Source organism: Gossypium hirsutum, chromosome A01 (assembly GCF_007990345.1).
Source record: "Gossypium hirsutum isolate 1008001.06 chromosome A01, Gossypium_hirsutum_v2.1, whole genome shotgun sequence".
In the NCBI taxonomy this organism is placed as follows: domain Eukaryota; kingdom Viridiplantae; phylum Streptophyta; class Magnoliopsida; order Malvales; family Malvaceae; genus Gossypium; species Gossypium hirsutum.
This window is the reverse complement of record NC_053424.1, coordinates 38,092,013-38,164,101: the sequence shown is the minus strand read 5'-3', so window position 1 is coordinate 38,164,101 and position 72,089 is coordinate 38,092,013. Positions and strand designations below refer to the sequence as shown.

Sequence of the window (72,089 nt, the reverse complement as noted above, 5' to 3'; positions counted from 1 at the left end):
TCAGCATGTTCGATCTCATCTCTTGAATAGACCAAGATGTCATCAATGAACACAACTACAAACCGATCCAAATATGGTCTGAAGATCCGATTCATCAAATCCATAAATACCGCAGGGGCATTAGTGAGCCCAAACGGCATCACTAAGAACTCGTAGTGACCGTACCTCGTTCTGAAAGCAGTTTTGGGTATGTCCGAATCTCGAATTCGCAACTGATAATAGCCCGATCTCAAATCTATTTTGAGAACACTGAGGCTCCCTTCAGTTGGTCGAACAAATCATCGATGCGCGGCAACGGATATTTGTTCTTTATCGTCACTTTATTCAGTTGACGATAGTCAATGCACAACCTCATGGTTCTGTCCTTCTTTTTCACGAACAATACTGGTGCACCCCAAGGTGAGAAACTTGGTCGAGCAAAACCTCTATCCGTCAATTCTTGCAACTGAGATTTTAACTCTTTTAACTCGGTTGGTGCCATACGATACGGAGCTATCGAAATCGGCGTAGTCCCAGGTACAAGCTCAATACCAAACTCTACCTCCCGAACAGGTGGTAAACCCGGTAATTCTTCAGGAAAAACATCCGGGTATTCACAAACCACCGGCACAAATTCGGGTTTCTTTTCTAACTCTTTGTCATCAAGTACATACGCAAGGTATGCTTCGCACCCTTTTCTTACATATTTCTGGGCCAACATTGCTGATATTACAGCTGGCAACCCCCTTAAGTCCGTAGACTCAATTCGAATTATCTCGTTATTTGCGCACCTCAAATCAATAGTCTTGCTTTTGCAATTCACAACCGCATCATGCGCGGTCAACCAATCCAAACCAAGAATAACGTCAAATTCGTCAAACGGCAAAAGCATCAAATCGGCCGGAAGACAGGATTCTCGGATTTTTAGAGGGCATCTCTTACACACTTTATCAACAAGTACGCATTGACCCAAAGGGTTTGACACTCGAATTACGAACTCAGTAGACTCAACAGGTAGAGTCTTACTGGATGCTAAGGTTTCGCATACATATGAATGAGTAGAGCCAGGGTCAATCAATGCAATCACATTAGTATCAAAGAGAGTGAAGGTACCAGTGATGACGTCAGGGGAGGATGCCTCCTCTCGTGCGCGAATGGCATATGCTCTAGCAGGAGTACGGTTCTCGGCTCGAACAGCCGTATCAGAGGTCCCTCTCTGACTACCACCCCTACCTCCTAAAATTCTCGGTGGTCTACCTCTAGTTGTCACTCCACTAGGTCTTGCACCTTGAATCTTATTCTTCTCATCAAGCTCCGTGCAATCTCTAATGAAGTGGTCCTTCGAACCGCATCCGTAACAAGCCCTGTTAATAGACTTACCCCAACATTCACCTATGTGTCGTCTTCCACATTGGGGACATTCAGGTTTCTCTAGACGATTATTGCCCACACTAGCTACCGAAGTAGCTCGGGAGTTCGTCGATGGTCTTGCTCTGATGGAAATTCCCGCAGTCGTCCTCGACTTATTAGTGTCCTCCCTGAACTTCTTTACGGCTGAGAACGGAGCTTTACCCGTCGATCTTTTACGATAGTCTCTAGCTTCAAATTCAGCCTTCTTCTTCTCCTTTCCAAGTTCTTCCGCCTTGCAGGCTCGTTCGACTAGTGTTACGAATTCTTTTATTTCCAAAATACCCATTAGTAGCTTTAAATCTTCATTCAATCCTTCTTCGAATCTTTTGCACATAGCAACCTCATCAGCTACACACTCCCGGGCATACCTACTGAGTCTTACGAATTCATGTTCGTATTCAGATACTGTCATACGGCCTTGCTTGAGTTCCAAGAATTCCTTACGCTTTTGATCAATGAACCGTTGACTAATATATTTCTTTCGAAATTTCGTCTGAAAGAAGTCCCAAGTTACTCGTTCGTTTGGGACTATGGAAATCAGGGTCCTCCACCAATAGTAGGCTGAGTCCCGCAACAAGGATATAGCACACTTTAGACATTCATCGGGTGTGCATGACAGTTCATCAAACACCCGAATGGTGTTATCAAGCCAGAACTCAGCCCTTTCAGCATCATCAGTAACTATGGCCCTGAACTCCTCAGCCCCGCGCTTCCTAATCAAGTCTACAGGTGGTTTACTCAGCCTCACAGGATCAGTAACTGATGGCATTACTGGCTCCGGGGGTGGATTATTCAAATTCGGGAATTGTTGGACAGCCGGATTGGTTCGGGCATACTGCGCGACCCACTCATTCATCATGGTAAAGAAGGCTTGTTTAGCCCCCTCACCTTGATTATTCGCAGATGACTGAGGTTCAACAGGCGGTGTCCCTTGTGCAGGAGCAGCCGCTACACTTTCAATGTCATCCGCCAAGGTTCTCTCTACACCGGGATCCATTCACTAATCAAAACATAAATTTTAACCGTCAGAAGTCATCACACAGTTAAACATTAACATTCGGCATGTATAGCTAGACTCATACGTGCTATGGTAGTCCTAGAACCGACTAAACCATAGCTCTGATACCAATCAAATGTAACACCCCGAACCCGAGACCGACACCGGAGTCGAACACGAGATGTTAACAGACTTTAAACCCTTTATAAAAATATTTCTCAGACACTGCCAATCTGCATACTAGTCGCTTTAAAAATCATATCTTGAGTTTCACAACTCGAAAATCAGTTTCATGAATTTTCCCTGAAACTAGACTCATATGCCCATCTACATATTTTTTTCTAGAATTTTTGGTCAGGCCAATTAGTACAGTTTATTAGTCAAAGTCTCCCATGTTACAGGGATCGACTACACTGACCTTTGCGCATTACGACCTGGATATCTCCCTGCACAGAGCTTCAATACTGATGCTGTTTGTTTCTATAGAAACTAGACTCAGAGAGGAATCTATCCATGTATGGTATGACTCCTAATTGTCTCTGGTTAATTTATAATGAATTTCCAAAGTCGGAACAGGGAATCCAGAAACCGTTCTGGCCCTGTCTCACGAGAACCTGAATATCTCTTAACATACTGTCCATATGATCTTTTCGTTGCTTCTATATGAAAATAGACTCATCGAGCTTCGAATACATAATTTATTCATCAATTTATTCCACTCCTACTATTTTTAGTGATTTTTCAATCTCACGTCACTGCTGCTGCCAGCATCTGTTACGAAAGCAACTATGCCCATTTCGTGATTTCTCCTTGATCTAACTAGTAATTCGTCATACATATCACAAATTATGATCATGACTAGCCATGCCAAAGGCTAATCATTGTCAAACATCCCCCTACTACACTATTGCCATATCATGAATTTTAACACCAAAATAATCAACCATGACATATGGCATAAAAAGGTCGAATTATCAAGATTTACGACCTAACGTTATGAAACCAAACCCAACCGAACATTTATGCCATTTTCGCATGGCTAAAAGTTTACATACCAAAGTTCAAACAAAACATAATAGCCTATACATGCCGAAATGTTCTCCTAAGCCGACTAAGAAGAAAGTACCAAAACTTGCTAGCCGGTGTGATGACTTCGAGACGGCACGATCACGCAAAAAGAGACGAGTCCAAGAAACCTAGAATAGGTGACAAGCAAACACCAAATGAGTATATAACTCAGTAAGCCATAAGCATTCCACAACCATCCATTAATAAAATTATCACAACAGGAAACAATGAAATGAGGTTAAGTACTCCATCCATACCAAACTATACCATAGTTCTTAAACCCTATGGTTCAATCTCATACCAAGTCCTACATTGGCCTTTCATACATCATTTTATTTTCGTTATAATCATACAATTAAACGAACTTTCACCTATTCCACAATGAACCTTATGTCCGTGACTTCAACTATAATCGTCACATAGGTTCAAAACTTACCAAGCTCAACTCCAAATATAAACATAGCGCCTATTAGCCATGAACTCAAGGTACTTACCTTTTCCGCTGTCCAAAATTGACTCGGTAAAGTCGCACCCTTCATGTAAATAATTTATAGAAAATATATATTGGGTTCGCACACATAGTGCTTAATAATCAACCGCGCACACTTAGTGCCATGCACTTTAAACTCACACACTTAGTGCCATGCATTTCAAGTTCGCACACTTACCTTTTCCACTGTCCAAAATCGACTCGGTAAGGTCGCACCCTTAATGTAAATAATTTATAGAAAATATATATTGGGTTCGCACACATAGTGCTTAATAATCAACCACGCACACTTAGTGCCATGTACTTTAAACTCGCACACTTAGTGCTGTACAATTTAAACCCGCACACTTAGTGTCAATCTCATGACCGTGAACACTTATTGCCCGCACACTTAGTGCCGAAAACCAGCCACTCAATAGGCTTCACTTCCTTTTTACATTCGACAAATTTCATCTCTACTTACATATACATTTGTATACATTTCATCTCATTAAACACAATGGTATAGGTATTACGATCCTTTAAATCAATACCAAAGATATGCTTAATGACTTACTTGTGTTGGGTAAGATGGTTCCAACTCGGCTACTCGATGATCTTTTCTTTGCCTTTGCTCGATTCTCCTCCTTTAACTCCTTGAGCTTAATCAATAAATCAACTAGTTTAACCGCCTTGCTAAATATTTACAATCCAATGACACATGCATATGTACGTTAGTATATTCGGCAATCACCCTTACTAATCACCCACTTGATCAATTATGGAGAATCAAAGTTAATATCACAATGTGTACCCTATATGGCCCATTATACATAATCAAATTTAACATCATCTATATATTTACTCATATGGCCGAATATACCTAATCATACATACACCTAAGCAAAAATAATTTCTAAAATCTTTATATCATTTATACACTAGTAAAGCATCCTCTCCCTTTCCATCAATTTAGCACATGCATTACTCATTAACCTACAAAAATTATATTCGGCCTTAGCACACAACTTGCTAGCCGATTCTTCCCCATCTAGCAACCAATGCACATATGTGCTCACTCAAAAATGCTAAAAAAAAGAGATTCAAGAATCATCAATCTACCATCACATGCATCATTAACAAGCTTCATATTTAGCATGCAATGGCATTAACACAAACTCCACCTAGGCCGAATCTTAACTCATCTTCATGCCTCATCACCACAACATCAAACATCAAAATACCAACCAAGAATGTAACATGCATGGCCGAATATCATCTCCATCATTTAACAAAGTTTGAACCATGGCTAGGTAGATTTCAAACTTACAACTTAAAATATACATGAATCTCAAAGAATAATATCAAATATACCTCAATCTAGTTACATGCATGGCCAAACTTCCTCCTAATTCTCTTCCAAACCAAACATGAAGCAAGAACTCCTTCCTCCTCCCTTAGAATTTTCGGTCAAAAGAGGATGAAAAAGGATGAACAAGTTTTTCTTTTCCTTTCTTTAGCTCACGGCAATGGGGGGAAACAACCACTCATTTTTTTGTTTTTCCTTTCTTTATTACCCATACTCCTTATTTTATTTTTTTCCTACATACCTCACTAGGCCAACATGTTCCCAACATGTTTCCACCCATAGCATGGCCAACCACTAGCTCAAATTTTGGGTAATTTGACATGCAAACCCATCATTTTCACAACATGCATTAATAGACCATTTTAAATTAGCCTATCATATTTTCACCATGTCTCATATCGATCCCTATTTAATAATTTCTCATACAATTGGCAAAATTGGAGAATGAAACTTCCACATACTCATGTACACACATAATAAGCATAGAATATGGAAATTAATTATTTTTATGACTCGGTTTTGTGGTCCCGAAACCACTTCTCGACTAGGGTCAATTTTGGGCTGTTACATAATTAACAATTATTCTACTAAATGTTTTTGTCCACACTCGGCACTTAAATATACATAACACCCTAGCCGATAATCACTTAGCTTCGAGATCACCACCTCAATCATCTCAACCACAACATTCATTTTCTTACTTCTCATCATGGCCGAATATTAACCATGCCTTAAGCTCTTTCTCTTTCCATTTTTTAGTACTTTATAACTCATCTAACAACTATTTCAAAGCTAAAACTCCAACATCCAAAATTTAACACATAAAATTCTCAATTATTACATGGTTCTATTAATTGTAAGCTGTATTTCAATATTTAAGCATGAATTACAAATTTTGGACATCATTTCATAATTCCAAGCAAGTTGCTGAATGCAACCTTACTAAATTTTCATAGATTCAAATCATGGATTCAATATACCATTACCATGAAATTAACAACCAAAAATTCATAGACAATTTAGGAAAATCACATTACAAATCTCAAATTCAAGCAAAGACCATGGCCGAAATGCACATATAACCACATAACAAAAAAATATTGAACCTTTGGTTGCCTAACTAGCTTAACATCCATCCCAAAAACATCAAATTTCCATCAAATTTTAATCAAGAAACTCACCTCATGAAGAATATCAAAGTGCCGAATGGTTTTAGACTTTTCTCCCCTCTCTTATTTGATTTTTGGATAAAAAGAACACAAAAGAGCTACCTTGTTCTTTTCACCAAATTCTTTTATTATTTAATTCACCATTATAATAACATTCCACTAAGCTTTATTTTACAATTAAAATACAAAAAAAAAACAATAATTCCATTCAAAGCATGGCCGGCCACTTACATAAAAATGGGGAATTTGACATGCAAATCCCCATATTTTAAGCCATGCAATATTTGACAACTACACTTCAACCTACCACAATTTTAATATTTTTCATATAAGTCCTTTTTAACTAAATTCACATAAAAATAATCAAATTAATGCATGAAACTTTCACACATGCATTTACTCACATTATAAACATGGAATATATCTTTTAATTTCTTATAGGGCTCGATTTCGTGGTCCCGAAACCACTTTCCGACTAGGGTCAGTTTAGGGCAGTCACATCGGGTGCATTGCCCTTTTCTCGACGGTGAGCTGCATACACCAATGTTGGCTGTTGAGCTTCAGCATTCCCAGCAACCTTACCAGGTGCCCCTCGTCCTTGACCATTTCCATTTTTGCCCCTACCTTTTCCACGTCCTCTCGGTGGTTGTGGTCCACCTCTTACGGGTTGAGCAACTTGAATCTGATCAGCTCTCTGTGGACAGTCCTTAACTCTATGCTCTATAGATCCGTATCGGAAACAAGCACCGGAACGTTCCCTACACTCACCCAAATGTACCTTACCACAGTCTCCACAGATTTGTGGTCTAACAACATTCATCGGCACTGCTCGAACTGGTTCCTCCACTCTTGCTCTCTTAACATTCCTATTAACACCACCCGAGGGTCCTGAATCCCTCCAGAAACGGTTTCGATCCTTCTCCCGATTCTGCTTTTCAGCACGCTTTACCTCTTCAGCTATCTTAGCCTTCCCCACCAAAACCGCAAAGTCCCGCTCCCTTTGTGGAGCAATCAACACCCTAAGGTCATCTCTAAGACCATCCTCGAAGCGCACAATTCGTTCATATTTCGTAGCGACTATGCCCACGGCATACCGGCTCAGCCTCAAAAATTCGGCCTCGTACTCAACAACTGTTTTACCTCCTTGTACCAGATTCAAGAATTCCTTTCTGCGAGCGTCCACATAACTCACCCCAACATACAGTTCCCAAGTTACCCTATCAGCTGGGGTCCCTTCTCTAGCAGTGAGCCACCACTGATAGGCCTTGTCCCGCAGCAACGATATGGCTCCCTTCAGCTTCTGCTCCATAGAGCAGTCCAAGTCATCCATAATCCGTTCTGTGGCCTCCAACCAATATTCTGCCACATTCGGGGCTATACCAGACACACCCCTAAAAATCTCCGCTCCGTTAGCCCGAAGTCATTCAGAAATAGATCCCCGAACTCCATTGCCCGTACTTGCCCCAGCAACCCTTTTCAGAACACGAAGCATTGCCTGTGACAGGGCATCAGCCCCGGCACCACGATCATGAGACTCCAATTCCATTACTGATGGTACCGGTGCATCTTCCGCTGACATATGTCCCGAAGATGAATATACCGCTCGAGCCCTTCCTCGGCTACGTCCACAACCTCTTCCACGAGTAGCTCTTGTACTCATATCTTATTATCTTGATTACGAATTTTTATGCATCAATCCAATATTCCAGTGTTTATTACAGATGTTTTATGAATGAGACAGTAGTTCAGAGTTTGTTTTCGCAGAATCTAAGTCTAGCTACAGTTTCAGTCTCTTGTCAGATTTTCCTATGGTTTCAGTATCATCTTATCTACAGTATCCTAGCAGGATTTTAGTACAGACAGATAATTCAGGAAAATATTTAGAAAAATTCAGAATACTTACAGACTTGAGCCGGAGATTCGGAATGTCACCTTCTAAAGATCTAAATTTTGAAAATCAAGTTTTTCGCATTCTTTATAAAATTTTCGCTTTCGAAAATCTTTGTTTTTGTAAACCCATTCCATAGCTGAGTTGTTGCAACCTAGGCTCTGATACCACTAAATGTAACACCCCAAACCCGGACCAGACGTTATGACCGGATCTGACATGCCACATCGAAGCGTTCAAAACATTTTATATTGTTGATCCAAAAAAAATTACTTAGTGTTTTAAAAGATAATTTCATTATAGGTTAAAGTGAATGGAAGCTGTGCACCAGGTAGGAAACCGGAAAAGAGGTGGTGAGTCCATCGGATTGCTTAAGTACCACGCTCCCTTTGGATCCAATCCTAGACATGCATACTGCCATTGCCACACCTTAACGTCATGGATATTTCTAGGAAACCGATTTGTTTAAGTCATTTTTAGGAAAAGTGATTAATTTTGGAAAATACTTTTATTGCGGAAGCTTTGCTTGTTGTCTTGTTATTTTCAAATCAATTGTTGTTTTTGAAAACGCGCCCTAAAGTTATCCAATTTCAACAGTTAAAATACATAATACCTATCTTAGTAATACATATTAAAACCATCAAAAATAATTAAGCGGCCTTATTACAACTTAAAAACCCAAAACTTCAAATGTAAATAAAAGGATGTCCAGTTCACCAGAAAAAAATCAAACTTTCAGAATAGGTGGCCACTTCAAATTCCTTCACAGCTCCAAGCCCACTATGGTTGGGGCCCACTATGGTTGGGGATTACCTACGTGGATGAAAATAAAAGGGGTGAGTTTGAGGAAACTCAGTGTGCAAATTAACCCAATCATAGCCTATATTAGCTCAAACCACAGAAATAGAATAAGTTGGCCTTAGCCTAGAACAGAATTCAGAATAAAGCCCATAGGCCTATAACAGAATAGAACAGATATTACATGTTTATGCAGAAACCCAACCCAGATTCATCCATAACACCCTCGTACCAGCCTTACGCAATGTGGGGAGACTACTCGACCCACCTAACCGCTACACACCACAGAAATCGCAGCGAGGCTGCCAGATATTGTGAGGAAGTCACCAGATACAGATATTGTGGCAGAGCCACCAGAACAGATATATGTGGCAGAGCCACCAGATCAGATAATTGTGGCGTAGCCACCAGGACAGATATATGTGGCAGAGCCACTAGATTAGATAATTGTGGCATAGCCACCAGGACAGATATATGTGGCAGAGCCACCAGATCAGATAATTGTGGCATAGCCACCAGGACGCTTCCTCCATAATATAACCCAAGTCCACATGCAACAGATATATAATCATGGCATACATCGTACAGAATCAGATCGTCATGCTTTTCAGTCAAAAGTAACCCTAGGGGTATAATGGTAATTTTGCATACATAGGGGTATTCAAGTAATTTAACTATTCTTAAGGTTTTCATACATAACATAGCCATTTACGTATGATCGGAAACACTTATCTTGTTTTCTTACCAATTTGGGCCCGTTGGCCCATTATCCCGTTTTTGGCCCATTAAGCCCAAAAATATCGAAATGCACAGAATCGCGCACTTTGCAGTCTTATCACTTTAATTTACCATATACATCAAACTATTAATCTCATGAGCATTCACACACTCGGAAGATCTCAAAATACTGGCATTTCGACTTGTCGGCTTGTGCCGATCTAGTCTATAAGAGGGTGTTAGTTACACACCTGTTTGCGACGATATGCTGACGAGATCCACACACGAACCGCCTTCAATTTTCTTCCCCAAGTGACCTAACATTCAAGAGCTTTCTCCTCTCCTTTCTCTTCTCTAACTTTCGGCTATGATGAACAAAGATGGACCAAACTTTGTTCTTTCCACCCCTTTTTCTTTTAATAAAATTTCATATTTCATCCATTTAATTATTTAATACAAAAGACATGAAATGTCCATCATGGAACATTTACCTAACCCATTATCATGGAACATTTACCTAACCCATTATCAATTTTTATCAATTTGTACCATAAATTATGGATATAAAATGCATATATTGTCTTCAACAACATGATGGCCGGCCACTTCTTGTAAAATGGGAGGTTTGACATGCAAATCCTTCTATTTTGCACTATTATTTATTTGGCCACTACAAATTAGCCTATAGCATTTTCAAACATTTTCACATAGGTCCTATTTCATAATTTCACTCACAAATGACAAAATCAAAGCATGAAATTTTGCCAACATTCATAGAATTCCCGAAAATTGGGGCGTTACATTCTTAATCGTTACCTTATTGAGTTGTCGATAATCTATACATAACCTCATAGATCCGTCTTTTTTTTCACGAATAATACCGGAGCACCCCACGGCGAAACATTCAGTCTCACAAAACCCTTGTGGTCAATTCTTGCAATTGTGACTTTAGTTCTTCCAATTTAGTCGGGGCCATTCTATAAGGACAAATTAAGATAGGTGCTATACCAGGGACTAATTCAATACCAAACTCAACTTCCCTAATAGGAGGTAATCCTGGTAGCTCTTCCGAGAACACATTTTGATACTCACATACAACAAGCAGTGATTCGATTTTCAACTCAGTCTCTTTTGTATTGAACACATAAGCCAAATAAGCTTCATATCCTTTTCTAATACATTTCTAAGTCTAATTCATTTGATTCAACCCAAAGAATTTCACCATCTTCACATTTCAATTCAATAATGTTTTGCCTACAATTTACTATGGCATCATAAAGTGTCAACCAATCCATGCCCAATATAGCGTCAAATTCATCGAACAATAATAACATCAAGTCAGCCAGAAAATAATGATCTTTACTCATCAAAGGACATTTCTTACATACCTGATTAATTAAAACATGCTTGCCTAATGGGTTTGACACTTTAATCATAAATTCTATAGACTTAGAAGGCATATTCATGCTAGATACCAATTTCATGCACACATATGAATGAGTAGAACTAGGGTCAATCAAAGCAATAACAGAAGTGTCATAGAGAGAAAAAGTACCTTTAATCACGTCAGGAGAAGATGCGTCCTTACACACACATATGGCATAGGCTCTAATCAGAGCTTTAGCTTCAAATCTCGCTGTTGTATCCCTCGTTACATTTTTACTACTAGCCCCATTACTAGCGTTTCTCGAGGGTCTCCCCTTTGTAGCCGTACAACCTAGCCTTGTACTCTGAAATTTTTCTTTCTCGACCATCTTAAGACAGTCTTTCATATAATGGTCTTGAGAACAATATCGGAAACTAGATCCATCGTTCACCCGACACTTACCAAAATGACTTCTACCACATTGTTGGAACTCAAGTCTGGAAGCTCTATCATTACCCACACTAGCCACAGATGTAGCCTGAGATTTAAAACCCGAATTCTGCTTCTTACAATTTCTGTACGAATGCCTTGCCGAAACATGAGAATAGGAATACATATCACTGGATTTCTTAGACTGGGATGGAAGTGACTTGCTCATCGGCCTCTTCCTTATATCTCTAGCCTCAGCCTCGACTTTTCTCTTTTCCTTGGTCAGTTCCTCAACTTTACAAGCCCGATCAACAAGCACAAAAAATTCTTTCAGCTCAGGAATATCCACTAACACTCTAATGTCCTTATTATGTCCATCTTCAAACCTTCTACACATTTTAGCCTCGGAGGATACACACTCTCGAGCATATTTATGAGCCGAACAAACTCTCTTTTGTACTCAGTAACTAACATGCGGCCTTGTTTCAAATCAATAAATTCCTTATGCTTTTGATCGATGAATCGCTCACTGATGTATCTCTTTCAGAACTCCTCTTGAAAGAATTCCCATGTAACCCTTTCTTTCGAAACCATCGAAACTAGTGTCTTCCACCAATGATTACTGCGTCTTTCAACAAGGAAATAACACACTTCAAACATTCTTTAGGTGTGCACGATAGTTCATAAAATACTCGAATAGAATTCTCAAGCCAAAATTCTACTTTTTCGGGGTCATCATCAGCATTGGCCCTAAATTCCTCGTCTCATTGCTTTCGAATCTTATCAACTAGGGTTCTATGAAATCTCATAGAATCCATACCTTAGGGCACTTAGGGTAAGAGTTGGGGACTTGAAGGGGATAGAGGAGGTTAAGCGTTTGGGTTCGTTCGAACGAACTCCGTGTTCCAAGTATCCATCATATGGAGAAAGGACTTCATGCCTTCTTCTCCTCTACTAACAGTTATGGGTCTACTATCAGACGACACTGTTCCTTCAGTGGGAGCAAGCACGTTACTTTCAACATCATCCGCCACTGCTTTATTGGGATCCATTTACTATATGAAAATATATTTTTAAATCGTCAAGAGTCGTCACACTATCATAATATATGTATGGCATGTATAGCTACACTCGTACACATGCTACATAGTCTGAGAACTGACTAAATCGTAGCTCTGATACCACTAAATATAACACTCCTTACCCATATCCAACGTCAGGATAGGACTCGAGGCATCATTAGACTTAAACTCAATTAACATACAAAACCGAGACATGAATTTCCATCCAAACTTAAAACTTTCCATTTACAAGCATAACGTCCCTTATATGGGCCTACGAGGCCCAAAACATACTATGGAAGTAGTTCGGGACTAAATCGAGAACTTTAAAAATAATAGGGAGACTTAGAAAATTTTCTTGTTTTGGAGAGTCACACGCCCGTGTGGGCAAGCCGTGTGGTCACACAAGCCCGTGTAGTCTGGGACAAGCCCGTGTCCTCAGCCCTTCTAACTCTCTAACTATGATGTCATCAACAAAATAAGGTCACACAGCCAAGTCACATGCTCGTGTGCTTAGGCCGTGGGGCGAATTAAATTCTAAAACTTAAGCGCAGACTTCACATGACCTGGGCACATGCCCATGTACTAAGGCCGTGTCTTTCACACGGCTGAAACACACGACTGTGTCTTTGCCCATTTGTTTACTACTGAGCATTCTATTTTGCATAATTAGGGTGTAGGGGACACACGGTCGGTTCACACTTCCATAGGGCAGACCATGTGTCACACACGGCCAAAACACATGCCCATGTGTCTAACCGTGTGGACAATTTCTAGGCTATTTTCCAAGCCATTTGGCACCCTTAAGCACTCACACACACTTAGACTCATGTCATGGCATACATCATCGCACATTTGGTTACTCAAGCATTTACATACATGGTTAATTTATGTCTATAATGCTACACACTTGCAACGCATTTATTATCGTACACATTAATCATATTTCATACATTAAACAAACATGCCATCCACCACAATCATTAACATAAACAACCACAACCCTCATTAAACACATACATTTAGCATGAAAGTCACACTTTACCACACATCTATCAAGCAACCATATCAAGCATAACACATTGGTATGCATGCACAAATAATTAGGGTGACAACCCTAATAATCAATATTAGCCACCTCTCATGGCCATATACAAAATAATCATAATACCTTCATGAGCCAACACATTTGGCTAATCAATATGACACATAACAAAAAGACCAAGACCCTATACATGCCATATTCAAAATGTTGAATCTAACTATACCCAAATATTCAATTGATAGTGTGAGATGTCTTTTGATCCCCGAGCTAGCTTGGCAACACTATAAGAAAGGGAAAGAAAGGGGGTGAGCATTAAAGCTTAGTAAGTTCACATGCAAATAAATTGCAACTTAAACAAGCATTAATCATACATTTAACATAATGAACATAGTCTTACATTTTATCGGATCTCTTAAACTTATTCTTCATATATATATCCATATTCTTACCACAAGTTCATCATATCTCATGTCATTCTCATGAGTTCGATGTACATACATGTGCCCACTTACACATAATAACTTATTTTCTTTTCTTTGACGTATTCATCAAGATTACCCATTAACTTCTCTTAGAACTACGCGTTGAACACTTGGAATACCATTGAATACATCAGAATCTCGCACCTAAGTGCCTCATATGTAGCCAACGCTACCTCATATCACATATCACATGTTGCTCACTTTCGAGCTACTTACACAACCTGTCAGGTATCCGCAACACATGCCGAACTACCAAGCCACTGGTAGAACATACAAGACTAGTACCTGGAATGCCAAAACATGTGTAACATATATCATGAACTTAGACTACAACTCATGAGCTCAAATCACATAGTTCCTAGTGACATGCCACTTGCATCCTAAAGTATTCCTAAGGTTCAAAAGAGATTCTTTGATACCAAATTTCTGTTGAACTTGCTCGTAACGTCGATTTCAATACTCATAGCACGAATCACATATTCATGGAGTAATCAAAGAAGAATTCATAATACAATTTAGGCAATAAACACATGATACAACATCACATTAAATATGTATGTAGTTACCATACATGCGATATTAAAGCATTTAAAGTATGGTACATGTTGCATTATTTGCAAATGAACTTACCTCGGTACAAAATGATAGGAACGAGCCTAATCCTCGTAAACTTTATTTTTCCCCCGATTAAGACCTGAATCATGTTTTTCTTGATCTATAATGCCAAATTTTAACTTGTTCAATACACACATTGCTCATATCGACCCATAACACATGCTTTAGTAATATTAGCTTTTTACGCCTAACTTTTCACTTATTTACACTTTAGTCCATAGGCTCCTAAAATAAAATGCATGTATTTTTTTGTTACCCAAGCCTAGTCGATTCATATTCTAACTCATATTAGCCCATATTTCTCAATAAAACACATTTCTACTACCCATTTCTTCATCTTTTACAAATAAGTCATTTTTAGGTGTTTTCACTAAAAATCACGTAGTAAAAGATGTTTATCACATATCAAACATTCATATACCTCCATTAAACATAAAAATACATGCATGTCACACATGGGTAAGTTTTTGAACATGAACCCTAGCTCAAAATAATGGTAGAAATAGCTAGATGGTTGATGACAACTTCAAAAATGTAAAGAACATTAAGAACGGGGCTTGGGAGCACATACAATCAAAGCTTGAAATGTTGAAAACCGTACCTATGGAGACTCCCTAAATTTCGGCACCCTTAGAGAAGATGGACATCATTTTTGCTTTATTTTCCCCTTTTTATTCTTTTATTAACCAAATGACCAAAATGTCATTAAGGTATTTCTTTCAAATTTTTCCTATTCATGCCCATTTTTGTCCAAAATTTTAGAACTTGGTCAAATTGCTATTTAAGGACCTCAATTAATAATCCAATGCAATTTCATGCTTGAAGCTTCTAGAATACAAGTTTTGCAACTTATTCAATTTAGTCCCTAAAGTCAAATTGGACATCATAGGCATAGAATTTCTTCATGAAAATTTCACACAACATGCAATCATATCATGGATCATCAAATAATAATAAAATAATTATTTTTATTTTGGATTTGTGGTCTCAAAATCACTATTTTGACTAGACCCTATTTCAGGTTGTTAGAAAGTTCGTATGAAAGAAATAATCTAACCTTACTATACATTATCATGCAAGTAATTTAACATAAGATGATGCAATTTGCCAAAATCTCATGATCATAATTCACTTCCATCACAACTTTCCTTGAAATCGTCATTTCACGAATTAATAATCATAAGCTTTAAGTACATAGCTATACCATCTCGTAATAATTTCATACTTAGTGTCATCGTCATTATACCCAATGAACCACTCAAAATAATAATGTCGAATACTCTAGAAATCTTGCACACAAGGTGCCACATATGTAGCCATTGCTACGTTTATCTCATAACACATATATGCTCGGTCTCGAGCCATTAACGAGCCTGCTCACAGAAGCTGTTAATCGAGACATATCTACATGGTGCTGCTTACACAAGATGTCATGTAAATGCAACATATGCCAGTATACTCAGCCACCGGTAGGACGTACAGGACCAACACCCTGATCACATAACATAAAACCCTAGTGACATGTCACTTGTATCCTAATCTATTTCTAAGGTGCGATTGGGATTTCTCGCTTGTCAAAACATCATCAAATTTTTCTATAGAGTCGTTTACACAATTCATAAAAAATTAAAGTATTTAAAATAAAATTATAATAAAGCTTATGTACATATGAACTTACCTCGGTTCCAAAAATGGAGAAAGGATCTATTCGTCAATTATTTTATTTTTCCCCCGATCTACGCCCGAACATTATTTTTCTTGATCCATAATACCACATTTAACTTATTTAATCATCACACTATTCAATTCAGCCCAAAAACACATTATTCCAAAATTTACATTTTTACCCCTAACTTTTTGACATTTTACAATTTAGTCCCTAGGCTTGTAAAATGAATTTCTTTCAATTTCTTCACAACCCAAGCCTAGCCAAACCTTTTACATGCTCATAACAGCCCACATTTTTCATTTATTCACATTTTATCACACATTTTACAATCTTTTACAAATAGGTCCCCTTTTGGACATTTTCATAAAAAAATCACTTTGTAAATGTTATTTATCTAACATCAAACATACATTTTCTAACAATTACAATCAAAATACACACATATTCATCATGGGTCAAATTTTAGACTTTAATACTTCTTCCAATTAGTCCTTGGAAAGGCTAGATTAGGTTAATACAACTTCAAAAACATAGAAATCATTAAAAACGGGGCAAGAACAGACTTACAATCGAGCTTGAAAATGGCCAAAACCCTATCTATATCTACTTCTTCAAATTTGGCTATGGGGGGACTAATTTGAGAAGATGGATACTTTTATTTTTTACTTATTTTGTCCTTATTTACTAGATTACCAAAATACCCTTCAGTTAAACTTTGAAATTTTTACCTACTCCATGTCTATTTTTGTCCACTAAGAAGTATAATGGTCTAATTACCATTTAAGGAACTCTAATTTAAGAATTCATAGCAATTAGACACCTTTAACTTATAGAATTCAAGTTTTGCACCTATTATAATTTAGTCCTTCTAGTCAAATTGGGCATTCAATCGATAAAAATTCTTAACGAAAATTTCACACAATTATTCTATCATGCTGTAGACCTTAAAATAGAAATAAAATAAATATTTATAGTTTAGATTTGTGGTTTGAAAATCACTGTTCCAATTTGACCCAAAAATGGGCCATTATAGCTCTCCCCCTTTAAAGATTTTCGTCCCAGAAAATATTAACGGAAAAGAGGTTAGGGTACTGTTTTCTCATAGCTTCCTTGGGTTCCCATGTACCTCTTCGACCCTGTGTCATTGCCACAAAACTTTCGCTATAGCTATACTTGATTCCTCAACTGTTTAACCTCTCGAGCTAACACTTTGATTGGTTCTTCACCGTATGTCATATTGGGTTGAATCTCAAATTCTCAGATTAACCATTGGTTTGTGGATGGAATGATGATAAACCGTAATTTATACATATTTTTATCCCATGCTTAGCACATTTATGGATGAATTCTCCTTAGATTTGGTGAATTCGATGCTCCTAATTCTTTAATTTCATGTTTTATACTTAGGTGAGCATAGGAGAGTAAAAAGAGCGAGAAGCAAGCCAAAAAATGGAGAAAATGGACCCATTTGGGAAATCAACACAGGCATGGCGCACGGTCGTGTCCATTTGGCAGGATCGAAGCAGGATTTACATAGGTAGACTACACGACCGTGCCTATTCAACAGCCTTGACCAAAGGCTAGAGTAATCGCACACGGGCGTGTCCCTGCTAAGCCCAAGTATAGTCCTATTCGGAGAAGGCCACTTTTTGAGGGCTCTTAGGCATTCTAAAAGCCTATTTAAACATTGGAGGAGGCACTTAGAACACACACATTGAGTAGGAGGTAAGGAATTACTCAAGGGAAGTCGATTGATCCATCTCAGAAGAAAAATTCATCGTCAAGACTAAAGATCTCCCTTCAATTTCCATTCAAGAGTTTTGGGTTTTCTTTATGTTTTGTATTCATTATTCTTCTGAAATGTTTTCTTTTATAACTATGAACTAAACTCCTTAAATACCTAAGGGGAATGAAACCTAAGAATGGATGTTGTTATTATTATCTGAATTGTATGATAAATATTTGACTTGTTCTTAATTATGTGTTATTAATTCTTGTTTTAATATCTCAGGATATTGATTCAAGTTAATGCTCTTATTTAAAGGAGGAATAGACCCTGTCTAAGAGTAAATTTGTCATAATTAAGCGGAGTCGATTGCACGCCTAAAGATAGGGTGATAAGATTTTTCTAGATTAGAGTGAAACCTAATAAGGGGATCCATAGATCGAGTTTATGCAACACTAGGGCGTTAATTAGAAAGAGATTTCAATTAATCAACCTAAGGTTAGACATTATTAGTCTCGAGAGAGATAATAATATAACTTAGGGATTTTTACGGATCAAGCAAAATGAATAAATCATCTGATTCAGAGTCAAATAACAAGTGAAGTCTAGGTTGATTTTTCCTTGGGTATTGTCTTAGTTAATCGAGTTTTCCCAAAAGCTTTTTCTTAATTTTCTCTCTGTGCACCCTTAGTTTAGTTAATTAGTCTAGATAAACAAATCCCTTAATTTTTAGGTTAGATAATAAAAAGAAAGTAATTACTAGTACTCTTGGTTCCTTTGGGTTTGACAATCCGGTCTTGCTAAAGCTATACTACTGTTCGATAGGTACACTTACCTTCATCGTGATAATAGTTAGTTTCAAGAATGATTAATTATAAATTTTTAAAACCTGTTGCGAATATCACATACTAAGTTTTTAGCATCGTTGCCGAGGAACTAAGGTATTAGGAACACTCGATTTTTATTACTTTAGCCATTTTACCTTATTTATTTAAATTTCTGTTTTCCTTTCTAATTTTTCTTTTATTCATTCCGAGCAAGTTTTTATAGTGTATGACTAGAAGAAACCCGTCGGGACCATTACTATTTGATAGTTAGATTGATCGCATAGTTCGTAGAAACTGAAGAAAAATAAGGCGAAGCTTACAATACACAGAGGAAGAGCAAGAGGACAATCAACCACAGCTGAGGAGATGGCTGAAAACCAAGAAAATCTGCTACCTCCTGCAATTGCTACTAATCAGAATCCTGCTCCATGTACTATGTATGATTATGCTAAACCTTCTTTAACAGGAAATGAATCGAGCATAGTTAGGCATGCTGTTGCTGCAAATAATTTTGAACTGAAACCTAACACCATTCAAATGATCCAACAGTTTGTTCATTTTGATGGTTTGCAAGATGAGGATCCCAACGCTCACTTGGCTAATTTCTTAGAGTTTTGCGACACGTTTAAAATCAAAGGTATTTCTGATGATGCCATTCACCTTCGGTTCCTTCCCTTTTCATTGAGGAATAAGGCCAAACAATGGTTGAACTCGTTACCACGAGGGTCAGTCACTACTTGGAACAAATGATCGAAAAGTTTTTATTAAAATATTTTCTGCCAGCTAAAACAGCCAAATTACATAATGATATCTCTTTTTTTGTGCAGATGGATTTAGAAACACTCTACGATGCATGGGAGAGATACAAGGACCTTTTGAGAAGGTGCCCTCACCATGGGTTATCACTTTGGCTACAGGTTTAAACGTTTCATAATGGTCTGAATCCTTCGACTCGACAAATAATTGGCGTAGCCGCTGGTGGAACTATCAATAATAAGACACCTAAGGATGCATATGAATTTATAGAAGAGATTCACTGAATAATTATCAATGACAAGTCATGGGGAAAAAACTAACAAAAATAGTCGACGTATTTAACGTCGATTCGGTCACCATGCTCTCTAATCATATAGAACTTTTAAACAGAAAAATTGATGATTTTCTTTGTTCTTCACAGGTTCACCTAGTAATGCAATGCAAAGCAAGTGAAGGTGGATCAAGTAATTCAGAATACCCACCTTATGGCCACAACATGGAGAATGAGCAGTTAAATTACATGGGTAATAATCCTAGATCTTAAAATATCCTTATAGTAACACTTACAATGCAGGTTGGAGGAACCACCCAAATTTTTCATGGGGAGGCCAGCTAAATCAGAGACCACCACCACTTCCAGGCTTCCAACAACCACCGTACCAACAAGAGAAAAAATCAAACCTGGAAGAGATGCTAACAAAATTCATCTCGGTGTCAGAAACTCATTTTCAGAATATTGGGACAGCACTTAAAAATCAACAAGCGTTGACCCAAGGGCTCGAAACTCAGATAGGTCAGCTTGCTAAATTGATATCTAAATGACCACAAGGTAGCCTGTCGAGTAACACTGAACCTAACCCAAGGGAGCAAATCAATGCAATTACCATTCAAGATGAGGAAGGGTTAGTTGCACCTGAACCAGAACCAAGGCAAGAAACTGTGCTAAGTAAAGGTAAAGGTGAGATGGACCACAATGACTAGAAACCAGTAAGTACAAAATACAAACCTCGTGTGCCATACCCAAACACGACAAGGAAAGACCGTATAGAAGAATAATTCGGTAAATTCCTTAAATTATTAAAGAAGTTACATATTAACTTACCATTTATTGAAGCTTTTTCGTAAATGCCAAATGTAGTCAAATTCTTAAAGGAGCTTTTAACAAACAAGAGGAAGTTAGATGAGGAGTCGCATGTGGAGCTAAATGTGGTTTGCTTAGCCATACTAATGAATAAGCTGGTCAACAAATTAAAAGATCCAGAAAGTTTTACGATTCCCTGTTTAATTGGTGGCCTAGATGTTAATAATGCTTTGGCTGATTTAGTGGCTAGTATCAATGTCATACCTTACAAAATGTTTAAGCAACTAGGTCTTTGGAAACCCAAACAAACTAGGATGAGTATTCAATTAGTTGATAAAACAATCAGATTTCCTAGGGCGATTATTGAAGATGTACTCGTTAAAATTGACAAATTTATATTCCCAGTTGGTTTCGTTGTTTTAGACAGAGAGGAGGATAGTAACGTTCCTTCAATTTTAGGAAGGCCCTTTTTAGCAACCGCTAAAACAATTATTGATGTTGGCACAGCTGAACTCACACTTTGTGTGGGAGACGAAAGAATCAACCTTCAAGCTCGTAGTGCGAATAACACATCAAAAATTGAAGGTGGTTGTATAAATCATACTATTAAAACTGACCATCTGGTGCAACCCACCTTACAAGAAACAGGTTCGAAGAACATATATGAGTCATGCTCAAGCAACATAAAAGGACCTATCTATGAAGAATGAAGGTTGCAAATCGAGGAGCTAGAAGAATGGTGGACGCAAAAATCAAGAACACCTGATAAACTGAAACTGAGCCAAGACGAGCTCAATACCTCACCAAATCAACTTAAGGTTGGAGAAATAGTACTACCAGATGCAGTAGATCCTCGCATTGCAACTTCTGAACCTAATGAAGAAATTCCTCTCACGGTACTCAGTATTTTCCCATATGGTACAGTCGAGGTAATTCATACCAAATTCTACACTTTTAAGGTAAACAATACTCGTCTTAAACTCCTAGAGCCACCATGATCACATACCAGAGAGGTAAGTCGAGCTTAAACTATAAATAAGCACTTCTCGGGAGGTAACTCAAGCACTAACAGTATTGATTTTGTTTAAATTCTGGTTTTTCATGTCTAACCTACTAACTGAGTCTTGGAACATAGGGTTTTCCCATCCACACAGCCAGGCACACGGGCGTGCCTTAGGCCGTGCCCACGCCACGAGAGGAGACATGGCCTTGTAAGAATAGGACAAAATTTTTCTTTATCATGAGATGCGATAAGTGGCCACGGGCGTACGACGTGGCCGTGGGTGAGTCTGTCAAACCAACACGGGTGGGCGACACGCCCGTGTTTAGGAACCATGGTTGAAACTGAGAATTTAACACGGGCATGCGACACGCCCGTGCCATTCACCCGTGGTCGACACTGTCAAACTAACACAGGTGTGGACCTATATACATGAGCGTGGGAGAAGCGAATGAAGCAAGACACGACCGTATGATATGGCCGTGTGCACCAACACGCCCAAAGAACACGAGCGTGGGACGAATGTCAGTGCACCCAAATTTAAAAATCGCGAAACACACGGGAAAAAATAAGGGCACACGAGCGTGCCCCATGGCCATGTGCCCCAAAATCTATATAAACCCCTCACTATTCATCATCCCCTCCCCAAAAATCCCTAACCCTAGCCGCTGCAACTCCACACGCCCTACCTACCATGCCTGTGCGCCGCCTACAACACTGTTTCCGATAGCCCAAGCTTCTCCCTTTTGCATTTGTTTACTCTTTTCTCTCTATTTTCTTTAAATATTTTGCCTATTTCATGATTTCTCTGATCCATTTGACTATCTTAAGTGAATATTCATAGTAGAATAATAGAAATACTCATGCTTGTCATTAAAGAATATTTCCAGTTTTCATACTACATTCATCCATTTTTCGTGTTTCTATGGATTTTATGCTTACCCACATGCATTCATGCATTATGTAACACCCCAAACCCAGCCCAGACGTTACGACCGAATCTGGCGTGTCACATTGAAGCGTTACTAAAAAGACATGTTCTAGCTAAAGTCTTTCTTAGTGTTTAAAGAATATCCTCGTTATAGATTAAAGTGAGTAAAAGCTGTGCACCAGGTAGGATGCCAGAAAGAGGAGGTGAGTCAATTAGACTGCTTAAGTACCTAGCTCTCCATGGATCCAATCCTAGACATGCACACAACCACTGCCGCGCTTTAACCGAATGTTTGCTCATGGAAACCGATTCATTTAAAACCATTTGAAAGGTTATTAATTTTGAAAACATTTTCATTGCGGAAGCTTTGGTATGATATTGCGATATTTTGAAATCAAGTAACCTTTTTAAAACACGCCCTAGAGCTATTCAACTTCAACAATTAAACCAATATCATGCCTAAGCTAACAAAACATACTTAAACAATTAAAAATAAATAAAGCAGCCTTATTACAACTTAAAACCCAGAGAAATTAAACAAAATAAGTGTTGATCAAAACACATGAAGAAAATCGAATTTGCAGAACATGTGGCCGCTCCTAATCCCTTACGACTCCAAGTCCACTATGGTTGGGGATTACCTGCATGGATGGAGACAAGGGGTGAGTTTGGAAAACTCAGTGTATAAAATAACCCAACCATAGTCCAGATCAATTCAAACCACAGAAACAAATTAAGTTGGGCCTTAGCCCTATACATAATTCAGAATGAAGCCCATAGGCCCGTAATAGAGACAGAACAGATATATCATGCGTAACATCCTAATTTCTGGGTTTTTTCGCGATTCTTGATATTTTAAGTAAGTTTCTAAAATTTGGTATGTGATTATGGAATTCATAATTTGGGTATGTAAATGGGCTTATGGAAGGCCCATGAGATGGCCAAAACCCGGGGGAATTTTTAAATTTTGGACTTAGGAGTTAGGGGTTCTGGCTAGGTTCCCTTATATAAAGTTGTGGGTAAAATGTATCACAAAAAGAGCGTTACTGCGTTAGTAAAGTGGCATGGGTGACGCCACTAAGCTCCTAAAAAGGTGGCGTGTTGAGCATAGGGGAAGACTTGGGATCGATTCCCTGTGTTGGCAAGTAAGAGTATTTATTTTTATGTGCAGGAAGGGTAAGTGTTGGAATCCAAGTGGATTCTGTAAGAGGAGAGTTTGGATCAAGTCAAATGCATGGATTAAGGAGGGATAAGGGGAGAGATTTTAAGGATTTGATATGAAGATAGAGTTGGCCGAATAAGGGAGATTGGAGGGGGGAATTTCGGCAGAGAGGTTTAGTTAGGGATTTTCGGCACTTAGGTATTTTTGTGCCGTTTTCTCCCTGGAGGATTAGTCTTTTTCTCTCTTTTTCTTTTGCAGCCGAATCTACCATCTCTTCTTCCATCTTTTCTTCCTTCTCCTTCTTTCAAACCAGACCACTATTCCCTCCATTCACCCATTGTTTCTTTCCTTTATCTCTACTTCTGCCGAAATACCGCAAAAAGCCGAAATCAGTGAAGATAGGGGGTGCCGATTCTTTGTGACCAGCAACCTTTTCTTTCCTTTTCAATTGTTGGCATTCAATTCCTTTACCTTTTAGGCGTACGGATTCAAGAGAAGAAAGACTGTGGTAAGTGCTCAAACTCTAAATGACTCCTAGAGTAACTGATGGCAAAAGCCAAAACCCCTCTAGTTTAGGGAGGTGGCCGAATATGGGTATAGGCCTTATGGGGTCTTCTTTTAATATTTCTATGATTTCTATAGTGGAGGAGCAGCAAGGCGTAGTGTCGACTTGAATCAGCTTGGATCTCCAGAGTGGCCAGATCTAGTTAATCAATATCGGCAAGGTAAGGTTCTTAAGGCCATTTTGGATGGTGGCCGAATGTGTAAGTACTAATATAAGATGGTTCTTGTTTTGGATCAATTAATGGAAGCTGATTTATTAACGGTGGAATATAGGAGAAATCGTGTAGGAGATCTCGTCAAGGAATATCGCCAAACAGGTGTGTAACGAACCCTTTTTCATAGTTTAAAGCGATAAATGCCGAAAAGCCGAAATGCCGAAATTCTGGCATTTCGAGGACTTGTGAGCAAGCAACGCTCACTAGTTAGTTAGAATCGATGAGATGATGATCGGGAACAATGGAAACGGTAAGAATGTGATTTTTGGCGTTCTCGGTAAGTTAGGCCTCGAGGGGCCGAAGTAGGGCCCATTGGGCTTTTGGGCCCATTTGGGTAAAATTGGTAGAAAAGGAGAACCTGTTAAATTGCGCATCGTGACTGATAAAACCGTTATGGAATATAGGCTAAATGGGCCTAGATGACGAAATTGGCTAAGTAGGGCCCATTAGAGGTTTTTAGGCCCAGTAACTTAATTTCGCTAAAAAATGGGCCAGACTCACTGTTTGCACACATGAATTGTTAGTAACCGTTAATGAACATGGAAACCCTAATTTTTGGAAAATTACAGAATTACCCTTATAATATGAAAATGACCGTTTTACCCCTAGGTAAAAATGACCATTATACCCCTAGGGTTTATATATGAATTTAATACATGGGATTTTGATAAACATGGTATGTATGATATGCACATGATATGTATGATATGCACATGATGTATTCGTAAATGCATTGGGTTTGATTTTTATATGAATGGAGGAAGTGAAAAAGGGCTTATGTCCCACTTATTAAAGGCCTTATGCCCCAGTTATTAAAGGGCTTATGCCCCAGTTATTAAAAGGGCTTTGCCCCAGTTATTAAAAGAGGCTAGGCCTCCAGTTATATGATTAAGCAGCTATGCTGCCAGTGGAGAGTTATGGCGGGGTGGGTCGAGTTAATCCCCACATGGTGTGTTGGTTGGTATGGGTGGAGAGTAGCGGATGGTGGGTTGAGTAGTCTCCCCAAATGGGCTTGCATTCTTTCATTGACATTATATGTGATATTGAAATGGGCCTATGGGCCATACCGTTTACAGTAAAGGCTTCGGCCCAGTAATATGAAATATGAAAAGGCTTCGGCCCAGTGTTATGAAATATGAAATATGAAAAGGGCTACGGCCCAGTACATGTTGAGATTGGATTTGGGCTTAGGCCCAACAGGCTGTTATTGTTTTGGGCTCTGAAAGGGGCTTGTTGTACACTGAGTTTCCAAACTCATCCCCCTTTCCTTAACCTTGCAGGTGAGCCTTGATGTGGGGACTTGGGCCAAAGGGGATTCAGAGTAGCCACGGTGATCGCCTTTGGACTTTTAAATAAGCGTTGGTTTTCATTAAATTTCCTTTAATTATTATTTATTTTTAGGTTGTAATAAGGCCATTTTAACTTTCCTTTTATTTCTTTTCGGGATTATTTTAATTTTAATAACTTTAAACCTGGTTGATAATTATTCAAATGGGCTAGACTTAGGACATGTTTTCAAAATGATACTTGTTTTCAAAATAGCTCAACGCCACGATTAATCGATTTATCAAAGACGTCCACTTAAACAAATTTAAACTCGATATAACAAAGTGTGGCTATACTTGTGGGCATGTCTAAGATTGGATCCAATCAAAGAGCTTGGTACTTAAGCAGCCTTCATGGCTCACCTCCTCTGTCTCGGTTACCTACCTGGTGCCCAGCTTCCACACACTTTGTTAACTCAACAAAATATATGGTTTTTAAAACACTAAGACGGAACGTGGGTTTTCAACTCCAATGTGGCACGTCAGATTCGGCCATAACGTCTGGGTCGGGTTTGGGGTGTTACATCATGTATGTAGAAGACCCAACCCATATCCATCCGTATACACCCCCGTACCAACCTTACACCATGTGGGGAGACTACTCGACCCACCCATCCACTACACGCCATAGAATTTATAGCATGGCTGCTAGAACAGATATTGTGACAGAGTCACCAGATACAAATACTGTGGCAGAGCCACCAGAACAGATATCTGTGGCATAGCCACCAGAAACAGATAATTGTGGCATAGCCACCAGAACGCTTCCTCCATCAATATAACCCATATCCCATGCAACAGATATACATGCCATAGCGTACAACATACAGAATCTGATTATCAAGCATTTCAGAAAAAATTAACCCTAGGGGTATAATGGTCATTTTGCATACTTAGGGGTATAATGGTAATTTCATACTTAGGGGTAGTTTAGTAAATTTACTATTTTAGGGTTTTCATGCATATTATAGTCATTAACGTATTAACAGAACCACTTACCGAGCGTTTTTACTGAATTGGGCCGTTGGCCCATTAAACCTTTTTGGCCCATTAAGCCCAAATATACCGTAGTGCACGAAATTGTGCACTTTGTAATCTTACCGCCTGAGATTAGCAGGATTAACAAACAAACCATCTCACGGTCGCTCGCACGCTTGCAAATCCACAAAATGCCGTCTCTTCGGCATTTCAGCTTTTCAACTTTTACCGATCTAGTCTATAAGTAGGTGTCGTTTACACACCTGATCTGTAACGATATGTTGGTGAGATCTACACACGAGTTGCCTACAATCAAGTTACTAAAATGTCAATCTACATATCAAAAACAAACTACGCACTAGCCCCCTTACCATATTCGACCAACATTGCCTTAGACCCTAAAGTTCTTACCTTTCTGCCAAAATATGGACTAGATCTAGATGTCCAACTGAGTTAGCCTTCAAGCCCTTCACTGTATGCCCCCTGTCCACACTAGCGCATACAAAACCAAAAGAAAGAGGCAACAATGCCCTTTGTCCCAACGTTAGCCACCCTTAAGGGGTTCCGACTTTTCCTTAAAACATAAGTAACTAGCGAAAGTTGTTCGAATACTTACCAATCGTTGTTCTACCCAAAAGAGTGTTCTTATCTATGATATTAATCCCGATCTACCGTAGTTAGAAGAAACAGGTTCAAGTAGCCAAAGATTCGGCTTCCTACACCACAGGTATGAAGGTTTCAGGTTTTTAAAGAAAAAAAGAAAAGGGGTTCGGCTATAGCAAGATTCAGCCTCCTAGATGTGAGGGAAACAAATGAAGAGAATAAGGAGAGAAATATGAAAGATTTAGGTTCAGCCAAGGGGCAATCAGCAGCAGGAAATAGGGATAAAGAAGATGAGAGTCAACAAGAACAGAAAAGAGAAAAGAAGAGGAGAGGGGATGAGAGAATTTGGTTCTTGAAGAAGAGAAGTCGGCACAGGTGTAGGGTGTAGGTTTCGGCTTCTAGAAAAAGAAAAAAAAGGAGAAAATCCAGTCTTAAAAATACAAAAAGAATTTGGCAGCCACAAGTCCAAAAGCCGAAATACCCAACACTAGATGACCTAGCCGAATTTGCCTATACTAAAGACCCTTAGCCAGCCAACTCTTGCTCCTTAAGAGTCCAACTGTGACACCCCTAATTTGACCCTAGTCGGGAAGTGGTTTCGGGACCACTAAACCGAGTCATAAAAATAATTAACCGTCATAATTGATGCTCATTATATGTACATGTGCATGTGTGAAAATTTCATGTTTGAATTTTGTTAATTGTAAGTGAATTTTATCAAATAGGACTTATGTGAGAAAATTTAGAAATGTGCTCGGCAAATGCAAAGTGGCCTATTAATGCATATTGTGAAAATGATGGGTTTGCATGTCAATTTACCCAAATTAAGGCATAGTGGCCGGCCATGCTATGAGTGGAAACATGTCACAAACATGTTTTGTTAGTGATGGATGTTAGGAACAATAAAATAAGGAGTATGGGATACAAAATATATGCCTTTTATATTAATAAATTAAATGTTAAATGAATAAATAAAAAGGGGCTTATGTGAAAAATCTTGAAAATGTCATAGGTTAATTGGTAGTGGCTAAAATTGCATGGTTTGAAGCATGAGGGACTTGCATGTCAAACATTCCTTTTTCTTGGTAGTGGACGGCAAGGATGGGCATGAATGACACATTTTGGCATTTTGTATGTTATATTTTAGTTAAGTAATATCAAATAGTTTTATAATAAATCAAGCTATTATATGTCATAAGTTATAAGAGGAATTAAATAATTAAAAGGGTGAGAAAAACAAAGTTGGGTCATTTCTTCTTCTCCATTGCCGTGAGTAGAAAAGAGAAAGAAGGGAAAAAAGGCTCAAGACACATTTGGCCATTAGCATAGATTGATTCTAAGGTATGAGTTTATGTCATTTTTTTTTGTTGAAAACTTGTGAAATTGAGTTTGTATCTTAGTTCTATCTTAAACCACGAGTTATTCTCTTAGATTTCTTTTATGGAAGCATGTACGGTTTTGTATAGAAAATCCTATGTTTGAAATTTGTTGTTAGAAAAGGGATTAAGAGTACTTAATAGACTCCATGAGGTTAAATTTCACATGAATAGGAAATTGTGAACTTAATTTATGAGCTAGATGCAATCCCTTATAAACCCCACGTTCAATTTCGATTTTGGTCAAAGAATGTGTATTCGGCCAAGTTCTTGATGAGTTAAATTTGATTGCTTGAAGCTTTAATTTGTAATTAGTCATTAGGTGAGTTTTAAACTTGTCAAAGTTGATAAATTGGGGGTTTAAATGGCTTGTTTATATTGTTAAGTTGGTTATGGTGATTTCATCAAATGATGGTTATTAATGATTTTGATAAATTGACCAAAGTGTAATGATAAGTGTGAATTATATTTGACACGTTGCTCATGATTTTGTTGATTCGGTTATGTCATGTATTTAATGGTGGTGGTATAATGTTTGTGCATTATATGCTAAAATGACTTTAGGCTAAAGGGGTAATGTATTAGTAAATTCGGCAATGGAGGCTAATTTATAGAATTTTTTTTAGAGAAATTTATTATGTGTTATTTGAATGCCGAATATACTCCCAAATTGATGACATGAATTGTTTGTAATTTTGAGAAGTGGTAAGGTGAATATGCCAATTGATATTTCTTTAAAAATATTAGTATAGCATTCGCCATAGGTAAAATGTCATAAGGATGGAATTTATGCTATTTGTTGGTAGCCTAAATCCATAAAGGAGCATTCGGTTTTGGTCTAAAGGATAGTGAATTGTTGTTGAATGGCCTCAAATGAAATGTGTATGTTATAAAATGAGTATTTGGGCAGGCTAATTGATTGAAAAGTGTTTGAAGCATGTTTGGGTGGAACCTAATTGAGTCTTTGTGACTGTTTTAATTGTAGTAATCGGCTAAAGTGGTTATTGTGTAACTATTTATATATTTTTATTATGATAGCCGAATGTAACATAAATAAGGATGTGAATAAATTGTAGTTTCAGAGGTTGTTAATGAAGACATGAGTGTGGAAGCATTCGGTCAAAGAAGAATGGTTGTATGAAAGTAAGATTATAAATGTAGTAGTGCCTTGTAAAGTGCGTAAATTACATGACTTTGATAAGTGTTGCTTGTGTTTTGAGACTTATCAATGTTTTTTTTTAAATGTGCCGAATGTGATTTTTGTTGAATAATAGAGATGTGATAAGTTGAATTTGTTTAATTAAGCTCAAGGACAAAAAGGGGCACAAATTTCGGATAAGGGAAAGAGGAAATAGCTGAATAGTCGATTCGTGATAATTCGATAACATCCGAGGTAAGTTTTAAGTGATTAAACGTTGAGTAAATTCAATTATAATAGGACATGATGAGTTGATTTAATAAGATATGATGTGGCCATGATATGTTCTAAGCTCAAATGGTAAGTTGTTAAGTGTTTGAGCTTGGGAATTTAAGGGTAATTTGAAATAGTCTGCTTAGGACAGCAGCAGTAATGTGACTTTAGAAAATCACCATAAATTTATGGATTTGAATTAGAGGCTGAATGAGACATGAAATTAAATCTTAATGAGTCTAGTTTCTTATAAAAGAAACCCTGTAAGCAAAGGGATTTCCGATAATGAGATACTTAAAGTTGTGTGAGACAGCGCAGAATGACACTATAATCCTCTGTTCTGTTTTTAGAAAATCATTATAAATTGTACAAAAATGGTTATAAGATAAAATTTATATGCTTAGACTACTTAATGAGTCTAGTTTCAAATGAAATCAAATAGAACACATTTTGAATTCTGTAAAATGAGAAATTTGATTCATAGTGAAGAGTGGTCAGATTAGTCAAACAGTGAAACAGGGGAAACTTTAAGAAAAATCTGGTATTGACTGGCCAAACCTAAAATTCTGGAAATTTTATGGATGGAAGATATACGAGTCTATATTCAGGAAAAATTAACGGCAAGTAATTTGGAGTTTTGTAGCTCCGGTTATAAATAATTTAGTGACCATTGCTCAGGAAAACAGCTCGTAGTGAATATGTGATTTTGTTGTAAACATGGATAAAACTTGTTTTAGTTGCTCATAAGCTATTGATTAAACCCATACTTGAATTCTAAATCGTGATATTGTAAGCTTATGAGTATTCGAATATGAAATGATAGTATGGCGTAAAATTGAATTATTCATTGGAAAGTGATGGATGTAGATTCGGCCAAGACCAAGTCTGTACATGATAGTATAGGTGGTATGTGAAGTATATTTGAATAAATGTGAAAGTGTATATATATGTGATAAGGCCTAATGGCCGATGTGATGAATGTGAAAGTGTATATATGTGATAAGGCCTAATGGCCGATGTGATGAATGTGAAAGTGTATATATGTGATAAGGCCTAACGGCCGATGTGATGAATGTGAAAGTGTATATATATGTGATAAGGCCTAATGGCCGATGTGATGAATGTGAAAGTGTATATATGTGATAAGGCCTAATGGCCGATGTGATGAATGTGAAAGTGTATATATGTGACAGGGCCGAGTGGCCAACGTGATGGATGTGAAAGTGTATAAATGTGATAAGTCCCGAAGGGCATTTGTGTCAGTACTATATCCAGGTTAAAACCCCGCAGGCTTTATGCGAGAATATTATCACTGATTAATGTCCGTAAGCTTCGTGCTCGTACTATATCCGAGCTCTAAAGACCCGATGACTACGTGTGGGGATTTTGTCCGGGTAAGACTTCGTAATAAGAATTGCTTATAAATATATTCAATGCGAAAGGTTAAACAGGTATGTACTCCAAGTTTATATGTGAGCTTGATTTGCACTAAATCATAAGGTAGTTATGTGATGCATACGAGAGCAATCTATGAGACTATTCCTATGATTATGTGACATCGGATCAGTGTGAGAGGTTATGTGAAATCATACGATATATCTATGTCACATGAGCTCACTTTTATATGAAAGTTTATCTGCCTATTGTATATGATGAGATGTGCATATTCGGTAAAGGGATGGTATGCCCGAAGGAAGAGTGAAATAAAAAAATACGAACAACTATGTTATAATTTGATTGTTATCTGTTGACACTGCTTAAAACTTACTAAGCATTGTAATGCTTACTCCGTTTACTCTGTTTCCTCTGTTTTATAGATCTCATTTGGAAGCTACAGGCTCGGGGATCATCAGCAACTAATCACACTATCACTATCCATTGTTTGGTACCGCTACGTTTGGATTATCTTATGGCATGTATAGAATAGACTAGTGGGGGAAGAATATTTTTGGTTAATGTATATAAGCCATGCGAAAACGGCATCTTTCGAATGTTTACTTAGGGAAGTTTAAATTTTATCCCTGGCTGTGCTTTGTACTTATTTAAATGAATGATCTTTATTTCAAGAAAAAGTTCAAAATTTTACTGTTCTGACATGAGTTACAAGTCCGGTAATGCCCCTTACCTATTCCGGCGACGGTTACGGGATAGGGGTGTTACACCAACATTCGGCCAACACCAAGCTCCCTGATCAGAGCACCTAAATTTCCTCTCTTATCTCTTCCTTACCCAATCCCCTGATCAGCTCAAACTCTTCCACCAATTAGCATCATCCTTATCCGCCCTTTGCACTGCTTCAGCATACTGCCAGGAGAGTCCGGTTCAGACTCCAACTCCTTTCCCACGCAAGCAGCAAAAACCCAAACCTTCCGTATGCTAGGTGAGGCTCGAACCCCAATCCTCCGTCCGCCCTTGCTCCTTGCCCCGTGCTGCTAGCCACTGTACCACGCTTCTTTCTTTACTATTATAGGGTCACAATTAATCTTAATCTATTCCTGCTGAAGCCTCGGTTACTTACGAAATAAAAAGGAAATTTCGCCTCCTATACATCTCGAACCTGCGACCTTCTAAACACACACATACACTGCTTACCACTGCACCGAAGTTCCTTTCATGACATAATCTTCTCACAATTAACTTATAACCCTTACATGCTTCAGTTCTGGCCCGCTTTTAAAACTAAAACAGAATTTTCCCATGCAAGGACTCGAACCTGCGCCCTCTCCGTGTGCCCAGCACGCTGCTGCAACTGAGCCACGGGCACTCCTTGTGTTGGGTTATACTCGCAACTCCTCTTAACCCCTATTTTAACCGCAACCTGAATACTAAAAAAAACAACCATTTGCGCGCGTCGTACCTTGAACCCAGGCACCTCCCACACCCTCCTAGCGTGCTTAGTCACTAGGCCAGGTGCTTGTTTGTACTAAAACTCAGCCCAAATTATTAATAAGGCCTACTGCCCAGATTCCCTTAAGAGGAAAAATTTAAGAATTTTGCTAAAGCTATGGGCCGAGCCCCAGACTTTTCCTACACCATAAACCCTTCGTAATTTATTTAATTACTAAACTAAACATACGAAATAATAATAACATCCAAATTATTCGGGCCGTCTTCTACCCGAACCTAGACTCAAGGCCCAATACTTCCAGGCCCAAAAATTGGAGCGTTACACATTAGATATTCCCATAGCATTATTCTCATAGTCCTATTTTAATAACTTGATATATTTGCTTTAGTTATTTTTAGTTTTGTTTTCTTCATCTAGTTCGTGAGTCTCATGAAATATTCCTATTTAGTTTTATTTTCCATGCTATTTTTGGGGCGTATTGGTTCAACTTCGATTTTTTTCATTGCAGACATACCATGTCATCTTCACGAGGGAAGAAAACCACCATCCCCACCTCAAAGAAGAGGAAAGGAGCAGCGTCATCCTCGGGTCCTACCGCAGAGATTAGGCACCCGTTCCTCCAGGTTCCCTTGGGACCCCAGGAGGAATTATATTAGATATTACGGGACCGACCCTTAGGTGTGGGCTGCTGCATTGACTGGGCCGCACTTGAACAAATTCAATTGGCTGACGCGGTCCGAGCCTTCCTGACGACTGACCCGTGGGGGCTCTTCTTAGAGATCATTGAGCTGACATATACGCATGTTTTGGACCTCGTAGGTCCATAACAGGAACATTATGATTTTATTCAATTGCTTTTAAATTGGAACAAAATTTTGTAACCCGTATTTTTGAATTGTCTATGTTTATGTTTGGTAACGCCTTGTACCTTGTCCCGGTCCCGAGTGCGGGTAAGGGGTGTTACATTCACATACAATAGTATAGATTTGCTAAATACCAATAGTTTGCATAGTACCTAAGCTCACAACATGCAATATAGTTTTGCAAACAAACAGACTTCGTAATAAGAGGGATCATACATGCATGGGTTTTTATACTTTAATAGGGTTTGCATAAATACATACATAGGTTCACACAAGTTACCTAGGTTCATTAAGTAATAAGATTATCGTTAATAGGGGTACGTACGTAATTTTTAGAATCGCAAACATACAGGGGTTGCATAAAATAGTACTTAGCCGTAAATCTGACTTGCATATTTTAATAGTAAATCAACGTAACACTCATGCATAAAAAACATCGATTTTACTCATAACAAAAGATAATCAAATATTCTAAGTTATGGCTTGTAAAACAATATAACTAAACTTTAAAGGAACTATTTGAATAATAGACTCAAAGCAAGATAAGTCTAAAACCCTCATAAAATTAAACCTCACCGCCTATTTTCCCAAGTTCGCCAATATATAGTCAGGAGTGAGGCTTGCCAAGTCATCTACCTTGCCACTACTATTCGTCACCTACTTACCTACGAAGTAAGAGAGGAGTGGGTGAGTTTATTACGAAATCAGTGAATAATCAAGAATCAACAAGGTGGGCTTTAAACAAAGCTTAAAATAGAAAGAAGACTTAGTCGTAAAATTGTTCACGTGCTAGGTTCGTAGGTGAGGTTGCGAGACCTAGTTCGCAAATCTTGTCAGAAAACATATGTTTGTAAATCAATTTTTCACGTGTTACTGTAAATCAATCTTAAAAACTTAGCTTGTGCTTATTTGAAAAACAGATTTTATATAGCTTGAAACACACTTACAAACTTGTCTTATCAAAAGGGTTGAGGAACATAAGATATGTTCTCGCCCACAGTTATCAGAATTTTGTCTTGTTGGATATGTGTATCTCCTTATAACACCTCAGAATGACTAAAAGAGTCTTTATAACGTGCCCTATAAGTGCAGCGCGAGGCAATACACTCTCTTGTACACCAACATGTCCCTGTGAATGGAGAATAGCTTGACATTCCCTTATCTCTCCACATGTCCTAGGGCCTTAACGCCCAAAATCATAGAAACTGAGAAGTGAGTACTCATAATAGTTTGGTATACCAATATATCCAACATGGCTTACAAATGAGCACACATAGAGACATATCATAGAGAGCTTGTATAATGAGTTTACTTATCACATATTGCTCGCATAGGGAGTTAGGCTTACAAGGGAGGTTGCACAGAATCTTATCATATAGAGCTCACATAGGGTGCTTTTTGGAAAACACTTGTAAAGAGCTCGCACAAAAGCTCGTGAAAACATAGTTTATAAAATAGTATGCTAAAAATATTTCTTAAAAATATAGGATCGCTTAGGAGCTCACATAAAACATATCTTGAAAACTTAACCTTAAAAATAGAGTATCAGAGTTAAAAAATAAGGTTTTGTAGAAAACTTACTTTTGAAAATAAAATTCTTGAAAATCATGACAAATAGCATACTTAAAATAATTTCTTAACCATCCACACTTTGAAAACATATTAACGAACATTCTTATGACGAATCCCAAAACACTCACTGAAAATTGAGATTTAAACAAGCTTGGCTTTGCCTTTATCCTTGCTGCTAGATGGTTTAATTCGTTCACACATACATAAAAAATAGATTACTTAAATAGAAAAAACTTATAGAATTCACACATGAAAACGAACCTAGCTTTATGGATAATCAACCTTAACAGGACAGAGACTTACCCTAAGTGCTACGAACTTGACTCAGAACAGAGACTTGACAACAAAATAATCAATGAGAGAATTCTCATGGAATAATGGTCGTATTTATAGACCTAAGTCTCCTTGAAATCATAAGATACCTTAGTTGACTTAGGAAAGATGTCACTTGCATGTAAAGTATTCTTAGATACACTATATTTTTATTTCCTGATTTCAGTTTGACTCTGTCTTTGACTGACGAACTCCCAGTTTGCAACTTAACTGGCGAACACCAGTTCACCAAAAAAACTGGCAAACCACTAGTTTGCAACTTGCTTGGTGAACATCAGTTCATCAAACAGACTGGCGAACCCACTTGTAATGAATATTGCGAACCCCTTGCTGATACTCTTTCGGTGAAGCCCCAGCTCGCCTAAATCTTGGTGAATCCCTAATTTGTTGAAGCACTAGCGAACCTTCACTTGTGAGGCCAAAACTTCCAGGCCCGATCTTAAGATGTTACACTATTTGTATGGTGAAAAGTGCTATATTTATATAGATCATAAGAGTCTCAAATATTTCCTATCCCAAAAGAAGTTGAATTTGAGGCAGCGTCGCTAGATTGAATTGCTAAAATATTATGATTGTGTAATTGATTACCATCCTAGAAAAGTGAATGTGGTTATTGATTCTTTAAGTAGAAAGTTGGTGTTTGAATTAAGAGCAATGTTCACTCAGTTGAGTATATGCAATGATGGTAGCTTGTTAGTTGAGTTGAAAATAAAACATGTATTGATTAGTTAGATAAAAGAGGTGCAATCTATAGATGCTAAACTAATGGAGAAAAGAAAACTTGCCCAGTAATGCATCAATAAGAATTTTAACATTAACGAGTATAATTGCCTCCAATTTTGCAACTGAATTTGTGTAACTGATGAAGTTGAGCTAAATAAATTGATTCCATGTGAATCTCATGATGGCTTGTTGCTATGCATCCCAGTGGTGAGAAAATGTATTGTGACTTGCGAGAATCATATTGGTGGCCAGGGTTGGAAAGAAAAATTGCTGAATATGTTACTAAATGCTTGACTTGCCAAACAGTAAAAGCTGAACATTAGGTCCCACTGAGTTGCTTCAATCTATTTCGATTCTTGAGTGGAAATGGGAACAAATTGCTATGGACTTTGTCATTGGCCGAGCAATTTCATCGAATAAAAGGAATTCTATTTAAGTAATAGTTGACTTATTGACGAAGTCTGTGCATTTTCTGGAAGTAAGAATTGATTGGTCACTTCTGAAGCTTTCTAAAGTTTATATTCATAAGATAATAAGACTTCTCGTTATACCTATGTTTATTATTTTAGACCAAAATCCTCGTTTCACTTTGAGATTTTAGAAACAATTTTATGAATATTTGGGTATGAGGTTGTGTTTCAGCATTACTTTCCATTCCTAGTCTAACGACCAATCTGAATGTGTTATCTAGGTGTGAGAAGATAAGTTTTGAGCCTATGTCATTGAGTTTGAAACTAGTTGGGAACATTATTTGCCTTCAGTAGAATTTGTGCATAATAACAGTTTCCAATCAAGAATCCAAATAGCTTCGTATGAAGCTTTATATGGCCAACGGTGTAGAACACCTTTACGTTGGTCCAAATTAAGTGAGAAAAAGGTGATTGTATTGAAATTGATTCAGGAAACAAAAACTAAAGTGAAGCTGATAAAAGGCAGATTGAAGGCAACCTCAAATAGGAAAAATTCATATGTTGATCTGAAGAGAAAGGAAATTGATTATGTTGTGGATAATAAAGCATTTCTAAATGTCTCTCTGTGGAAGAAAATCTAGCACTTTAGCCGCAAAAGGGAAGCTAAGCCAGAAATTTATCGGGCCATACGAAATCATTGAAAGAGTTAGATTGATTGTTTAGATTGATTGCCTACTGTTTAGCTCTACCATTGGGGTTCCAAAAGATCCATAATGTATTCCATGTATCTATGTTTTGACAGTATCAATTTGATCTTTCCCATGTGATACCTGTGGAAGTGATTGATGCGCAACCTAATTTTTCGTAGAAGAAGAGCCAATATAGATCTTAGCTCGATGAGTAAATCAGTTGAGAAACAAGTGTGTTGCATTGCTGAAAGTCCTTTGGTATAGTCATAGCGTGGAAAAAGCTACCTAGGAGTCGAAAGAGACAATGAGATCTTAGTATCTCCACCTCTTTTAAGGTAAATTTTAAGGACGAAATTTCTTAAGGGGGAGAATTGTAACAACCCAATTTTCAGTGGAGTTGGAAAATACGATTTCGGAACCCATTTTTGTAAATCAAGTCTATAAGAATGAAACATGAAGATTTATGAAGTTATTATGAATATATATATTGAAGTTTGGTTAAGCAATTTAACCGAGAAAATAGTTAATTAAAAATTAGAGACTAAATTGTAGAAGTCCAATCGCAATTAAGTTTAAATTTAGAAAATGCTTGGGGACCTAAATATCAATTACCGAAAGGGCCAAAATGGTTATTTAACCATTGATTAATAAGAGTTAGTGCATGATGATGATTTTCCAACTTAGTTTAATTAATAGTTAAATTAGTATAATTAAACTTTAATTAAGTTAATTAAATAATATTAATTAATGTTTAATCATGGTATAAATTGTTGGAGTTTTGATGAAGAAAGGATTGAAACTTAAGCAAAAGATCAACGAAAAATAGTAGAAAGATCTCCTTATGATAAACGATTTCATTAATGAAAAATTGATATATGTTTTACAAGAACAAATAAGCTTAAATAAGCTAATAATAATAAAATAACTACAACTTGGCTTAATCTTCATACAACGTGCTTCCTCATTAGTTGATTTTAGTCTAATCAACAACCAAAATTTCTAATAAAAAATCATCACTGTTTCATGCAAGTTGGCAACTTGCAGTGTAAAGAGCTAGCAAGTATTGTGATCTCTCATGCTTGGTGAGCTCGTACTCTTTGGTGAGCTCATTGATTCTGTGAGTTCACTGTTTTGTTGAGCTTGCACATTTGGTGAACTTGTAGTCTTGTGATTATGGGTTTGCCAACATGGATGGTCATTTCACAATACTCCTCCTTAACCTCCATGTTGCAAACCCCAATATCATAACACAGGTTTTCAAACCTCATTTTCCCAATAGTGTTTTTTTTAGGATGGCAGCCAATTATTCTTGCAAACTACAATGAACAAAGGTTACTTCCTTGGCTTACTCCACTTCTCTCAAAAAGTGATACTTGAGTTTGAAGTGTTTTTTTCTTTCATGGAACACTGGATTTTTTGCAATTCCAACAGTAGATTGATTATCACATTTAACCTCTGTTGCTTCTTCGTGTTTTACATTCAAATCATTCAGCAATTTCCTTAACCAGATAGCTTGATTCACAACAGCTACAAGTACAACAAACTTAGCTTTAGTAGTTGACTGCACCACTGTTTCTTACTTCTTCGAGCTCCAACAAAACATGCTCGATACTAGAGTAAAGAAATAAACTAAGGTACTTTTCATGTCTGCAGTAGATCCAGCCCAGTCACTGTTAGAATACCTAAGTAACTTTAGCTTTTTAGTCATCATAAATTTTACTCCATGATCTAAAGTTCCTCTTATGTATCATAGAACCCTTTTTGCTGCTTTGTAGTGATTCACATTGTAGCAATGCATGTACCTTGACAACAAACATGCAACAAACATTATATTAGGTTTGGATGCTGTCAAGTAGAGTTGACATCCCACCAAGCTTCTGTAGCTTGTTTCATCAACCTTCTTAGCATCTTCCTTGTTGATGAGCTTCTCACCTTGAGAAATATGGGTGTTTGTAGGTTTACAATTCTCCATCCTATATCTGCGTAGAATTTTTATTGTGAACCCCTTCTTGTTTATGAAGATTGCATTATGAGTTTGGTTCACCTCCAGATTGAGGAAGTATGCCATTTCACCTAAGTCTGACATTTCAAACTTTTCTTGCATCTGGTTCTTGACTATAATCACTTGGTTGTTGTTGCTGCAAATGTAACACCCCTAACCCGTAACCGTCGTCAGAATAGGTTAAGAGGCATTACCAGACTTGTGACTCAATTCAGAACAATCATATATTGAATATCATCTCATTGCAATAAAAAAATTCATTAATGTAAACTTAAATCGAGCATACAAGGTCTAAATCATGCATTCGGGACCAAATAGGTAACATATGAAAGTTTCAAAAACTTAGACAATTTCCAACTTTACAAATGTCACACGCCCATGTGAACATGTCGTGTACCTCACACAGCTTTAGACATGTCTCTATGTCTAAGCCGTGGTAAAACAGGGCATACATATTGACTTGTCTACATGACCACAAGACACGCCCATGTACCAGGCTGTGTGAAAATTAGGGAGGTTACTGACTTGGCCACACGGCCGACCACACGTCTGTGTGCTAGCCCGTGTGCCACACACGACCGATAGACATGCCTATGTGTCTAGGCCATGTCAAAACTGGAGGGTATACATACTTTAATTTGTAGGGTACCCCAGGGGATACACGACTGTGTAACATGACCGTATGTCGCACCGGGCTGAGACACACGCCCGTGTCTCTGCTCGTGTGGACAAAAATAAGCCATTTGAATAGCCAAATTTTGCCACCCTAAAACATAAGCATATACATTCATATTTGACCACATTTAAACAACTCAATTCATAACCAAGTGAACCAATTCAATACACATTATAAGCCATATCCCAAAATTACCATTTTCATATCCATATACCTATAAAACAAAATATACAATTCATTCATAAATCAAGACTACCTTTACATATTTTCATTCAAATATTATCATACCAAAATATGCTATATTTAAACACATATATATACAACCAAAACATTGTACCAAATAAGCCAAATCACATGCCTTAACTTATGTACAACTTCATACTCAAAACATGATTCCAAAACATAACTTTTACTATCACACTAGCCTATACATGACATATTTACATAGGTTCAAAATTTCAAAATACCAAACGAAAATTTGGATAGTGTGACGTGCCATTCCAACTTGTCCGGAACGAGCGAGCTAACAAACCTCTATATGACATAGAAATAGAAATAGGGTAAGCTTCTAAGCTTAGTAAGCCCATGTAATTCATAATTAAACTTACCATTTAAAGTAATCAAATGCAATAATAACATGATAACAATTCAATATAACCATCATGTAACACCCGTTACCCATATCCAAGGCCGGAACAGAACGAGGCATTACCAGACTTAACAATACACATAGACGAAAAATGGGCCATAAAATTTCATTTAATTCAAAACTTTACGAACACATGCATAACAAACAAAGTTAACTATATCATTACATCAAAACATAGGACATGGCACGATTAATTAAACTTATAAACCATAATGGATAAGGACCACATCTCATGATTTTATACGATAACTCAATGCAGACTGATACATATGGTCAAAATCATAATAAAAATACATATCAGAAACTAACTTCCTATACATGCCACTCACTAGATATTTCTAAAATTTGTATTAATTTTCCCAAAAATGATAGTTTGATAGTGTGATTTTGCCTCTGACCATCTCCAACCCCGAGCCGACCTGCCAATACTAAAGAAATGGAGAGGATGGGTAAGCTTTACACTTAGTAAGTTCATATGAAAATAATAAGCAATTACTACCATGCTTTTCAAGATAAAACACTATAATTGTACAATTACACATATATTCAGGACAGGCTATTTTCTGGAGTCCTGGTGTTAAAAAAATCATATCTCAAGTTACAAAACTCAAAATCCAATTCCGTAAATTTTTTATGAAACTAGACTCATATGTCTACTTACTAATTTTTTTCTAGAATTTTTGGTCCGGCCATTTAGTACAGTTTATTAGTTAAAGTCTCCCTTGTTTCAGGGTATGGCTACTCTGAGCCCTGTGCACTACGAACCGAATTTCTCCTTGTACAGAATTCCAACGACCATGCTGATTGTTTCCCTTAAAATTAGATTCAATAAGGAATCTATGCATGTAAGCTATGACTCTCAATAATTTTTTTACAATTAATGGTGAATTTCTAAAATCAAAACAGGGGATCTCAAATTCTTTCAGACCCTATTTCACAAGAATTCAAATATAACACAATATAGAATTCTTTTGCTTCCCCTGTTTCTTCATGTGAAAATAGACTCATTAAGCTTTATTTCCATAATAATTTTTTTTTAAATTTAATTCAACTTACACAATTTTTGGTGAATTTTCAAAGTCAGGCACTACTGCTGTCTAATACTGCTTTACTACTAAAGTTCACTTTTACACAATTTCACTTAATCCATTCCATTTTACTGAGGTTCGCTCAAATATTGGGCATATTGCTCATAAATTCAAATAAATATATACTTGCACTTGTTCATCACAGAATTAGTTTCACATGTATTTTTATTTAATCGATTTCCCGTTGAACTCATTGGAATAATAACAGATACACAATTGCCTGCACATTTTCCCATTTCCACACTTGCAGCCGAAGCTATCTGGTACGCGTAGTAGCCTGCACTTAGTACTACACATGCGACCAACAGTCTGGTACACGTAGTAGCTTGCACTTAGTACTACACACGTGACCTCACCATCTAATACACGTAGTAGCCTGCACTTAGTACTACACACGTGATCACAGTTTTCGGGTGCGCATAGTAGCCTGCACTTAGTACTACACATGCGACCTCACAATAGATCATTCGTATCGTTTTTATTCCGAAGGTTCAATCGGGAAATTCCTCACTTTTCAACATTTTACTAAATTGTCCGTAATTAATTTAAATTCATAATTTACATCAAATAACCATTGGATAGGCATCCATATTTCATATGATATCAAAATATAATAACATAAAAAGAATCAATAGATTATTTATGTACGAATTTACTCGAAGTGTCGATCTCACTATCCATAGTACCAATTGTCCATTCATAGTATAATAAGACACAACTCAAATATCAAATCAGCTTTTAAGAATTTACATAACATATATTATATATTTCATATATCACTTGTCATGTATCTTCATTTTCTTCCATTTCATGTAACATTCTTTCATGTCATATTTCCACACCATAAACACCATTCCATCAACTTTTCCAATATATTAAATCATAAAATATATGCAATAATAGTAAGAAATATAATTCGAACATAACATTGCATTATTATTATGATACGAACTTACCTCGATCCAGAAACATCAATTTACTATTTTAGTCCATAACCTTGTATTTTCCTGATTTAAGCCCGAATCTCGATTTCCATAATCTATAATATCACATTTAGCCTAATAATTAGTCACACTATTCATACGGGTCCAAAAATCATATTTTTAAAAATTTTCATTTTGACCCCTAAACTTTTGCATATTTGCACTTTTGCCCCAAGGATCAGAAATTAAACTTCATCCTATTTTCTTATGTTTTATGACATGCTGATAATTTTTCCCTTCTATGGAAACATCAAATTCTCACTCTAACATGTACTTATGGCTATTAGGTATTTTTACTAATTAAGCCCTTTTGCTCGTTTTCACCTAAAACTGAGTAGCACAAGTTGTCTAACATAATTTAAAACCTTATATGCTATCATAAAACACAAAAATACACAAATTTCACCTCTGGGTATTTTTCCAAATATGAACCCTAGGTTGAATTATTGCTAGCATAAGCTAAATCAAGTTACCGGGACTCTAAAAACGTAAAAATCATTAAAAACGAGGCTAGAACGGACTTATAATCGAGTTTGGAAGCTTGGAAACCCTAGCCATGGAATCTCCCTTGGTATACACGTCCATGGTGAAGAAGATGAGCAAAATTGGCTTTTAATTTTGTATTTTAATTCATTTTACCCCTAAATGACCAAAATGCCCTTACTACTAAACTTTCCAAAAATTCCATTCATGTCCAATATTTGTCCATAAACTTTGAAATTGGTCAAATTAATTTAAGACCTCCTAATTAATATTTCAAAGCAATTTCATACTAGAAACTTCTAAAATGCAAGTTTTGCAACTTATTCAATGTAGTCCCTAACTTCAAATTAAGCACTTTATGCATAGAATTTCTTCACGAAATTTTCACACAATCATGCAATCATATCATAGACCTCAAAATAATCATAAAATAATTATTTCTATCTCGGATTTGTGGTCATGAAACCACTATTCTAGTTAGGCCCTAATTCGAGATATTATAATTCTCCCCCCTTTTAGGGATTTTCGTCCCCGAAAATCTTACCAGAAAAGTGGTCTTCACTTAGATTCCTCAATTTCATATTCAGTGTTGAAGAACTTTCACTCAGGCAGTGCCTCCAATATATCTCTTTAATTTCTCATATATTCTGAAATTCATTATCAGAAGTCGATCCTCACTGTACTCTTTTAGTTTGCTACTCACTATCACATTTTCCTCTTTTTGCTACGGAAATAATTCTGATATAACCTCGAAAATAATCCTTTCTTCTAGTTACAAAACAATTCATCATGCCATCCTTTACTATTCATTCATTACGTTAATCAAAATCGTCTCAATTGCATTAGCTCAAGTACCAAAATATCTCAATTGAAGACATTAAATATAATTGACTTACTTGAGAGAAGTAATCCACCATACCGATTGAAACTCGCACTTTTATCACTTATACCTTTACTATTGTCAAACCTTACACGAAAATTAGAAAAATCCCAATACTGAAATCACCACATCACCCAAATCAAATCAGAAGTATAGCCATACTTGACATGATTAGCACGAGCTAAAGAATGCACTCTGAACATGAGTCATACTTGACAAATTATGGAATAAAGATAACAAGAAAACTGAATAAAGAAATCCAAGATAGAAAAACCCAGAATAAAGAAATCCAGAATAAAGAAACCCAAGATACGATATTATGCCGGAAAATTGAAAACCAAACTCATAGGAAAATATAGAAGATCTCAATAATTCTTCAGAGAAACGAAATCTAGTAGAAAACATCATTTAGTCTCACTGGAATCAAATGCAACAAGAACAATGTATCTTCCCATATATATACATATCAAATGGAACATCAAGTAGAAGAAACAGAATCATAGTATCATACATATTCTCTCATCAATTTTTTTTATCAGGCAGAATATAATAGAATGCCCGAAGGAATAGAGCAATATAAATTATAAACCAGTCAGGCTACCAATGCTTTCATTTAACATCAAGATTAGAAAACATCCCCATATAACAAGAATTTCTTCAAAAGATCAATAACCATAGAAATATTTTTGGGAACGGATAAACACATAGAACATCTTAGAAGAAACTGCTAAAATCTGTCCAACCGTAACCGTCACACTCAGATATTTCACATTTCAGATATCATTTCCCCAACTAGTTCTGCCATCACAAATTTCATATTACTTTTCACTAAAAAAGACTAGTTCTGAATAAATTTTTATTTGCACTTTTCTCGACCTTGTACCTTAGTAATTCGATTTATCAAATAAATTTCTTCTCTAACTGGAACAGTGCATAACTCCAATAATCCTTATGACAATCTGATACTTTTCTAGCTTTGACTTTACTTATCAATTCATTATTCAATCTCTAGTCATATTCATAATTATTCTAGCACAGAACTCTTTGGTTTCTCAACCGAAAATTATTCAGTATAAATCTCATGAAATTCCATTATAAAACACCACTTTGGTAAGGGGAAAAGGGTCGTAGGACCTCTAATTCAACTCTCATATACATATACATGTAACACAGTTTTCTTCATAGCAATCATATCTCAATCATGTTTTTCATTTTGAGTAACTAACATTCATATTGATTTAATGCTCACTTTCCAGTTATCTCATTTAGTCAAGTATAATTATGCATGCATCCTATGTTTTCTGGATAGCTTGACTTATCCATTCATCTACTCGAACAAATCATACTCATGACATCATATAAGGGTTAAACAAACATAGATATTTATATCACAATCATAACTTTCGTTTCGTGCATCATCATATACATATAATTACAATCACATAATTCAGTCCAAACAATTTAACATAGATAAATTCATTTCATTATAATCATTAATCTCATAAAAAATATCACTGACATTTATCAACAGCCAATGACATTTTCATTCATATCATGATATTAGGAACTTTTACTCATACTTCTACGAATTTCTATTTATCCCGTTCATCTTATCAAGTAAGCCAAGTGCACTACATCATATGAGCATCAAGCAAGTATGGATATTTATCACAACATGACTTTTCATCTCACATGTTATCACTTATATATATATCATAAACTTTTATTCACACTTTTCTAAATTAAGACTCATCATAATCGTAATTTTATTCAAACACCTTCGCATCACATTGAACATGGTCAGTGCAGCTCGGTTGAACAGTACCTCTGTCTAAGCAAGACGGTGCTCATACGCGTCGGAAGACATCACACTATCACGGATCAGTGGCATGTATAGTTGGACTTTTACACATGCTAGGTTAGTCCGAGAACCGAATAAGCCATAGCTCTGATACCACTAAACGTAACACCCCTTACCCATTTCCAAGGCTGGAACAGAGTACGAGGTATTACCAGACTTAACAATACACATAGACGAAAACCGGGCCATAAAATTTCATTTAATTCAAAACTTTTCGAACACATGCATAACAAACAAAGCTAACTATATCATTACATCGAAACATAGAACATGGCACGATTAATTAAACTTATAAACCATAATGGATAAGGACCACATCTCATGATTTTATACAATAACTTAATGCAGACTGATACGTATGGTCAAAATCATAATAAAAATACATATCACAAACCAACTTCCTATACATGCCACTCACTTGATATTTCTAATATTTGAATTAATTTTCCCAAAAATGATAGTTTGATAGTGTGATTTTGCCTCCGACGATCTCCGACCCTGAGCCAACCTGCCAATACTAAAGAAATGGAGAGGATGGGTAAGCTTTACGCTTAGTAAGTTCATATGAAAATAATAAGCAATTACTACCATGCTTTTCAAGATAAAACACTATAATTGTACAATTACACATATATTCAGGACAGGCTATTTTCTGGAGTCCCGGTGTTAAAAAAATCATATCTCAAGTTACAAAACTCAAAATCCAATTCTGTCAATTTTCTATGAAACTACACTCATATGTCTACTTACTAATTTGTTTCTAGAACTTTTGGTTGGGCCATTTAGTACAGTTTATTGTTAAAGTCTCCCCTATTTCAGGGTATGACTACTCTGACCCCTGTGCACTACGAACCAAAGTTTTCCCTGTACAGAATTCCAACGACCATGCCATTTGTTTCCTTTAAAATTAGATTCAATAAGGAATCCATGCATGTAAGGTATGACTCTCAATAATTTTTGTACAATTTATGGTGAATTTATAAATTCAGAACAGGGGATCTCGAATTTATTCAAACCCTGTTTCACAAGAATTCAAATATCACACAATATAGAATTCTTTTGCTTCCCATGTTTCTTCATGTGCAAATAGACTCATTAAGCTTTACTTCCATAATAATTTTTTTTAAATTTAATTCAACTTACACAATTTTTGGTGAATTTTCAAAGTCAGGCACTACTGCTGTCTAATACTGTTTTACTACTAAAGTTCACTTTTACACAATTTCACTTAATCCATTCCATTTTACCGAGGTTCGCTCAAATATTGAGTATATTGCTCATAAATTCAAATAAACATATACTTGCACTTATTCATCACATAATCAGTTTCACATATATTTTCATTTAATCGATTTCTCGTTGAACTCATCGGAATAATAACATATACACAATTGCCTGCACATTTTCCCATTTCCACACTTGTAGCCGAAGCTATCTGGTACGCATAGTAGCCTGCACTTAGTACTACACATGCAACCAACAATCTGGTACACGTAGTAGCTTGCACTTAGTACTACACATGTGACCTCACCATCTAATACACGTAGTAGCCTGCACTTAGTACTACACACGTGATCATAGTTTTCGGGTACGCATAGTAGCCTGCACTTAGTACTACACATGCAACCTCACAATCAATCATTCGTATCGTTTTTATTCCGAAGGTTCAATCGGGAAATTCCTCACTTTTCAACATTTTACTAAATTGTCCGTAATCAATTTAAATTCATAATTTACATCAAATAACCATTTGATAGGTAGCCACATTTCATATGATATCAAAATATAATAACATAAAATGAATCGATAGATTATTTATGTACGAATTTACTCGAAGTGTCGATCTCACTATCCATAGTACCAATTGTCCATTCATAGTATAATAAGACACAACTCAAATATCAAATCAGCTTTTAAGAATTTACATAACATATATCACATATTTCATATATCACTTGTCATATATCTTCATTTTCTTGCATTTCATGTAACATTCTTTCATGTCATATTTCCACATCATAAACACCATTCCATCAACTTTTCCAATATATTAAATCATAAAATATATGCAATAATAGTAAGAAATATAATTCAAAAATAACATTGTATTATTATTATCATACGAACTTACCTCGATCCAGAAACAACTATTTACCATTTAGTCCACAACCTTGTATTTTCCCAATTTAAGCCCGAATCTCGATTTCCTTTATCTATAATATCATATTTAGCCTAATAATTAGTCACACTATTCATACGGGTCCAAAAATCATATTTTTAAAAATTTTCATTTTGACCCCTAAACTTTTGCATATTTGCACTTTTTCCCCAAGGTTGGGAAATTAAACTTCATCCTATTTTCTTATGTTTTATGACATGCTGATCATTTTTCCCTTCTACGGCAACATCAAATTCTCACTCCAACATGTACTTATGACTATTAGGTATTTTTACCGATTAAGCCCTTTTGCTTGTTTTCACTTAAAACCGAGTATCACAAGTTGTCTAACATAATTTAAAACCTCATATTCTATCATAAAACACCAAAATACACAAATTTCACCTGTGGGTATTTTTCCAAATATGAACCCTAGGTTGAATTATTGTTAGCATAAGCTAAATCAAGTTACCGGGACTTCAAAAACGTAAAAATCATTAAAAATGAGGCTAGAACGGACTTATAATCGAGCTTGGAAACCCTAGACATGGAATCTCCCTTGGTATACACGTCCATGGTGAAGAAGATGAGCAAAATTGACCTTTAATTTTGTATTTTAATTCATTTTACCCCTAAATGACCAAAATGCCCTTACTACTAAACTTTCCAAAAATTCCATTCATATCAAATATTTGTCCATAAACTTTGAAATTGGTCAAATTGCTATTTAAGACCTCGTAATTAATATTTCAAAGCAATTTCATACTAGAAACTTCTAGAATGTAAGTTTTGCAACTTATTCAATTTAGTCCCTAACTTCAAATTAAGCACTTTATGCATAGAATTTCTTCACGAAATTTTCACACAAACATGCAATCATATCATAGACCTCAAAATAATCATAAAATAATTATTTCTATTTCAGATTTGTGATCACAAAACCACTATTCTGATTAGGCCCTAATTCGGGATATTACACATCACCTAATCACACATAATCATCACTTACATAAATCGTAACTTGTTCATATAACATTATTTAGGCTTGTTGAACCTATTAGAACTTCAAAGGATAATTGAGTGAACAATGTGAATAAATACATCAATTCATCATCATACATGCTCTTTCGAGATATGGCAAGTAAGCTCTTTTTGAGCTGATAACAGTAAGCTCTATTAAGCTGAAAACAGTAAGCTCTATTGAGCTAAAGAGTAAGCTCTATTGAGCTAAACAGTAAGCTCTAATGAGCTGAAACAGTAAGCTCATACGAGCTATGGTGAGTCCACAACAAATGCAGGAGCTCAACCATTTTAGTAATTCCAGTAACACGTCACTCGTATCCAATGAATTCACATAGTTCAACTAAGGCTCGGTAATATATTTGATATATCATTAAAGTATTCATATCTCAAATAATTCAATTAAATCATTGCAAGTATAGTAAAGTTCAATTCTAATTATACAAACTTACCTCGAGTTGCTCGGATGAAAACTAGTGTCTACACGTCTACTTTTTGTTTCATCCGATCTAATTTTGATATTTGCTTATCTTGATCTATACGATATCAAATTAACTCATTCAAACTTTCATTCAATTTAATTTAGTCCCTAATTCACATATATGGCAATTTACATATTTGCCCCCATAATTTTAACTATTATGCAATTTAGTCTTTTATACATAAAATGACAAATTGATGCAATTTACCTTTAACTCATGTATAGCAGAATTTCACATGATCACATAACAACCCATGTTTTTATTTTATTCACATTTTCAACCACAACATTTCTATCGTTTTCAATTTAATCCCAAAAACTCATTTTTGTCAAAAATCACTTTATAAAACTTGTATAACTATTAACAACCATCAATAATCTAACAAAAACCTTCAAAATACCTAAGCATTCAACAATGGCATATCTCAAAATCTATAACAGTTTCAAAAATGAAGATACGGGCCAGCTAGATTAAGTGGCAAAGAGCTCAAAAATATATAAATTATTAAAAATCGAGTCAAAATTGTACCTTAATTGCTCCCTCAAGTTTGGTCGTCTAACATCCCGAATTAGGGCCTAGTCGGAACAGTGGTTTCGAGACCATAAATTTGACATAGTAAAATTTGTTTTTATTATATTTTTATAGTATAAAATTTCACGGGAAGATTTCGTGAAAATTTCGTCCGAAAATTTTAACATTTGGGCACTCAATTTGGTCAAAAGGACTAAATTGTAAAAAGTGAAAAAGTTGAGTTCTACATGTTAGAGGAGTCTAATTGTTATGAAATTTTAAATTGTAGGCCCTTCAATGGTAATTATACCATTGGATAATTTGTTGGACAAAAATGGACATGAAATGGGTGAAATAGAATATTTTTAAGTTAGGGGCATTTTGGTAATCTAGTAATTAAAATGAATTAAAAACAAAATTAAAAGCCAATTTTTGTCCATATTCTACCCCATGGCCGAAACTTACATGGAGAAGACATAGCTAAGGTTTTTCAAGCTTCCAAGCTCTATTGTAAGTCCATTCTAGCCCCGTTTTTAAAGATTTTTACATTTTTGAAATCCTCGTAACAAGATCTACTCATTCCTACCCATATTTTGAGCTAGGGTTTGTGTTTAAAAATTTACACAGGGATGAAATGCATGTGTTTTGATGTCTAATGGTAGAAAATGAATGCTCGGTGTGCAATAAACGACTTTACTAAGTGATTTTCGGTGAAATTGTCAAAAAAGACCGTTTTGAAAAATTTACTAAGTGGAAATTAGGGGATGCTATAGTTATGAAAATGATTCTACTAGGCTTAAAATGTAAGTAAATTGGATAAAAGTCATCTTACGAGCCTTGGGGAAAAGTGTAAATATGTGAAAGTTTAGGGGTCAAAATGCAAATTTGTAAAAATATGATTTTTGGACCCATATGAATAATGTGAATAATTATTAAGCTAAATGTGATATTATAGATCAAAGAAAATGAGATTTGGGCATAGATTGGAAATGAATGAGATTATGGAATAAATTAGAAGATATAGCCGTGCTCGCATTTGAGGTAAGTTCGTATAGTAATAATAATGCAATATCATGCTTGAATTGTAATTATCTATTATTATGGCATAAAATGTATGATTTAATATATTAGAAGAATTTATGGATGATGAATATGATGTGGAAAATGTGATGAATGTTAAATTACTATTACATGAGTTGTGTGAATTACTACACGGTTGTACCCGATGAGATTTCAACAAGTAAGTTCATGTGATTAAATAAGCATGATATTCATGTTATTGTTGTTACACTTGAAATGTATTTTGTTATGGTTGTATTGATGTATATGTTAATGATATTGTGTATGGGAACGTGATGTACCCATGAAGTAATCAATAACTCAAATGTCGATAACATGTGACTGGATAATTGAATATAATGAAAATTTGATGAAACATGATATCTCTTTGAAACGAGTAAGTTTGTATCTAAATAATATATCTATTCTTTTTTTATGTTATTATCTTTTGTTATTATATGAGATGTTGCTGCCAATAGAATGATCATTTAATGTAAATTACGAATCAAAATTGACTAAGAATGAATTAGTAAAATGTTGAAAAATGAAGAATTTATCGGTTGGACCTTCGGAATAGAAAAGATACGAATGATCCATTGTGAGAACACATATGTAGTACTATGTGCAGGCTACTATGTGTTTAAAATGGTTTTAGGCCACGTGTGTAGTACTAAGTGCAGGCTACTACGTGTACCAGATTGTTCGGTCGCATGTGTAGTACTAAGTGCTGGCTACTATGCGTATCCGATAGCTTCGATCACGTGTGTAGTACTAAGTGTAGGCTACTACATGTATATGATGGTTAGGTCACATGTGTAGTACTAAGTGCAGGCTACTATGTGTACCAGATTGTTAGGTCGCATGTGTAGTACTAAGTGCAGGCTACTATGCGTACCAGAGAGCTTCAGTTACAAGGGTGGTAATATGTACAGGCCACCGGGTATCTATTATTATTCCGATGAGTTCAACAGGAAATCTACTAAGTGAAAATACATACGAACATAACTATGTGATGAATAAGTGAAGGTTCGTGTGTGTAAACTTATGATCAATGTGCCCGGTTGTGATCAAACTTTGGTAAGATTGATATGGAGTAAGTGTTACAATGAAAGTTACTACAAAGAAAACATGAAAGAGTGAAATTTAGTAATAAAAAAGTTTTGGACAACAGCAATTGTGTGACTTTGAAAAATCACCAAAAATGGTGGAAATAGAATTAGAAGTTGAATAAGATTTGAAATAAAATTTTATTGAGTCTATTTTCATATAAAGGAAACAGTGTAAGCAAAAGAATTTCATAATATGAGATATTTGGATTCTTGTGAGATAGAGTCAGAATGAGTTTGAAATCCCCTATCCCAAATTGGAAAAATCAATAGAAATTGTAAAAAATAATCATGATTTATAAATTATATGCTTAAAATCCTTAATGAGTCTATTTTCAAGGGAAATAGACGGGAGTATCATCTGAGTCAAGTACTATGAGATAATTAATTCGTAGTGAAGAGAGGTCGGAATTGTCAGATAGTAAAACAGGGGTAACTTTAAAGAATAAACTGTACTTATTGGCTAGACAAAAAATTATAAAAATTTTATGGTAAGAAGATATGTGAGTTTAGTTTCTAGGACAATTAGTGTTTCTCAATTTGGAGTCCCGTAGCTCTGGATATAAATAATTTAATGACTGTGACTCGAGAAAATAGCTTAACTAGACTTTGAATAAATAGAGAGGAATTGAAAAATAGCATGTTAATACATTGCTTATTATTTTTCATGCGAGCTTACTAAGCGTAAAGCTTACTCACTCCTTTCCATTTCTTTTAGTTTTGTCAGGTCAGCTCGGTGTTGGAGATCGTCGGAGGCAGCATCACACTATCAAGCCAATACCTTTGGAGTATTGATACATATGTTAGATATATCAAGTGAGTGGCATGTATAGGGACCTAGTTCTATGGCATGTGTTATTATGATTTGGCTAAATGTATTGGCCTATATCGAGCTATTGTATATGGCCATGAGAGGTGGCTCATATTGATTATGGTTTGTAAGTCTAGCTAATCATGTTACGTTTTAATGCATATGATGTGATGATATGAATATGTTTGTTTGCCATGCATGGTTGGTAATATGTCATTCGTGTTGAATGCATGTTTTATGACCAAACAAGGTGGTCATGACCATGAATTAAACATGTAATATGGTAATAAGATGATATTTCCTTGAACATGGATGTTTGATGTATAATTTAGTAACCATAGTTTAATGGTATAAGTGATTAATGTGATGGCAAGGTCAAATGAATGTGTAATAATGTGGCTAGACTAGTTTATCATGAGTAGGTGGAACATATGTATAATGACGAGCTAATGTTGAATATGTCTTATAAAGGGTGTTTAATCACTAAAATGATGCCATGAGTTGTGAGTTTGATGTGTATAAGGTTGTAAGGGTTTATGGGAAACATGAAGGCTTGGAAAATCGACTAAGTGTTAGCCACACGGGCAGAGACACGACCATGTGTCTCAGCCGTGTGGAGGACATGGCCTAGCACACATGCATGTGGCCTGGCTTATGCTTCAAGTTGTTTATCTGATCTCACAAATAGAGAGTTACACGGAGGTGTTCCAAGCCACACGGGCGTGTGTGACCACACGGTTCAACACACACGGGTGTATGACTTTCCAAAGCATGAAATTTGCTAAGCTGTCCAAAGTTTATCGAAAGTTCTTGGTTTAGTCCTGAACGACCACGATGTATGTTTTAGGCCTCAAAGGCCCGTATAAGGGACGATATACATGCGTTTGAAAAGATTTATTTTGGACAAAAATTTTATGGCCCGGTTTTGCATGTTTGTGAAGTTTAAGTCCGGTAATGCCTCGAACCCTGTCTCGGCTTCAGATACGGGTAAGGGGTGTTATCGGCTGAATTTAAAACCTAGTTATGACTGATTTTTCTTTCTCAATTTCGGTTGAGAAAGATGACTAAAACAATGTGATTTTGATTTTGTTTTAATATTATTAACTTAATAAACCACTTACAAAATTAACCTTTATAACATTTGATAACTTTAAAACTTCAAAATTACCAAGCCAACAACTTCCACTATGTCATTAAAGGTCTAATTGACTTGCAAGGACTCCCATATTTCAAGTTATAACCATCTAATGCCTTTAAACAATAGAATTCTACCTTTACGCGTTACACGATTTAGTCTTTTTTACCAAATTAAACATTTAAATGGTAAAATTTCTTTACGAAACTTTCACATAATAAATCTATCATGCTGTAGACCTCATTAAAATGATAAAATAATATTTTAACTTTAGATTTGTGGTCCCAAAACCACTATTTCGATTTTACCGAAAAACGGGGTGTTACAGCAAATTACAAGTAAATCATTAACATATAATGAAATAATGAGGAGTATTTCACTACCATTTTTCTTTACATATGATGTGGGTTCACTAATGCTTCTTTCAAAACCTATTTCTATTAGATGATTTCAATTCATTCATACCACACTCTTGGTGCTTGCTTCAAACTATATAGTGCTTTGTGTAGTTTGTACACTTTGGCCTTACACCCAGGTACTATGAACCCTTATGGTTGTTCGACATAAATCTCTTCCTTCAGAAAGCCATTTAGGAAGGCTGAGTTTACATCCATTTGATGTATCCTCAAAACATTTTGAGCTGCAAGAGTTATTACTAGCCTTATGGTGTCTAACCTTGAAACAGGGGCAAAACTTTTCAGTGAAGTCTACTCTATATTGCTGGCTAAACCCTTTTGCAACCAACCTTGCTTTATATTTATTGATTAATCCATTAGGATTCATCTTGTTTTTGAAAACCAATTTAACACTAATCACTTTCTTGCTAATTGGTCTATCTAGCAACTCCCATATCTTATTTTTATTGATCATGCTGATTTCATCTTTCATGGATGTTCGCTATTCAGCTTCTTGAACTGCTTCTTCAAAGGTTACTAGTTCTAGCTTCACTAGATTACACTGTTGATAGATTTCAGTGATGGGCCTGGTTCCTCGTACTGGTTGTTTATTGAGTACATCATTTTCAATTTGGTCCCCAATGGCTCATAGATCAGGTTTTGGATCCTTCTATTCACACATCTCCTCCACTGTTGCAGTCCAATTCTAGATTTTTATTTCATCAAACTTCACATCTCTGCTTACTATCACTTTCTTGGTGAAAGGATTATAAATTATATATTCTCTTTTAACACTAAAATATCCAACAAATATCTTTGGCTATGATCTATTGTCTGACTTGTTTCCTGTTTCTTCTAGAACATGAACAAAACAAGTGCAACCAAATACTCTTATTTGAGAAACAGAAGGTTTAAAACCATACTAGGACTCAAATGATGTCTTCCCTTCAACAACTTTAGTAGGTAGTCTGTTTAGCAAGTAAACAACAGTGTTTACTGCTTCTGCTCAAAATTCATTTGGTAGTTTACTTGCAAACAACAAGTAGAGAGCCATGCTTATTACAGTTCTATTTTTTCTTCCACTTACTCCATTTTGCTGTGGAGTGTACACATTTCTCAATTGATGATAAACACCAAAATATTTGCAGAATTTTTGATACATTTCTAAGGTGTATTCAACCCATTGTCTGATCTTACCATTTTGAACTTGTAGTCACTTTGGTTCTCAACCATGGCTTTAAATTTGAAGAAGATTTAAGCCACCTTGGACTTGTTCTTCATGAAGTATACCCAATAGAACCTTGTACTGTCATTAATAAATAACACAAAGTAATACTTCCATTTGGTAAACTTGTTTTCATGGGTCCACAAATTTTAGTATGTACCAAGTGTAATTTTTTAGTGGCTTGCCATGTTGTGTTCGCAAGAAATAGAGACCTAGCCTATGTTCTAAGTTAGCACACTTCACACACATCTTCACGATTAGCCAAGTTTGATAGGTTTTCAACCAGGTTATTCTTGGACATATGACTTAAAGATTATTAGTTAACATGTCCCATCCTTTTATGCCATAACTTGGTTTCATCTAGTGAGCTAGTATATGCTACTGAAGTTGTTAAGTTCTAGTTGACAGCAAAGCTTCTATCAACCATTTTTTTTTTTGAAATAAACTCACATCCACTTGGATCAAGGATTAGAAATTTGTTGTCTTTAAATACAATTGAATATTTTTTTCTCAAGCAACTGACCTACACTTCGCAGATTTTGATCTATGTCAGGAACTAAAAGAACATCTGTGACAAGTTTAGTACCTGATGAAGTTTTGATCAAAACATCTTCTTTTCCTACTGTAACAACCCATTTTCAGTGAAATCAAACAGTGGTTTCAAGACCATAAGTTTGAGCCAGAAAGAAAATTTATTTTAAAATTATTGCATGGTTTTCAATATGATAGAAATGTCATATAAAAATTCTGATAAGAAAATTTTACTGATTATATGCTTAATTACGGAAAGGACCAAATTGCATAAAATGTAAAAGTTGAATTCTAGTAGCTGGAAAGATTAAATAGCTATGGAATTCAAAACTTGAGGTCCTTATATGGTAATTAGACCATTAAAGAAAAGTTAGTAGATATTTTTGGTGATTCATCCATGGAAAAATTAGAAATCGTTAAGGACTAAATTGGAAACTAAAATAATTAAAAGATGATAATAGATATCATCTTATTTAATATCATCTTCCCCAAAATTTGCATGGAAACCCTAGAAGAGAGAGAAGAAACTAATCAAGCTTAAGTAGGTAAGTATTCTTGTCCCGCCTTTAGTAATTTTTATATTTTTGAAACCAAGATAGTTCAATCTATCTATTTGGAGGATTAATTTGAAAAGTTATCAAAGTATAGAAATTTTGCCATGGATGAATATGCTGAAAATTTGAAATTTATGGTAGAAAATAAAAGGCTTTTAATAGATAAAAAAAACTTTTACAAAGTGAATTTTGATGAAAATGAGATTTAGGGACTAAATAAAATTATGAAAATTGAAGAAAAATTATGAATTTTATAGAATACATGTACTATAAATTTTATATTGAAATTTTGGTTAGGCTTGTGGAATGACGGGAAAATGTGCAAGTGTACACAATCACAACAAGTAATAAAGTGACAAGTAAATCGAGTTATCGTACCCACAGGGATAGTGAAAGAATTATTTATGAAATTAATTGTAAAACACTTTGGTGAAGAAAAAATAATTTGGTTTTAGAAGATGGGCAAAAACTATTTAAAAACGAAGTAAATGATTTAAATAAAACAAACGAGTCCTAGTGCACGATTTCAAATAAGATTTAATCAATGTAACATACTTGTGTTGGATTAATTATATTTCTTGATCTCAGAATTATTAAACTCATGTTTATACTAATACGAATAAATTCACAGCAACCCGGTATTTTGCTAACTTATGAACAAATTTACATACAAAAATCCATTCATCTCTTGACATATCTCTATGTCAATTCAATCGACTAAACAGATTCTAGCAAGCAAAACATGCTATTTCGCATACATACTCATTAAATTGAACCAATCTCTTGCATATCCCTATGTCAATTCAAATGATTAATTAAATCTAATAAGCATATAAAAGACTTTGTGAAGTAACAAGGCATCCCTACCTTGAAACAATTTAATCACAATAATCTTGCAAGTTATGCAAGGTAATAATATCGCCAGATACATTGCTAATTTACCCTTCAGCTACCTTAGAAGAATAAACATGCACTGATTATGTAATGTGTCCATTAATTACAATTTCAATCTGTTTAAATAATTAATTCATTAGTTACCTCACAGTCGTAACGCAAGAATAACTTAGGCATTATTTTACTTAACCTAGCAATTTATCGAGGCCTATAACAACATAAACATCATTTTAACAATTCAAGCAGGCATAATATAATCAACCCAAGACAAACATAATTTAAGCTGAATTGATTAAAATAACCATTTCAATAGAATAAATATTCATAAACATGTTCGTCAAAACAACAACAAAAATTAAAGAGTTAGGGAACAAGAAGCAAATCCAGTGTTTTTCCGTGGCTTGACTAGTTGCTCCGTTCCTCGTTCTTCGTTGGCCTTGGCTTATCAAGGTGGCTTATGAACACCTAATTGCTGCTCACAAATGGCTTATGGAAGCCTCTTTCTCAAGAGGAGAAATTGGCACTTAAACAAGAGGGAAATGGGATGGAAAAATGAGAGAAAAGTGAGAGAGGGAATGAGAGAATGATGTGAAGTGAGGGATGGATAAGGGATGATTTGAATGATCAGCAAGGGGTGGCTTTTATAGCTGAATATGGCAGATAAAAATATCAAAAAGAATCAGCCTAAGAGACCTCCCTTGGCCGGCCACACACATGGCAAAGTTGAGAGTTTCAACTTTTCTATTTTAGGCTTGAGGCAATTTCGTAAAGCCACAATTAAAGGAGGGGTTTGAATGCATTTTGAAAGTTCTTAAAGGACCTTTTTGCAAGCATATTTAATCAGCTAAAATGCTGATTTGGGTCAGCCTATGTATGGTTCTGGGCTGCCCATTTAGTGGCTGATTTGGTTCACTCAATATGGTTTGACCAGTGCGGTTCAACTGAACCCTTTCTCCATAATTAATTAAAAATAATTTATTTAACCCAAATTAAATGGGAAATAAATTAAAATTAATTAAATTATGAATTAAGACACATTTCTGGACCGTCTTAGGCTAAAAATTAAAGTACCTCGATACTTCAAATTGCTTCTCGGTTTTGTGCTTTCAGCAGTGTCAACCGAGTCAATTTTCACCCTTTGCGCGAATCTGTCGAAAATAGTCAAAATTAGTCGAAGTTAAGTATAAAATTAAATAAATACACCATGTTGATATTTTTAACATGACTTAATTATTTTATAATATTTAATTATTTTTCAACAAGAATTTAACCGAATTTGCATGAATTTAAGAAAAATTGGGTATGAAAAACTATATAAATTTTTGTGTTTCCACAAAATTCATTGCTCGTCCCGAGTAATGCACAAATTTTGAAAAAAATTTCTTGGAAACACCTTTGAAAATTTCCTTTAGAAAAATTTTTCTCAAAATTATGGATAGAAAATACTTATGCTCAAAAACAAGAAATCTGATGATTATGCTAACTTAAGTATACATATTGTTAAAATTAAATTCAATAACTTATTATAATAGCAAAATTTAGACTAAATGCTTTTGTAACAAGACATGTTAACCCTTACCAATTTGATTTTTATTCCTTTATTCAAGACTAAGTTGCAATCATTAAGCTTAACTTATGTCTTCATATGTTGATCGTAGCAATTTCCCTCCACTAATGTAGGTAGCATGAGGACTTTGAATTAATAGGTCTTTATCAAGGTTGTAACGTGGCTAGGCTAGGGGTAGGTGAAGGATTGATAAATTTGGTTTAAAAACCCTAGACTCAACCTGAATCGAAACTTTGGAGTTTTTACCTTCGATACACCAACTTGACTTTTATATGCTTTTTTGCACATCTCTTTCAAATACATGTGCTCTCTCTCTTTCTTTTTTTTTCACGAGCACTTACTTTGTGTACTACAATTCTCGAGCAATTGATACTTCTTTTCAACTCCCCCAAACTTATATTTCAAGTACATCTTGAGTATTACTGAGTCTAGTGTTTGGGACAATTTTAAGATCATTAAGCGAAGAGTAAGGGCTAATTATTGTAAGGGTCGAAATAAAATTAGGCCATATAGTCTCAAAATTAGGTTTCAAAGGATAAAATTTTACCATGGTGGGCTTGAAAGGCTCAAACGGTCCGAACAATAGTTGCCTAAATCATTTCCAACGTTCCATGCTCCCTAAGATCTTGCCTCAAGAAACTACTAAGTCAATTTTAAAGACTTAAACTTTCATGCTAACCTAACTTTCCTAAAGACTAAAAAATTTTAGGGTACAAATTTGCATGTTTTATTAAAAATACATTCATGTCATTATTAAGCTAACATAATAATTTTTTGAGATAATAGAACTTTATTCATACTCAAATTGAGCATACTTAACAAAAATCAGATTTTTGAAAATAAATCCTAATCATAATTAAAAGAAAAATTTTATTCTTAGTGGAAATAATTCAAATTTTCGATCCCCCAACTTAAAATGAACAATGTCCTCATTGTTTAAAGTGAACAGATACTATACACCAGGTAGGATTTTAGAAAAGAGGAGCTGAGTCAATTTGACTGCTTAAGTACCAAGCTCTTTCTAAATCCAATCCTAGACATGTGTATATCTATTGCCACACTTTATACTTTGTGACTTGCTCATATTTTATTAGTGATTTTCCTCTCTTGTTTTATTATGCAAAAAATTAAAATAAAATAAAATAAAAGATTCCTAATTCAACTTAATCCTAAAAATAGTCTAAGAACAAAAATAAAGTAAAGTCAAGATCCCCCTTCATTTATTTGCAGATTCTTCCGAATTCAACTCGTCTTTTGCTCCATCATCTTTGTTTTTGCATGAATCGTTTCACTTCCTCTTCAATAGTGGACTCCATGGTTCAAATATGAAATCTGGAAATGCAGGCACAAAAATAAATGGGTTATGAAATATATATTTTTTAAATGCATATCTGATTGAGTCATCCCGTATTTTTGAGTATCTCTAGTAATCTTGTTGCTGCAACTACATGTGTTGCAACATAGCCATTATACCAAACTGTTCACTTCGTGGAATGGTGCTACTTAAAGGGACTCTTAGAGTCGAAGTTAGGAGATCTATTAAGCGTGGTTTCAGTTTTGGGCAGGTGGGTAAGTAGTTGAGGGTAAGGTTTTAAGTTGAAGAGGGTGACGATTTTAAGGATAGTTTAGGTACAGTAGTTAGTGACTTCGAATGAAGGTGTTTGGGGTGGTGATTCAGAGAGTTAAGGATGCAACGTTAAGGTGTTAAGTGAGATGCACTATTGGGCTACTTGGGAGTGGTGGTGGAGCAAGGAAAGGGCTGTAGGTTTGTACGGAAAAGGTTTGAATATTTCTCTTCTTAGTAGTGTCTTAAGCCCAATGGTAGTTCGTTTTTGGATCCTAGGCTCTTATACTGAAAATAAACTAAAAAAAAACACTCAAAGAAATTAGTGCTTGGGTTAAAAGTTGGCCCTTTATTCAACAAAACAAATACTTAAATTCTTTGGGCTACTTAGAAAAATATTTTTTTTAAAATTACATTAAATTAAACTCCCAGGAAAGATTGGAGGGGTCATGGATGGTCTCGCTTAAGTCCCAATCTCCTAGACAGAGTTTTAATTAATGTAATGAACTAAAGAAAATTTTATCTAAGTCTACCATTTTATTCAAATGAAGAAAAAAACTAAAAATGTAAAATAATGGTAGAGAAAGTGAAGAGAACTCCCTCTATTTTATTTAGGATCGTCATTTACCATGGTGGTGTCAAATGGCCATTTGTCATACGAACCATAATCATCTAGGAAGTAATCATATTCTTTCCCATAAAATCTGTCCAACATCTTATTAGGGAAAGAAAACCCATAATGACCTTTCCTGGTGATCTTGTTTAACTTCCTGTAGTTCCTGCAAATCTTCCAACCCGTGGCTCGAATATGTGAAATAATCCATCCAGTACCCTTCTTATGCCTTTCCAAAATCACAAGTACCTCTTCTTCTTGATCTTTGGTGAACTCAATTGAAATAATGATAGACAAATTCGAAGGCAGACCCAAATAGTCATATTTCAAATAAGGAGACAAAATTTTTAGTTCCAATTTAGTTGGCTCTTCAATCAACGACTTTGGTTGCGTATACTCCCGATATGATAACTCTAATGATTCGAGTGGAACTTCTTGAGTGAATTCCTTCGAATTAGCTTCTAACCAAGCTAAGCATTCATTGTCTTCATCATCACTTGGTGAATCCTCCAGTAGAATGTGTTCTAATGGATCATCTAAAGAATTGAGCTTTAATTCTATAGAAGCTAGTGATTCCTTCTTCAAAATAGCAGAGCAGTCTTCAACTATATCTTGGGATTTAGCAGCATCGAATTCATTAAAAGTCACCTTTTCATCAAAAAATTTTTTCAACTGAGTATCTTGTTGCTGCTTCTGGAATCGTTGATGATATGGCAATGGTGGAATCTTAGCTTTAACCGAACAACTCTTCTATGGAAATTTCTCTGCATTTGAAAAGGGTGTTAGATAATCAAACCTAATTTGTTTAGAGTTTACCTCATAAAGGATCACTGAATCTAACTTTTGTGATACAGGAGTTTCAACACTTCGTTGAACTTCCTCTTTGTCTTGAGCTCGAACAGGCTCATCTTGAACCTCTACCACATTGGGCTCCAATGTTTTTCCACTTGGCAAAGAGACTGTTTTGTAATTTTCTTTGCCCAAAATTTTGGATTTTCTGTGTCGCTTGGCCAAATACCTTGGGGTTTATTTTGAAGTTCATTCATTAGCTGACCTATTTGATTCTCCAGATTTCTTAAAGTGGTATCATTCTTCGCTATGTATGCCTTCTGTAGATTCTCAAGATCACTTGAAGATTCAGTTGGTGGGGGTTGTTGCACTTGTTGAGAATATTCTGATGGATAATTTGGTTGAAATGGCATAACAAAGTCGCTATGGCCCGCCCATTGATTACTCTATGCAGAAATTGGATAATTCTTCCATGAGGAGTTGTAAAAATTTGATTGTGGATCATTCCAATTCTGATTTCCCATGTAATAATTTGAATCTTGATTCAATGGGCAATTTTCAAAGAAATGGCCATCTCCACAATATTCACAAGAAATATTCTCGAACTGGTTCAATTGTTGACCTGTCAGATTACCATTGAAACCATTAAAAGTTATGTTCTTAAGCATAGAAGACATAGAGGATACCTGGGCTGCCAAAGAAGCAAGTGTGTCCGCTTTATGTACTCCTACTGCTCGTCTTTTTGAGGCTGCTCGGTTGGTCGGCCACTGATAGTTATTACTGGCAATTCTTTCAATAATCTTGTAGGCATTTTTATAAGACTTAGAAAAAAGGGCTCCATTTGCCGAAGCATCCACCATCATTCTAGTATGAATATTAAGACCAATATAGAATGTCTCCATTTGAACGCAACAAGGAATGCTGTGATGAGGGCACTTTCGTAGTAACTCCTTGAACTGCTCCCATGCCTCATATAAAGATTCTTTATCAAGTTGCTGAAATGAAGTGAATTCATTTCGGATCATGGTAATTAAAGATGGAGGGAAATATTTCATTAAGAAACATTCAACCAACTCTTGCCATGTAGTTATGGAACCGGACGGTAGGGAGTTCAGCCATGCTAGTGCTCTATCTCTTAAGAAGTATGGAAATAATCTCAGTCTCAAGGCATCCTCAACCACCCCGACTAGTTTAAAGGAGTCACTCACTTCCATGAATAGCCGAAGATAAAGATGTGGATCTTTAGTAGGAATCCCACTAAATTGACCCATATTTTGCAACATTTGGAATATGACCGACTTCATCTTGAATTGTTGTACCTCAATTTCGGGTCTACTAATACTTGGATTGAGTTCGTTGAATAGAGGAATGAGATATTGTTGAATGGCACAGTTTCTATCATCGGCAACAGTGATCGGATTGTGAGTATTATAAGCGAATGTTCTTCCTGGATTTTGGTTTGGAATTTCAAAATTCATATCTTCGGTCCTTCTTTGGTTCGCTTGTCTTCTCCTTTATCAGAAAGTCTTTTCAAATTCAGGGTCTATGAGGATTAAGTCAATGATTTGATAAATACTCAATAACTCCTAAAACAAACACACACACACACAAAAAATAGAATTAAAACTTAGAAGAGAAAAAAAATAGACCCAAAATGAAAAATTAACAATTTCACAAATAATGTCTTTTAAAACAGTCCCCGAAAGCGGCACCAAAAACTTGGAATGACGGAAAAATGTGCAAGTGTACACAATCGCAACAAGTAATAAAGTGACAAGTAAATGTCGAGTTATCATACCCACAGGGACAGTAAAAGAATTATTTATGAAATTAATTGTAAAACACTTTGGTGAAATAAAAATAATTTGGTTTTAGAAGATGGGCAAAAACTATTGAAAAATGAAGTAAATGATTTAAATAAAACAAAAGAGTTCTAGTGCACGATTTCAAATAAGATTTAATCAATGTAACATACTTGTGTTGGATTAATTATATTTCTTGATCTCAGAATTATTAAACTCATGTTTATACTGTTACGAAGAAATTTACAGCAACCCAGTAATTTGCTAACTTATGAACAAATTTACATATAGAAATCCATTCATCTCTTAACATATCTCTATGTCAATTCAATCGACTAAACAGATTCTAGCAAGCAAAACATGCTATTGCACATACATATTCATTAAATTGAACAAATCTCTTGCATATCCCTATGTCAATTCAAACGATTAATTAAATCTAATAAGCATATAAAAGACTTTGTGAAGTAACAAGGCATCCCTACCTTGAAACAATTTAATCACAATAATCTTGCAAGTTATGCAAGGTAATAATATCCCTAGATACATTGCTAATTTACCCTTCAGCTACCTTAGAAGAATAAACATCCACTGATTAAGTACTGTGTTAATTAATTACTATTTCAATCCGTTTAAATAATTAATTCATTAGTTACCTCACAGTCGTAACGCAAGAATAACTTAGGCATGATTTTACTTAACCAAGCAATTTATCGAGGCCTATAACAGCATAAACATCATTTTAACAATTCAAGCAAGCAGAATATAATCAACCCAAGACAAACATAATTTAAGTTGAATTGATTAAAATAACCATTTCAATAGCATAAATATTCATAACCATGTTCGTCAAAACAACAACAAAAACTAAAGAGTTAGGGAACAAGAAGCAAGTCCGATGTTTCTCCGTGGCTTGACTAGTTGCTCCGTTCCTCGTTCTTCATTGGACTTGGCTTATCAAGGTGGCTTATGAACACCTAAATGATACTCCAAAATGGCTGATGGGAGCCTCTTTCTCAAGAGGAGAAATCGGCACTTGAACAAGAGGGAAATGGGATGGAAAAATGAGAGAAAAGTGAGAGAGGGAAACGGACGTCTGGGCCCATATGGGCCGTATTTTGGGCTTTGGACCCAATTTCATTGTTTGACTGTTAAGGTTGCATATGTCACTCGAGATGACTGTGACCTACTGTTGGGTCGGTAAGTGCACCTAGACCCCTTAGTTGGTTAAATGACTGAAATACCCCTACATGGTAAATTGATTGTTTTGCCCTTATGTTGCAAAATGATTATTTTCCCTAGTTGGTAAAATGACTGAAATGCCCCTACATTGTAAATTGATTGTTTTTCCTGTATGTGGCAAAATAACTGTTTTGCCCTAGTTGGTAAAATGACTGAAATGCCCCTACATGGTAAATTAACTATTTTGCCTCTATGTGATAGATGTTTATATTTTAGCATGCTACTGGAACTATGTTGAGTACATATATAATATTATGATATGAAATGACATCTGGTATGATGCATTGCATGGGGGTGGGTTTTTATCTGATTGGAGGAAGTGTATTGTACTGGCAGCTTTGCTACAAATCACTAATGGCTCTAAGCCTATTATACTGGCAGCTCTGCTGCAAATATTGTTTAGTGCCACAACTGATGCTAATTCTGGAGTGTAAGGATGGGTGGGTTGATTATATCCCCACATGGAGTGTAGGGTTGGACGGAGATAGAGTGTAGAGGCTGGATGGGTAGGACTTGCATACTGTTTACTGTTACTGCATTATTTACTGTTATTGCACTGTTTGCTGTTACTGTAATGGGCCAAGGCCGAACATATGACTGTTTTTGTATTGAGTTGGGCTAAAGCCGAAACTGATATTGTCACTGTTACTGATATGGGCTTAGGCCCAGACTGTATTTTCTCACTGTATGTTTGACTGTTTGTTTGTTAAGGGATTGTAACAACCTAATTTAGACCCTAGTCGGAATGGTGGTTTCGGGACCACGAATTTGAGTCAGAAAAATATTTAAAAATTATTTTCTATGTTTATTATGTGTGAATTTATATTTGTGAACTTTTCGTGATTTAATTTTGTCATTTGAGTGCCTGATTAAATAAAAGGACTTAATCGCGTAAAATGAAAATTTGATGGCTAATTATAAAAGGGCCAAGATGAGGGTGTCTTTATAAAAGGAAGTGCTTATGTTGCAATTATGCCATTGATTTTATAGGTGGATGACAATGGAAATAATATAAGTGATAGTATAATGTTTTATTTAAGGTTAAAAATGTAAATTAAAAGTTAAGTTATATAATATCATAAAACATAAAAGAATAAAGCCATGTTCATAATCTTTCTTCTTGACCGAAACTTAATAAAAATAAAGAAATAAAAGAAATCTAATCTTTCTTCTTGACCCAAACTTAATAAAAATAAAGAAATAAAAGAAATCTAGGGTTCGACCTCATTCAAGCTTGATTAAGGAATGGGTTTATCTCAATTTTTGATAATTTTTATGTTTTTAAGATCGTTGCTAAGTTATCTTCAAGACCCATGCTTGGATTTTTTATTTTGATGAATATTTTGAGTTATACCATTGATGAGAGCTTGTGATTTTTGTTTTTTGATGATGAAATATGAAATATATGTTTTAGATTAACATGTTTTATATTGGAGTTTTTGATGATTTTGAGTAATTAGGACTAAATTGAAAAAATAATAATTTGAGGGACTAAAATGTAAAATAAATGAAATATATGGACTTGTATAAATATGGGTAAGATTTGGCCTAACATGAGTATAGGGAAATTTTGCATATTTTGTGTTTTGTATAATAGGGACTAAATTGTAAAAATTATGAATGTTAGGGGTAAAATAGTATTTTGCCCATTTATGTGTTTTTGGACTAAATTGATTGAAAATATGTTTGAATGAGATTAATTTGAATATGTTTAGATCAGGAACCAAAGAAATCAGATTTGGATCGGGGGAAAACAAAAGTTGTTGACTAGCTATCCCGTTCTATTTTATATCGTCTGAGGTAAGTTTATAAGCAAATAGACGTACTTAATTTTATTTAAATGCAAAGTATACATGCTGAAATGAAATATATGAATTTATATATGCCATTTTTGAATGTGTATAAGCTTGGTAACCATGTTCTTGCATTCGTTTCAACTGAGGTACGACGTTTGAAAACCCCGTATGAACCTTAGGAATAGTTAGGATACATATGTCATGACATAGGATTCTGATATATGTGTGCGAGTAAGACCATGGCATCGATATGTGACTTTAATATATGTGTGCGAGTAAGACCCTGTCTGGGACAGTGGCATTGATATGTGATTACATGTAAGACCACGTCTGGGACGTTGGCATTGTACGATATATGTGTGGTTATCTGAGTGTCCTATCCAATTTTGAATGGTTCATCGGACAAAAATATGTTGTGATCGAATGTGTAAAACGAGCTAAATGGCTAGGTATGAATTAACTTGTTGTTTACCTGAAATAATGTAAGTATGTGACTTGGTACTTGTTACAAATTATGTACGATACAAATAAAGAATATATGTGTATATGGTAAGTGTATTCGGCTTGTGAATGAATAACTTATGTATCATTGATATGTTTCTTGAATATATGTGCATATATGATTTGGTATATTCGGCCATATAGGTAATATATATATGTGATGTTATACTATGATTCTTGAGCTTGTGTATATGAGTAAATGTATGTATGGTTTATCATGACTATTTGGTTTGGAAGTTGATTAATAATATGATAGAATGACTATGTGAGTATTCAGCCAAGGTGGGTAATTGTCTATGAAGATATATTAATTATGGAATTTGTAGGTTTGAGGTTAAGCTTGGTAACGTTAATATAATTTGTCTAGTTAACATGATTTGACTATATTATTGAGTTGTTTATTTTTTTATGACTTACTAAGCTATAATAGCTTACTTTATGTGTTCATGTTTACCCTGTTTTATAAATTTCTGGATTCAAGTTACGAGCTCGGGGATCGTCAACTAAGCCTATAACACTATCGACTGTCTTCGGTATTTTATAAGCTAATTTTTTGGAACTATGGCATGTATAGGCTGGACTATGTTTTGGATATTGTATTTTGTTTTATGTATAAATGGAGCCATTCAAAAATGGCTTAATTTCTATGCTTTAGTTCGGTTTTAGTTAAATTGTGGTTTGAGCTCATTTTCGATTATCATGCTTTGTGCTATGGATGGGAGGTAATTATGATATATGTGTTTAGAGCATTGAAGTTGATTAATGACCTTGGATGTGGAATGAATGTATTGGCTATAATATATATGGTATATTTGTATAATTTAAATGTGGTTCATTCTAAGTTGGGGTAATTATGTGAAGTTGGACAAAATGATTAAGCTTGGTTGTAAATATGTTCGGTTATATGCTGAAATTTAAATAAGGTAGTTACTTGACTTGTAATTTGGTTCTTGCTCATATTAATATGCATCGATACATAATGTGGCAATGATATATGCAAGTACATGACCTTTTGGATATATATGTATATAATGGTGTTTGATCATGTGTTTCGGTTATGAAGTAATAATGGATGTGTATTATGTTATAACACGTAATTCTTTAATAAATTAAAATACATGTCATTTAAATGAGATGTATTTGCATATGCTTATTGAGTAAAGTAAAAATATGTTTGGCTATGTGGCTTGTTAGCTAATCGAAATCAATAAATATGCATAGGTAAGTTTCAGTTCCTAATGGTACATTATTGGTAAATTTTGGTTAGTTATATGAGTAGTGTAATTAGTTGAGTTTGTGAAATATATATATGTATAATTATTTATTTATGAAATGCGAATGTAGTAACAAGACAACAAATGTTATTATGGAATGTATCATTTGTATGAAAGGAAATGATGTGCGTTTGCTTGTATAAAGTATACACATGACTTATATAAAAATAGGTTTAATATATTCAATAATAAAGTTATTGATGTGTTATATGTTCTGTATATGTATAAATTGTTTTGTATATATATAATTTTTGGATCATAATTTATTTATGCTATGTTGTAAATGATATATATATTTTTTAAGACTTGATATTTGATTTAGTTTTAAACATTGATGTGATTAAAATCTCGAACTGTGAATTATAATGCATATTTTGTATGAATCATATTATGATTGGTAATGCCTTATAACCCTAATCCGACGACGGATACAGGCTAGGGGTGTTACAGGGATTACACACTGTGTTTTTGTAAACTCACCCTCCTGTTTTAACTGTACAGGAAAACCCCAGACATAGGCGGATCGATGCTGCGAGGGACTCAAAGGTGGCCACACAACCGCATCCACTATCATATTTGCTTTATTTCTATAAGTAGTTTATTTTGGGTATTTTTATGTAATAAGGCCTCTATAATTTTTAATCTTTAATTTTGGGGTTTTATTTGTTTTGATTTATATCTACTAGTAGTAGGTTGCGGGTTTCCAAAAAGATAAATGTTTTAAAAACACCACGGACACGAAATTGATTTTTAAGAGCTTCTATAAGAAACATTGTTTTAAAAATTACAGACGTTTTAATATATGATTAAACTCTCTACAAACGACTCGCATTTGGACAATAAATGACACGTTTTAAAATCATCATAGAGAACACACAACAGAGGCAATTGTAGGAAAGGTTTTTTTTCAATGAAATTATTCTTTATGAAAAACACTTTAATGTGACATCGCCAGATTCGGCCATAACGTCTAGGCCGAGTTTGGAGTTTTACATTTAGTGGTATTAGAGCCGAGCTTCAAAACTTAGCTGTGGATTTGGGCTTCTTCTGAAACTTGGAAATTGCTGAAAAGAACTATTTCAAATTATTTAATGTATTTTTGAAATGATTTTACTAAATATGTGGTACACCGAGTCTCCGCGCCGATCCTGTAAGTTCTCTCTGAAACTGTATTTTGATTTTGACTAAAACTGCCTTAGGTAGGATTACTGAGACTACTATAGGTAGTACTGTAAACTTTTAGGTAACGTATACTGAAACTGTAGTAAAACTGATAGACACTGCGCTGTGCGAAAATAAAACTCTATACTTTTGATACCGTCTCCATAAAACATCTATTAATAAACACTGGAACTATAAACTGATCTACATAAAACTGTTAATAATGACAAAACGTAATTCGATTATGAACATCGGAGGTACTCCTGGAAGGGGTACAAGAGGCTACGGCGGAGGCCATGGAGGTGCTCGAGTTGGGTTTCATGATCGTGCGGCTGAGTATTAGATTGACACATTGTCTCGGTCCATCTATAGACTGCACTGGAAGCATTCAAGCTAAGTGTGGTAATGTTTTGGAATAAGAGTGTGTAGTGGGAGCATAATGTTGTAGTGTGTGTTATGCAACTGATCTGATAGTTGGAAATTTCGGGGATGAAATTTCTTTAAGGAGGGGTGAATTTTAACGCCCAGAATTTTGGGCCTAGAAGTATTAGGTTTTGAGTAGGGGTACAGTTAGTTAGCTGCTCATAAATATTTAGTTTTGCAAGAAAGTGACATAATTTCATGTCTGTTTCAGTGGTTAAGTGTCCTGGGAGGAGTCTGAGAAGTCTTGGGTTCAAGCCTGGGTAGCTGCAAAAAGTTTTATTTTTTAAAAGGAATAAGCATTGTCTCTAGGCAGTAGGCTTTTAAATAAAAATGGGTATCACATGATAGAAAGGGCCTGCTGGTCTAAGGGATAAGTGGCGTGCTATGGTTACTTGAGGTCTGAGGTTCGAATCCTACTTTGAGCAGTGGAGTGTTTTATTTTGCTACACTTGTCGTGTGAGTAGTTGAGGTTGACTGAAACACTGCTGAGTGGAGTGGAGTGGAGTTTGAACTGGTCATGGAGGGATTGTAGGAGGGAATGTTGGGATGTGGATAGTGATCGGCTGGAAAAATTTGAGGAGTTTGAAAGGGATTCAAATTGGATGGTTGAGAGAGTGGAGGAGAAATTTTAGGAGTGGATCAAGGGATGGAGGGAGTAGTGGTACTGAATTGGGATTCTTCCCCAAATTTTCATTTTGGCTTTTTTTCCCTCAACATTTGGTCACCTATTCTCTCCCTTTCCAAATTCTTTTGCTACCTTTGTCATTTCTTTTCCCCTCCTCTCCTCTTCTCTCTTCCTCAAGCCCTTTTCTTTCTGCCGATTGTGCCATTGGTTTGGTTGTTGTCCCCTAGCCATATCTTAATTGTTCCCTTCCCTTATCGGTCCATTTTGTTGTCATCATTATCATCTAGCTGCAATCCCATTACTGTT

The 72,089-nt window shown here is 35.6% G+C and overlaps 1 protein-coding gene, 1 long non-coding RNA gene and 2 other non-coding genes across 4 annotated transcripts; 2 read left to right on the top strand and 2 right to left on the bottom strand.

Annotated features, from left to right (window-relative positions):
* Positions 1-19,879: 19,879 nt before the first annotated feature.
* On the bottom strand, positions 19,880-19,985 carry LOC121207803 (small nucleolar RNA R71). The gene has a single exon (XR_005902925.1). It is a non-coding gene; the product is annotated as a small nucleolar RNA R71 (small nucleolar RNA).
* An 8,994-nt stretch (positions 19,986-28,979) lies between these two features.
* LOC121227844 (uncharacterized) lies at positions 28,980-31,730 on the top strand. The gene is made up of 3 exons (XR_005925363.1): positions 28,980-29,040; positions 30,381-30,468; positions 31,680-31,730. It is a non-coding gene; the product is annotated as an uncharacterized lncRNA (long non-coding RNA).
* Positions 31,731-63,405: 31,675 nt separating this feature from the next.
* On the bottom strand, positions 63,406-64,437 carry LOC107941998 (uncharacterized). The gene has a single exon (XM_016875637.1). The coding sequence runs from the start codon at positions 64,435-64,437 to the stop codon at positions 63,406-63,408; it is 1,032 nt and encodes a 343-aa protein (XP_016731126.1).
* LOC121206968 (small nucleolar RNA R71) lies at positions 63,878-63,984 on the top strand. Its single transcript, XR_005902141.1, has one exon. It is a non-coding gene; the product is annotated as a small nucleolar RNA R71 (small nucleolar RNA).
* Positions 64,438-72,089: the final 7,652 nt, after the last annotated feature.

Excerpts from the sequence above, each read along its gene's own strand:
- LOC107941998 (XM_016875637.1), bottom strand. The coding sequence starts at position 64,437 with ATGAATTTTGAAATTCCAAACCAAAATCCAGGAAGAACATTCGCTTAT.